Source organism: Mustela erminea, chromosome 1, assembly GCF_009829155.1.
Source record: "Mustela erminea isolate mMusErm1 chromosome 1, mMusErm1.Pri, whole genome shotgun sequence".
Classification (NCBI taxonomy): domain Eukaryota; kingdom Metazoa; phylum Chordata; class Mammalia; order Carnivora; family Mustelidae; genus Mustela; species Mustela erminea.
Window position 1 is genome coordinate 129,586,845 of NC_045614.1, and position 72,089 is coordinate 129,658,933.

The 72,089-nt window shown below is 34.6% G+C and overlaps 1 long non-coding RNA gene across 1 annotated transcript; it reads left to right on the plus strand.

Annotated features, from left to right (window-relative positions):
• The first annotated feature begins 26,502 nt into the window (after nt 1–26,502).
• Nucleotides 26,503–36,647, plus strand: LOC116590305. Its single transcript, XR_004285541.1, has 3 exons — nt 26,503–26,591; nt 26,694–26,695; nt 36,637–36,647. It is a non-coding gene; the product is annotated as an uncharacterized LOC116590305 (long non-coding RNA).
• The last annotated feature ends 35,442 nt before the right edge of the window (nt 36,648–72,089 follow it).

Below are 72,089 nucleotides of genomic sequence, written 5' to 3' on the forward strand. Positions count from 1 at the left end.
CTTCTGTATATAGCTATCCAATTTTCCAAGCACCATTCGCTGAAGAGACTTGGCTTTTTCATTGGATATTTTTTCCTGCTTTGTTGAAGATGAGTTGATCTTAGAGTTGACGGTCTATATCTGGCTCTCTATTCTGTTCCATTGATCTATGTGTCTGTTTTTTTTTTTTTTTTTTTTTCCCAGTACTATGCTATCTTGGTGATCACAGCTTTGTAGTATAGCTTGAAATCAGGCAATGTGATGCTCTCAGCATTGTTTTTCTTTTTCAACATTTACTTGGTGATTTGGGGTCTTTTCTTGTTCTCTACAAATTTTAGGATTGTTTGTTCCAGCACTCTGGAAAATGTCTTTGGTATTTTGATCAGGATGGCATTGAAAGCATACATTGCTCTGTGTTGCATAGAAATTTTAACAATGTTTATTCTTCTGATCCATCAGCATATAATGTTTTTTAGTTAGTTTGTTTGTTTGTTTGTTTGAGTCTTCTTCAATTTCTTTCATCAGTATTTTGTAGTTTCTAGAGTATAGATCCTTTACCTCTTTGGTTAGGTTTATTCCCGGGTATCTTATGGTTCTTGGTACTATAATAAATGAAGTCAATTCTCTAATTTTCCTTTCTATATTTTCATTGTTAGTGTATAAGAAAGCAACTGATTTCTGTAAATTGATTTTGTATCCTGCCACATTACTGAATTGCTGTGTGAGTTCTAATAATTTTGGTTCAGTCTTTTGGGTTTTCCACATAAAGCATCATGTCACCTGTGAAGAGAGAGAGTTTGAATTATTATTTGCCAATTTTAATACCTTTTATTTCTTTTCATTGTATGATTGCTGATATTAGCACTTCGATTACAATGTTGAACAATAGTGATAAGAGTGGGCATTCTTGTTGTGTTCCTGATCTTAATGGAGAGGCTTTCAGCTTTTCCCGATTGAGAATGATATTCTCTGTGGGTTTTTCATAGTTGGGTTTTATGAAATTGAGGAATGGTCATTCTATCCCTATGCTCTGAATAGTCTTAATCAGAAAAGGATGTTGTATTTTGTCAAATGATTTTTCCTCATCAATTGAGAGGACCATATGGTTCTTCTTTCTCTTCTTATTGATTTGTTCTAAAACATTGATTGACTTGCAAATGTTGAACCACCCTTGCATCCCAGGGATAAATCCCACTTCATCCTGGTAGATAATTCTTTTAATGTACTGTTAGATCCTATTAGCTAGGATCTTGTTGAGAATTTTGGCATACATATTCATCAGGGATACTGGTCTGAAATCCTTTTTGATGGGGTCTTTGCCTGGTTTGGGGGATCAAGGTAATGCTAGCCTTATAAAATGAGTCTGGAAGTTTCCTTTTGTTTCTGTTTTTTGAAACAGCTTCAGGAGAATAAGTATTATTATATCTTTGAATGTTTAGTGGAATTCCCCAGGGAATTCATCAGGTCCTGGACTCTGGTTTATTTTTGGGGGGGGAGGTTTCTGATCACTGCTTCAATCTTGTTATTGGTTATTGGTCTGTCCAGGTTGTCTGTTTCTTCCTGTTCAAGTCTTGATGGTTTATAGGTTTCCAGGAAGGCATCCATTTCTTCCAGGTTGTTTAATTTATTGGCACATATTGTTGGTAATAATTTCTGATAATTGTTTCTGTTTCCTTGGTGTTAGTCATGATCTCTCCCTTTTTATTCATAATCTTATTAATTTGGGTCCTTGCTCTTTTCTTTTAGATAAGTTTGGCCTGTGGTTTATCAATCTTATTAATTCTTTTAAAGAACCAGCTTCTAGTTTTGTTGATGTGTTCTACTGTATTTCTAGTTTCTAATTCATTGATCTCTGCTCTAATCTTCATTATTTCCCTTCTCATGCATGTTTAGATTAATTTGTTGTTGATTGTCCAGTACTGTAAAGTGTAAAGACAGTTTTATATTCAGGATTTTTCATTTTTTTTGAATGAGACTGAGATGACTATGTATTTACCCCTTTGGACTGTCTTTGCCATATCCCATAGGATTCAAACTGATGTATTTTCATTCTCATTGGTGTCCATGGATTGTTTAAATTCTTCTTTGATTTCCTGGTTGACCCAAACATTCCTGAGCAGGATGATCTTTAGCTTCCAAATATTTGAATTTTTTCCAAAATTTTTCTTGTGATTGAGTTCCAGTTTCAAAACATTGTGGTCAAAGAATAACAGGGAATAATCTCAATCTTTTGGTTTTGGCTTAGATCTGATTTGTGACCTGGTATGTGGTCTATTCTGGAGAAACTTCCATGTGCACTTGCAAAGAATGTATATTCTGTTGTTTCATGGTGGAATGTTCTGTAGATATCTATGAGGTCCATCTGGTCCAGTGTGTCCTTTAAAGCTCTTATTTCTTCATTGGTTTTCTGCTTAGATGATCTGTCTATTGCTGATAGTGGAGTGTTGGTCTTCTACTATTAATGTATTATTATCAATATATCTCTTTATTTTGATTAACAGTTGGCTTATGTAGTTGGTTGCTCCCATGCTGGAGGCATAGATATTTACAATTGTTAGATATTTTTGTTGGATAGACCTTTTAAGCATGATATCATGTCCTCTGTGTCTCTAACTACAGTTTTTAGCATAAAATCTAATTTGTCTGAGATGAAACTGCTACCCCAACTTTCTTTTGAGGTCCATTGGCATGAAAGATGGTTTTCCATCCTTTCAATTTCAGTCTGGAAGTATATTTAGGTTCAAAATGAGTCTCTTATAGACAGCCTATGGATGGGTTCTTTTTATCCAATCTGCAACCCTGTGCTGTTTAATAGGAGCATTTAGGCCATCCAGGTTGAGAGTGATCATTGAAAAATATGATTTTATTGTCATCATGTTACCTGTCAAGTCTTTGTTTCTGTAGATTTTCTCTGTATATTTCTGTTCTATTTCACTCTTGTGGTCTTTCTCCTTTTCTAGAATACCATCCCTTAATGCATCTTGCAGGGCTAACTTAGTGGTCATATTTCTTTCAGTTTCTGCCAGTACTGGAAGCTCCTTATGTCATCCATTTTGAATGAAAGCCTTGCTGGATAAAGAATTCTTAGTTGCATATTCTTCTCATTTAGTATCCTGAATATGTCTTGCAAGCCCTTTCTGGTTTGCCAGGTCTCCGTGGACAGGTCTGACATTATTCTGACATTACTGCCTCTGTGTGTAAGGAATCTCTTCCCTCTAACCACCCTTAAGATGGTTTCCTTGGTTCTAAGAGTTGTGAGTTTTACCATTATGTGCGTGGGCACTGCTCTGTTCTTGATCTTGGGAGGGGTCCTCTCTGCCTCTAGGATATGAATGCTTGTCTCATTCTCCAGATTAGGGAAGTTCTTGGCTATGATTTGCTCAAATATATATTCTAGCCCTCTCTTTCCCTCCAGTCCCCTTTGGGATCCCCAAAATTTTGACATTGGAATGTTTCGTGGTGTCATTTAGTTCTCCAATTCTGTTTTTAGGGATTTTAAGCTGTTTGTTCCAGTCCTCCTCCTGTTTTTTCTTTTCTATCAATCTGTCCTCTAGATCACTAATTCATTCTTCTGCCTTGTTTACCCTAGCTGTTTAGAGTGTCTAGATTAGATTGGATCTCATTGATAGCATTTTTAAATTCTGCCAGAGTAGCTGTCATTTATGTCCTTAGATAAACTATGTTGCCATTAATGGTTTTCTCCATCATAGCTATTGTCATCATAGCTATTACCCTGTAGTCTATTTCTGACATCTTGCTTATATCCATATACATTAGTTCTATGGCAGAGGTCACAGCCTCTGAATCTTTCCTATGCTGGGTATTCCTCCTCTTAATCATTCTGTTGAGGGTGGTTGAGGAATATACAGAGTCCAAATTATTGACCACAACTTCAGCAAGATGAATCTGTTTTATAGGGAGCTTAGGGTTGACTCTGATTCTTCCAGCCTGACTTCTGGAGGAGGAGCCTGCTGCACAGTTACTTAGGCAACTTTGTTTGGGCAGTTTCTTTGCCACTTGTTCTGGGTGATGGGCTCAGTGAAAACCATTTTTGGGAGGCTTTTGTTCTCTAACGACTTTCTCAGGTGCCTTTCCATGTCTCTTCTGAGAGTCAGAGCAGAAGTGACTGTATTCAAACCTCTGTCTCTGAACAGAGAAATTGCAGTTTGTTCTCCACTGAGCACTCCAGGCCACACTATCTTTGTTTCTGTTTGTGTTGCTAAAAACTGTAGCATCCTGTGTTGTGCACCTCACAGTGACACTCCTAACACTTGCTTTCAGGTCCAGGCATGTCTCTGCCCTTTGTGCTTCTAAAACTGCAAGCTGCCCCCAGTTCCCCTCAGTGTCCGTACAGGTCCAGGTTTCAGTGTGGAGAGCTGTCCTAAAGTCCTTTCCCTGCCACTGCCAGTCTGGAACTCTGTGCCTGGTCCCCAGCAGAGAAGGCTTTTGAGATCGGGTGGTACAGAATCCCAGAGGCTTCTACCCCCTTCCATTTATATTTATATCTGCCCGCAGAATCATGCTTCCCACTTCAGACCTTGAGACCAACTGCCAAAGATATTCTGTTTATAGAGATCCAGATATATCTTCTTACATCTCTAGCTGATTTTGTGGTTGTTCAGAATGGTCTGGTAGATATCCAGCTCAGTTCAGGGGACAACTTAAAATAGGGTCCCCTACTCCTCTGCCATCTTTTCTCCTCATGACTGGTTAACATTACTTTTGTCTCAAAAAGTATGTGGCAGGAACAATAAATCACATTGTCACACAAATAACACAATACTTAAAAGGCAGTACAGTAAATTTTAAATATTGCCTGTTTATAACAAGCATAAATGTATTGTCTCATTCTTACTAATCCTTTGTAAAAATTCCTAATACATTGTTTTAAGACTATAATTTTGCATGAAGGAAGTATTTTTTTCCAATGAAGTTGGTGTTTATATTTTGTCTGTGATTATATCTAATTTTATTCAAGTATCCTGAATGTATCTTCAAATTTAAATGATTGCTTATGGTTATCTTTAAAACCTGACAGGTGATAAAATCCATTAATATCTTCATATACCCATTCTAGTTTCTATAACTGCAAGATAGAAGACAAGTAAAGTGGGTTTAAACAAAAGTTTTGTGAAAGGAAGAGATTTTGTACCTTAGCTATTATAACCACTCTGACACCTCTGGATTACAGATACTTTTGAAAATGTGTGGTAAAATGAATCTGTTAGTGTAGAAAAAGATATGTGATTAAAATACATTAATAGGCATAAAGATTACTATAGTATATGATGAATCACAATGTCTGTGAAGAGCAGAAGGGGCTTTAGACATTTGAATTAAGACAAAAAGAATATTAAATATTTGGGGGGATTGTTTCCCTTAGGAGGTAAGTGGATATCTACACTCTCTCTCTCTTTTTTTTTTAATTTGTTTATTTGACAGACAGAGATCACAAGTAGACAGAGAGGCAGACATAGAGAGAGAGAGGGAAGCAGGCTCCCTGCTGAGCAGAGAGCCCGATGCGGGACTTGATCCCAGGACCCTGAGATCATGACCTGAGCCAAAGGCAGCGGCTTAACCCACTGAGCCATCCAGGCGCCCCTCTACACTCTCTCTTGATAATTCCTTGGAAATACAGAATAATGTCGCACAGACAGTATTTTAATTGTAATTTTTTTAAACTTCTGTGTAATTGGTATTCAGTGTTATTAGTATCAGGTTAACAATATATACAATTGTATACATTACTCATTGTTCCCCATGATAAATGAATTTTTAAAAAATATTATTACTTTAATTTTTAATTTTTAAATTTTATTAATATATATTATGTGCCCCAGGGGTACAGGTCTGTGAATTATAAGGCTTACACATTTCACAGCACTCACCATAACACATACCCTCCCCAATGTCCATAACCTAGCCACCCTCCCGATGCCATCTTGTTTCATTTTTCCCTTCCTATCCCTCCATGACCCTCTCCATGCTTCTCAAATTCCTCATATCAGAGAGTTCATATGATAATTCTCTTGCTCTGATTGACCTATTTCACTTAGCATAATACCCTCTAGTTCCATCCATTGCAAATGCAAGATCTCATTTCTTTTGATGGCTGCATAGTATTCCATTGTATATCTATACCACATCTTCTTTATCCATTCCTCTGTTAATGGACATATAAGCTCTTTCCGTAGCTTGGCTATTGTGGACATTGCTGCTATAAACATTTGGGTACGTGTGCCCTTTCAGATTACTACATTTGTATTCTTAAGGTAAATACCCAAGAGTGTGATTGCTAGGTCGCAGGGTAGCTCTATTTTCAACTTTTTGAGGAATCTCCATGCTGTTTTCAAGTGGCTCTACTAGCTTACATCCCACTAACAGTGTAGGAGGTTCCCCCTTTCTCTGCATCTTTGTCAACATTGGTCATTTCCTGACTTATTAATTTTAGCCATTCTGTCTGGTGTGATGTGGTATCTCATTGTAGTTTTGATTTGTATTTCCATGATGCCCAGTGATGTTGAGATCTTTATCATGTGTCTGTTGGACATTTAGATGTCTTCTTTGCAGAAAAGTCTGTTCATGTCTTCTTCCCATTTCCTGATTGGATTATTTATTCTTTGGGTATTGAGGTACATAAGTTATTCATAGATTTTGATACTAGCCCTTTATCTGATATGTCATTTGAAAATATCTTCTCCCATTCAGTAGGTTTTCTTTTGGTTTTGTTGACTGTTTCCTGTGCAAAACTTGATCTTGAAGTTCCAATAGTTCATTTATACCCTTGCTTCCCTTGCCTTTGGTGATGTGCCACAGAAGGAGTTGATATGGCTGAGGTGGAAGAGGTTGCTGCCTGTGATCTCCTCAAAGATTATGATGGATTCCCTCTTTCACATTAAGGTCTTTTATCCATTTTGAGTCTACTATTGTGTGTGGTGTAAAGAAATGGTCCAATTTCATTCTTCTACTTGTGGCTCTCCAATTTTCACAATACTATTTGTTGAGGAGACTCTCTTTACTGTCTTTTTTCCATTGGACATTTCTTCCTGCTTTGTCAAAGATTAGTTGACCACAGAGGGTCCATTTCTGGGCTCTCTATTTGGTTCCATTGATCTATGTGTCTATTTTTGTGCCTGTTACTGTACTGTCTTGATGGTTATGGCTTTGTAATAGAACTTGAAGCTGTAATTGTGATGCCACCAACTTTGGTTTTCTTTTTCAACATTCCTTTGGCTATTTGGTGTCTTTTCTGGTTCCATATAAATTTAGGGATTATTTGTTCCATTTATTTGGAAAAAAAAGGAATGGTATTTTGATATGATTGCATTAAATGCGTAGATTGCTTTAGGTAGCATAGACATTTTCACAATATTCATTCAATATTCATTCTTCCAATCCATAAGCATGGAATGGTTTTCCATTTCTTTGTATCTTCCTCAATTTTTTTCATGAGTACTTTATAGTTTTCTGAGTACAGATTCTTTGCCTCTTTGGTTAGGTTTATTCCTAGGTATCTTATGGTTTTGGGTAAAATTGTAAATGGGATCGATTCCTTATTCTTTCTTCTGTTTTGCTGTTGGTGTATAGAAATGCAGCTGATTTCTATGCATTAATTTTATATCCTGATACTTTACTGAATTCCTGCATGAGTTTGAGCAGTTTTGGAGTGTACTCTTCCACATTTTTCACATAAAGTATTCTATCATCTGCAAAGAGTGAGAGTTTGACTTCTTTGCCTATTCAGATGTCTTTTATTTCTTTTTGTTGTCTGATTGCTGAGGCTAAGACTCCTAGTAATATATTGAATAGCAGTGGCAATAGTGGACATCCTTGCCATGTTCCTGACCTTAGGGGAATAGCTTTCAGTTTTTCCCCAATGAGGATGATATGTGCTGTGGGTTTTTCATAAATGGCTTTGATGATATTGAGGTATGTACCCTCTATGCCTACACTGTGAGAAGTATTGTTCAAGAAAAGATGCTGTACATTGTCAAATGCTTTTCCAGCATCTATTGAGAGTATTATACAGTTCTTATTCTTTCTTTCATTAATGTATTGTATCACATTGATTTGTGGATGTTGAACCAACCTTGCAGCCCAGGAATAAATCCCACTTGATTGTGGTGAATAATCCTTTTAATGTACTGTTGGATCCTACTGGCTAGTATTTTGGTGAGAATTTTTGCACCCATGTTCATCAGGGATATTGGTCTGTAATTCCCCTTTTTGATGGAGTCTTTGACTGGTTTTGGGATCTAGGTAATGCTGGCCTCATAAAATGAGTTTGGAAGTTTTCCTTCTGTTTCTATTTTTTTGGAACATTTTCAAGAGAATAGGTATTAATTCTTTAAATGTTTGGTAGAATTCCACTGGGAAGCCAGTTGGCCCTGCACTCATGTTATTTTGGAAGATTTTTGATGACTGCTTCAATCTTCTTACAGGTTATGGGTTTGTTTCGTTTTTCTATTTCTTCCTGATTCAGTTTTGGTAGTTTATACATCTCTAGGAATGCATCCATTTCTTCCAGATTGTCAAATTAGCTGGTGTATAGTTACTCATAATAGTTCTTATAATTGTTTATATTTCTTTGCTGTTGGTTGTGATCTCTCCTCCTTCATTCATGATTTTATTTATTTTGGGTCCTTTCTCTTTTCTTTTTGATAAGTTTGGCCAGGGGTTTATCAATCTTATTAATTCTTTCAAAGAACCAGTTCCTAGTTTCTTTGCTTTGTTCTACTGTTCTTTTGGTTTCTATTTCATTGATTTCTATTCTGATCTTTATTAATTCTCTTCTCCTGCTGGCTATAGGCTTTCTTTGCTCTTTTTTTCTCCAGCTTCTTTAGGTGTAGAGTTAGGCTGTATACTTGAGACCTTTCCTGTTTCTTGAGAAAGACTTGTATTGCTATATACATTCCTCTCAGGACTGCCTTTGCTGTGTCCCAAAGATTTTGAACAGTTGTGTTTTCATTTTCATTTGTTTCAATGGTTTTTTAAAATTTTTCTTTAGTTTCCTCATTGACCCATTCATTCCTTAGTAGGATGCTCTTTAGCCTCCATGTATGTGAGTTTTTTCCAACTTTTCTCTTGTGGATTGAGTCCTACTTTTCAGAGTATTGTGGTCTGAAAATAGGCAGGCAATGATCCCAAACTTTTGATACCAGTTGAGATCTGATTTGCGACCCAGAATGTGATCTATTCTGGAGATTGTTCCATGTGTACTAGAGAAGAATGTGTATTCTGTTGCTTTGAGATAGAATGTTCTAAATATATCTGTGATGTCTATTTTGTCATTTAAAGCCTTTATTTCATTGTTTATCTTTTGCTTAGGTGATCTGTCCATTTCAGTGATGGGGTGTTAAATTCCCTTACTATTATTGTATCATTGTCAATGTGTTTTTTTGATTATGTCATTAGTTGGTTCATGTAATTGGTTGTGCCCATTTAGGGACATAGATATTTAAAATTGTTAGATCTTTTTGGATGGACCCTTTAAGTATGCTATAGTGTCCTTCCTCACCTCTTATTATAGTCTTTGGATTAAAATCTAATTTATCTGATATAAGGATTGTCACTCCAGCTTTCTTTTGATGTCCATTAACAAGGTAAATTATTTTCCACCCCCTTACTTTAAATTTAGAGGTTTCTTTGGGTCTAAAATGAGTCTTTTGTAGACAGCATACTGATCTTTTGTTTTGTTTTATTTTATTTGTTTGTTTGTTTAAATCCAGTCTGATACCTTGTGTCTTTTGATCAGGGCATTTAGCCCATTTACATTCAGGGTAACTATCAAAAGATATGAATTCAGTGCCATTGTATTGCCGTACTGTGACTGTTACAATATATTTTCTTTGTTCCTTTCTGGTCTGTTACTTTTAGGCTCTCCCTTTGCTTGGAGGACCCCTTTCAATATTTCCTGTAGAACTGGTTTGGGATTTGAAAACTTTTAGATTTTGTTTGTCTTGGAGGAAGCTTTATCTCTCCTTCTATTTTCAATGATAGCCTAACTGGATATAGTATTCTTGGCTGCATATTTTTCTTGTTAATGCTTGAACATATCATGCCAGTCCTTTCTGGCTTGCCGGGTCTCTGTGGACACGTCTGCTGCCAATCTAATATTTCTACCGTTGTTATAGACCTCTTGTCCTGAGCTGCTTTCAGGATTTTCTCTTTGTCACTGAGACTTATAAGTTTTACTACTAGATGATGAGGTGTGGACCTATTTTTATTGATTTTTGAGGGGGATTCTCTGTGCCTCCTGGGTTTTTATGCTTGTTCCCTTTGCCAAATTAGGGAAATTCTCTGCTATAATATGCTCCAACATACATTCTGCCCCTTTTTCTCTTTCCTCTTCTTCTGGAATTCCAATTATTCTAATATCTTATGGTTTCATCTTATGGTATCACTTATCTATCAAATTTTCCCTTGGTGGTCCAGTAGTTGTTTGTGTCTCTTTTGTTCAATTTCATTATTCTCCATCATTTGGTCTCCCATATTGCCAAATCTCTCTTCTGCCTCATTTGTCCTAGGAGTAAGAGCCTCTATTTTTGTTGCACCTCATTGATAGCTTCTTTATTCCAACTTGGTTAGATTGTAGTTCTTTTATTTCTCCATAAAGAGATTTTATTTCTCTCGAAAGGAATTCTCTAGTATCTTCCATGCTTTTTTTGAGCCCAGCTGGCACCTTGATAATCATCTGTCTGAACTCTAGTTCTGACATTATTAATGTCTATGTTGATTAGATCCCTAACCATTGAATTTGCCTCTTATACTTTTTTATTTTTAGGTGAGTTTTTCTACCCTGTCATTTTATTCAGATTAGAATAGATGAATGAGAGAATGAAATACTAAAAGGTTAGCAATGACCCCAGAAAACTATACACTAACCAAATCAGAAGGAACCCCCTAAACCCCTAAACCTGGGAGGATATATGTATGTATGTAAGATTGTGAAAAAGGAATTAATAAGAAATTGGTTGAAAAAAAGAAAAAAAAAAAGGGAGAATGTGATCAGGGTGGAGATTAGAACAAAACCATATGCTAGATTTAGGGTGTATTTTGATCTGTTAGAAGAAACTGTTATCCCAAAGTTTAAAGAAAGAAAAACTTAGATGTATACAAAAAATAAGGCTAAAGACAATGAAGAGATAGAATATGAGTGTAAGAATGAAAATTTAAGAGGGTTTTTAAAAAGACATTGATAAAATAGTTTAAAAAGAGGTTAAAATAAGAAAGATGAAATACTTAAAAAATAGAATAAGAAAAAAGTAAACTTTAAAAAATTGAATATGAAAGATTAAAGAATCATAGGGGAAAAGAGCCATGATTTTGATGTGCTACATTCTCCTAGCTCTGGAGTTCTTCAATTCTCACCAATGGGTGAACTTGGTCTTGGTTGGATGATCTAGCTGATCTTCTGGGGGAGAGGCCTGTTGCAGTGATTCTCAAATGTCTTTACCTGAAGTGGAATTGCACCACCCTTGCCAGGAGCTAGCCTAAATAATCTGCTTGGTTTTGCTCTCAATAGCTTTTATTTTTTTTTCCCTGAGCACTTTCCATATAGCTTTGGAGGAGGAGAATGAAGATGGCAGCTTCCCAATCTCCAGCCCAGAGAAGCTGAAAGCTCGGGCCCCACCCCTCAGTGTGCCCTCAAAGAAAAGCAGTCAATCATTCCTGTCTCCCTGGTATGTGGCTATGCTCTGTGCTCATCAGGCTTGTGATGGAGAACTTCCATCTCTGACACATGGCCCCATTTGGAGACTCTAAATCCAGCAAATTCCTGCAGCACAGTCCCATACCACTCCTCCTAGTGGAGGAAGGGGAGGTATCCCCAGATCTGCCACTGTGGGATCCCTGCTCAAAAGCAGTGGCCTGATTGTGCTGGGAATAATGCTTTATGGTAATCTGAGCTGAAAGCCCACTTCTTGGTTCTGTCTTCACAGCTGGCTTCCCCACTCCAATACCTGGGAGCTCTGCTACACTCAGACACTCCAGTCTTTCTGTGATTCCAAGGCACCTGAGACCACAGTGTCTCAGTGAGGGCTCCATCCCCTGCTTAGTCTCTGGAGCAATATCTCTCAGTGGAGCAGACTTCTAAAAGTTCCAATTTTGTGCTCTTCTGCTCTACCACTTACCAGGAGCTGGCCCATCCCCCCACAGTCTCTTGTCCCATGTGTTGCTTCAGATTCACTTCTCTACACATCCTACCATCCAGAAAGTTTTGTTTGATCAGAATGGTTTGATAACTACCTAGCTAAATTCCTGAGACCTGATGAAATTTAGGTTTCCTACTCCTCTGCTATCTTGCTCCTTGAAATTCATAGATTCTGACAACTATGGGTCTGCAATAATTTCTAGAACTAATTAGAAAACTGCATTCAGACAAACATGGAATTGATTGGATTGACAAAGAAATGTTGTAAGTCTCAGATGCTTTTGATTCCTTGTGTGCATTGAAGAAAATTCTTTTAGCAATAGTGAAAGATAGAAAACTAATGCTTCCAAAGATGCATGTGGGTATGAAGTACTTTGTACCATTGAAGAGACTGAAGAAAACCACTTTAGACTCATTGTCAATTCACTGTATCATTTTTTATCATGAATTTGTTAGGGCATGTTTGACATTAACACTCTTTGAAGAAAGCCAAAAACATGCAGGTGACACCCCAAATAAGGATCATTACCACTTACACTCTGAACATGCGATTGCAATAAAAGCTGGAAAGCAAAGTTAGCAGTGCTATGGTAGCTGGTCAAGATTCCAATACTTCAGAAACCTTTATCAGAAAGATTAAAAGTGGTTCCTGGAGAAAGAGTAAATCTAATTTTCCACAAACCATTGAGAAAGTACACTATTATACTGAATAATATGTCTATCTAAGGCTATCCACAGAAGTTGATCAAATTCCTCAAGATTTTGAGGCTGGAAACAGAGCCAATAACTAAATAGCTTACCAATCATTGCTAGGGAGCTGGAATCTCTGATTTGTCTAACAGAGGCAGGAGTAAGGTTAGAATTGAACAGAAACAACCACAGAAGATGCTAAGGATTTCAATTTTATCAATTTTGGCAAGCTTCCATGGAGCTAAACATTCAGGTTGTTGATGTAAAAGGATTATCAAGCCAGTACCTCCAAGGATTATTAAAGAATATGAAAAAAAATACTATGAATGTCATTGAAAACACTGCTGTTTGTCTGTTTGCTCTTCCAGATTTAAGGAACTTGTTTTTCATAAGCTATCTATGACTTAAAGAAATTTGGTAACAAATACTTTTTTCCCCTCCAGAACTCAGAAAGTTTCAGTGAGTATTACATTTTCATGGCAATGCATTTATTTGCATAAGTTCTATTAAGAATCTGTTCTCCTCATGGCAAGACACCATTGGAAATGTTGGTCATATTACCAAAGCTTTGACTGAAATGTCATATTGAAGGAGATATGCCTACACTCCAATATGACCAGACTGCTTTAAGGAATTAAGGTTGATATATGGAACCATTGAAGCCCCTTGTGAAAATCAGTATGGTACCTTGTTTACATGGTTTCCAGCAGCTTTACCTAGTGGGTAAACAGGGTAACTTCCTGGCAGGTGTCAGGATATTATGGGGACCTTAAGAAAAGAGGAATTTATCCAAATCTACATATATTGCAAGCAAAAATCTGATGACAGGTATTTGGCTTGGCTTCTTAGTCTCAAGAAGCTCTTAAAAGTTCAATTTGAAATTCATTATGGAAAGTTTTAACTTTGTCAGATTTTTAAAAAGCAGATTTAAAAAAAGAAAGACAGACAGAAAGAAAGACTATGTGGCCAATCCTTATTCTTGTTGTGCTTATGTAAATAGGCTGAGTTTGTTAAAGTTGGACTTATTTTACAAACAATTTAGTTTTAATTTGAATATCTTTGGTGGAAATGAGGGTGATTTTAGAGAACTCTATTTCAATAACATACCCTTGTGTATATTAGGTCCTGGTTTTGATTAACTGTCTTTGAGTATTTGTTGTTTTCCTGTAAACCTGGGCTGAATCCTAAATCCTAATATCCTATAGTGTCTGGCTATGACTCTTCAAATTAAAGTTTCCAATTTTCTCCCATTATCTTTACTTAGAATCATTGAGAACTAAAAGTGTTCTTTTTCCTGAAGCCCTGCCACTTGAAGCTAGAGAACTTGAGGTAATTTTCAGAGAAAAAAATGGCCCCAATGGCCCATCTTGAGACCATCTTCATGCCTATAGCTATGTGGGCTATTCAGAAAGATCACCAGATACCCACAGATAATTGAAAAAATTATTCCAGTTGTCTTGATTTGATGGATCTGCAATTGTAAAATCCTGAATTTGGGATGTTCATGGTTGAGGACAGTTTTATGAATCAAGTACAGTGAAGAATGGGATACAGTGGTGACTCATCAGATCTTGTCTGCTGCTAAGGACACCAGAAAAAATGGGCCAATCAAGCTGCCAAGATGGTAGTCTGTACAAGACTCCAAAACTCTATAATAGCTTTGGTACCAGATGTACACACTTAACTAATACCAACTCCAGTATTCTCCTGAAGACCTAAGAAGAGCTAAGGAATGGGGCTTGGACACCATGCTGGCACTAGAGATGGGTAAAAATATAAAAGATCCTTATCCCAGAACTTCTTATGGAAGAAATAATTAACCATATTCATCAAAGTATCCATTACGGGTGAGATGCTATTCTTTTTTTTTTTTTTTTTTTTTTTTTTTAAAGATTTTTATTTATTTATTTGACAGAGATCACAGGTAAGCAGAGAGGCAGGCAGAGAGAGAGGAGGAAGCAGGCTCCCTGCTGAGCAGAGAGCCCAGTGTGGGACTCGATCCCAGGACCTTGGGATCATGATGACCTGAGCCGAAGGCAGAGGCCTCAACCCACTGAGCCACCCAGGTGCCCCGAGATGCTATTCTTTAGGGCATCCAGAAATATATTACAGGTCCATCTTCAGAGAACTGTTTTAAAAATATGATATTTGTGAAAAAAATTATAAAACTGAATTCTGAAAATTATACAACTTAGAGGCATCACACCCAGAGAAGATGGGCAGACTTTACCATGGTGCCAAAAACAGGTAGTTTTCAATATTTGCCAATATGTTTTTAACCTTTTAATCTGAGTATAGTTGACATATAATGTTACAAGAGTTTCAGATGTATAACATAGTAACTCAACATCTCTATACCATATGCTATTCTCACCACTAGCATAGCTACCATCTGTCACCATACAATGCTATTGCAGTATTATTGACTATATTTCCTATGCCTTTCCTTTTATTACCATAACTTATTTCACATCTGGAAGCCTATATTTTCTACTCTCCTTTATCCATTTTGTCCATCCTCCCACCACCTGCTCCCCCTGGCAACAATCAATTCTCTATATATGTCTGATTCTGCTCTTTTGGTCTGTTTAGTCATTTGCTCACCATTTAAAAAAAAAATGATGTTGCTATTTGCAACAACATGAATAGACCTAGATGGTATTATAAGTGAAATAAGTCAGACTTAGAAAGACTAATACCATATGATTTCACTCAGATATTTGCTGGTATTTTTAGACACCTTACAAGTTGAGCCAAAGATTTCTCATACTATTCAAAGAAAGCCTTGCAAGTTGTCATAACTTTTTTTTAAAGCTTTTATTTATTTATTTGACAGAGAGAGACAAATCACAAGTAAGCAGAGCAGCAGGCAGAGAGAGAGAGAGAGGGGAAAGCAGGCTCCCCACTGAGCAGAGAGCCTCATGCGGGGCTTGATCTCAGGACCTTGAGATCATGACCAGAGCCGAAGGCAGAGGCTTAACGCATTGAGCAACCCAGCAAGTTGTCATAAATTTTAAGTAAAATCATTACTAGGCTTGAATTGCATTTACTCATTCAGAGGGCCAATGGAGCAACATTTATGGCAAAATCATACAAGCAGACTCCAATGCCTTGCCCTTTCAGTGGAATTTACCTTTCCTGGGACCCTCAACAACCTAGAAAAAATGGAACAAAATGAGTTTTGGAAAAGATATGCCAAGAAAGCAAATTAACTTGGGGGAAAAAAATATTGCTTATCCTGCTTCAGGTAAGAGTGGCCCATATAAGTAAACTTGCTTTAAGCCCCTAAGAAATGTTATATGGAAGACTTCTTTGACACTCTTTTCATGACTTAGGAATTTCTGATGGGGCTTATATTTAGAAAAAGATACTATCAGGTGCATTCAGTAAATAATATGCTTCAGTAGGTTGGTGCACCCATAGATATGCCCTTATGCTACCTGAATCCTGGAGACTTCTTAAAGACTTGGGAGAGCAAGCACCCAGGGAATTAACTCCAACTTTGTTGGATAATACCTTTATGAGGTGCTATTAACCACCATTCTTCAGTAAAACTATAAGGGCATTAAGTGGTGGATATATCACACTCTAGTTATAAGAATCCACAGGTTCCCTATACTCTGTAAGCAAAGGCAACATCGAAAAGAACCCTGCTTGGATGAGTGAAACATTGATGGACCTCAAATTATGTAGGAGAGCTGGTCCAAAGAAGTTAATTGGTAAGTACAAAAACCTACTTGGTTTCAACAAATCTCCCCTAAGCCTCTAGATTAAATCATACTATAAGAACTAGAGCATATCATGCTTAGTGAAATAAGTCAAGCAGAGAAAGACAACTATCATATGATCTCCCTGATATGAGGAAGTGGTGATGCAACATGGGGGCTTAAGTGGGTAGGAGAAGAATCAATGAAACAAGATGGGATTGGGAGGGAGACAAACCATAAGTGACTCTTAATCTCACAAAACAAACTGAGGGTTGCTGGGGGGAGGGGGTTTGGGAGAAGGGGGTGGGATTATGGACATTGGGGAGGGTTTGTGCTTTGGTGAGTGCTGTGAAGTGTGTAAACCTGGTGATTCACAGACCTGTACCCCTGGGGATAAAAATATATGTTTATAAAAAATAAAAAATTAAAAAAAAAAATCTTGGTAATTTACAATGTTGGGTTTCAACCTAGAACTAAAGAATATGTATATATTGTTACATATCAGTGTAGAAGGGTTCCACTCCTCTAACCCTGATCTTCTTCCCATTTTAGCAGAAAATAACTCAAGGGGTTATCATCCCAATTGCCTCAAGAATGAGGAATGATGAAAATACAGTGATGATTGGAACCCTTAACCAAAGGTTTATTTGGAGTAAGAAGGGCAACTGCAACTTTTTACCCAGTGCTTTTTTTGCTTGCCTGTGAACTTCCCTGACTCTCCTCCTTTCTGGGAGGTGGATTTGAACCTTGCCCTCTCCTCCCCTTGTTTGGCTGCCTTTCTAATAAACTCTTTCCTTACTGCATACTCCATGACTCAGTAAATGGTTTGCTGGGCATTGGGCAAATGAACTTGGGTTCAGTTACATGACTACATTGAACCTGGTATAAAATGGACTGTTTTTTATTATTATTATTAATGTTAGTATTGATACTATTAGTATATTTTTGAGTAACACCTCAAGATTTATTCGGTTGAAAAGTCTTTTTTAGTGTAATAATGCTTAAAGATAACTCACAGTCATGGTTTTGAAACCCGTCATTTCTATTTCAGTAATTAGAATAAGTTTTTTGAAAAATTCGATAAACTACTGAAGCTTTTTACTGAAAAATGCATATTGTCAACTGTATCTACTATTCTAAGCTCTTGCATTACTGCAACAAACAGAGCAGACATGTCCTTGCTTTTATAAAATCTACAATATACTTCATGGAAAGACAACAAGAATCAATAGATAATTTCAGAGTATTGTGATCAGGAAAACATTAAGACAAAGTTTTAGAACTGGTAAAGTGAAGTTACTTTACAGTGATACAATATAAAAACATCACAGAGGGTAATTTAGAACTGTTTTAATATCACAAAAGAAATCTAAAATTTGAAAATATTAATAACTTCAATAATAGTTTTAAATAAATGAGCCTTGTCAAACTGCTTGCTCACAGATGAAGTAACTTATACTCTTACTTTAAAACTCTGGATTGGACTAAAAATCCCATGGCATTCTTTTGGAGAGCTTTACTAAGGTTTGTGGTCCTTTAGATCTCAGCATTTAGGTAATCAGCAGATCTGGTTTCCAGTCCCAGCCCCATACTAATGCACTGTCTTTGGAAAAATCATACCATTCAGTTGTAGGAATTTAGTTCCTCTGAATTCACGTTTTCACATCTGCTAAACTGAAGGACTAAGCCAAATGATCTTTAATGCACTTTAATTTAGTGATTTATCACAAGTGGCTTTCCCAATATGTGTCACCTATTTTACCCAACCCCTACCTTCCCTGCAGTAATCCTAGCTTGTTCTTTATGGTTAAGAATCTGCTCTATGGTTTGCTTTTCTTTTTCTTTCCCTATGTTAATCTGTTTAGTTTCTTAAATTTCATATATGAGTAAATTTGTATGGTATATGTCTTTCTCTCACTGACTTATTTTGCATAGCATAATACACTCTAGCTCCAAACACATCATGGAAAATGGCAAGATTTCATTCTTTCTGATGGCTGAGTAATATTCTTATATATGTAAGACTATTACTTATAATATATTATAAGTTATATAATAATGATGTTTGTCATACATATACTATATATAGTATATATAATACACTATAATATAATATATAATATATTATACACACACACACACACACACCACGTCTTCTTTATGCATTCTTCTGTTGATGCACATTTGGACTCTGTCCGTAATTTGGCCATTGTTGATACTGCTACTATAAACATCAGGGTACACATATTCCTTTGAATCAGTATTTTTGTATACTTTGGGTAAATATCTAGTAGTATAATTGTTGGGTCATAGGGTAGTCCTATTTTTAACTTTTTGAAGAGCCTTGATACATACTGTTTTCCAGAGTACACCAGTTCTTAAACCCACCAACAGTGAAAGAGTGTTCCCCTTTCTCTGCATCGTTGACAATACCTGTTGTGTCCTGTGTTAATTTTAGCTGTTCTGATAGGCATGAGGTGGTATCTCATTGTAATTTTGATTTTTATTTCCCTAATAATGAGTGTTGTTCAGCATCTTTTCAATTGACTAAGAGTCATCTGGATGTCTTCTTTGGAAAAATCTCTATTCGTGTCTTCAGCCCATTCATTAACTGGATTATGTTTTTAGGGTGTTGAGTTTTATAAGTTCTTCATATATTTTAGATACTAACCCTTTATCAGATATGTCATTTGAAAATATTTTCTCCCATTCGGTAGGTTCCCTTTTCGTTTTGTTAACTAGTTTTTTTGCTATGCAAAAGATTTTTATTTTGATAAAGTCTCAGTGGTTCATTTTTGCTTTTACTTCCCTTTCCTCAGCAGAGATGTCCACTAAGATGTTGCTACAGCCAATGTCACAATGGTGCTTGTGTTTTCCTCTAGGGTTTTGATGGTTTTCTGTTTCACATTTGGGTCTTTAATTCATTTTGAATTTATGTATGCTGTAAGAAAGTGGTCCAGTTTCATTCTTTCACATGTTGCTGTCCAGTTTTCCCAGCATCATTTGTTGAATTTTTTTTTTCCATTGGATATTCTTTCTTGTTTGTTGAAGATGGCCATATTTTGAGGCCATTTCTGGGTTTTCTGTTCTGGTCCCTTGGTCTGTGTGTCTGTTTTTGTGCCACTACCATACTATATTGATGCCTACAGCTTTATAATATAGCTTGAAATCAGGAATCTTGATGTCTCCAAGTTTGTTCTTTTTCAGGATTGCTTTGGCTCTTCAGGGTCTTTTGTGGTTCTGTACAAATTTTAGGGCTTTTCTTGTTCTATCTTTGTGAAAAATGCTGGTGACATTTTGAGATGGATTACACTAAATGTGTAGATTGCTTTGGGTAGTATAGACATTTTAATAATTTTTTTCTTCCAATCCATTGGTATGGAATGTTTTTCTATTTTTTTTTTTTGGTCATCTGCAATTTCTTTCATAAGTATTCTACAGTTTGCAAGGATTGAATAATTCACCATCCATATTTAGAGGATATATTTACATGTAATATATATTTTTAAAAAGTTACATTTTATTTATTTAAGAAAATGTTTTGATATTTCAATTGCCTTTCCTGTATCCTTTTCTATTACAAAATTGAGAACAATTTATCTTTACAATATCACCTGGAAATGGTTTGGGAACTTTATGACTACTACTGAGGAATCAATCACTGAAAAATGAAAGGTTTGTTTTTGTATTTTGTTAAATTATTTCTGCTAGTCAGTACTCAAATATACATCTAGCCACTTGTGCCAGGAAACATTTTGATTCTTGTAGAAGTATTTAGGTTGGCTTTCATCTTTGCAGTTAAGAAAATGCAAGTAACATTTTAAATTTGGACCAAAGTGCTTGAGGGTTTTTTCGTTTGTTTGTTTGTTTGTTTGTTTTTAAACATGTACCAAGAATGTCTTACCTACCATGTAAAGTTAACCTTAGATAATTATTGGAGAGGTTTTAGACTGAATATACATAATTGTTCCAAGGTAGAAACTTCAGTAATTTGCAAATCACCTCAAACTATCTCTTCCTCTCCATGACTGACCAAAAATTCCTGTTGGCTATACCTCAGAAGTGTATTTCAAATATAACTCATTCTTAATAGGCCTGCTGTCTTGGACTTGGTTCAGATCTTCACTGTCCTTTAGATGAGGGATTATAGTACCTCCTATTTTGCTTCCCTTGACCAAATCTTACTCATCAACTTCATCTATGCAGTCTACATACATATATTAATTTTCTCACATTATAATTTGTATGAGAATAGGGACAGGTCACTTCTATTTAAAGCACATGAGAATGTCTGACTCCTAACAGATATAGTAGATAATTTACACATAGTAAACAATCAAACACATCTGCTGAATATTAGAAAATAAATGAATAAATCAGATTTTGAAACTGCAGTATTTAAAACTTAGCATTGACCCATGTTGCTTTCAGTATAAACTCAATATTTCTTGGCTTAGCATACATTCACCATCTACATCTAATAATCATCAGCACCATTTCATCAACCTTGGGGTTAAGTTGCAATAAATTTCTACTTATATCTGTATCATGGCAGCCCATTTTATCATTAAGTATTTTTTATAGACTTCTGTATGCTCAGCTTAGAATCAACTTTTTTTTTTATCTATCAGATATATTTTTGTACAAATCCATTTACCAAGCTCAGTATGCCTTCTCCAGAAGACTTTGAATTTTCATAAGTCAAATACAATTATATATTTCTGTCATGGAACACTAATATTCTCAAGACAGGGTTTCATATGCAATTCTTCATGGTCAATTAACAAATTTAATGTATAGCAGTTGTTCAGCCCACTCTGTATGTGTATGATTTGAAAAGGTTATACATTATGCTAGTCTCGACACAAGCATAGCTACCATTTACTACCATACAATACTAACAAAATATGAAAGATGATATTCCTTATGCTAGGCATTTATTCCCATGACTTATTCATTCAATAAGTGGCATTCTATATTTCCCACTCCTATACAAATTTTTCCATCCCCCAATTCCCTTGTCCCCTGGTAACAACCAGTTTTTTATATATACAGGTCTAATTCTGCTTTTTGTTTATGAATATTTTGTTGTTTTAGATTCCATGTACATGAAATTATACAGTATTTTCTCAGCAAGACATATTTCATTTAACGTAATATCCTCCATGTTGTCTCAAATGACACAATTTCACCAGTTGTTATGGCTGCATAATATTCCATTGTATATACATATACCAATTTTTTTCTTAATAATTCATCTATTAATGGGCACTTATTTTGTTGCATGCACGTCTTGGCTATTATAAATAATGCCACAATAAACAAAAGGGTGTATATATCTTTTCAAATTAGTGTTTTCCTACTCTGTATAAATACCCAGTAGTGGAATTACTGGGTCATGTGGTATGCCTATCTTTAAATTTTTTTTTTTAAAGATTTTATGTATTTATTTGACAGAGAGAAATCACAAGTAGATGGAGAGGCAGGCAGAGAGAGAGAGAGAGAGGGAAGCAGGCTCCCTGCTGAGCAGAGAGCCCAATGCGGGACTTGATCCCAGGACCCTGAGATCATGACCTGAGCCGAAGGCAGCGGCTTAACCCACTGAGCCACCCAGGTGCTCTGCCTATCTTAAATTTTGAAGAAACTCCATACTGTTTTTAGTGGCTGCACCAATATTTCAATTCCCAAAATTCATGCACAAGGGCCCTTTTTCTCAAGATACTCACCAACACTTGTAATTCCCTGTCTTTTTTTTTTTTTTTTTTATTTTTTTACTGTAGCCATTCTAATTGGTGTAGGGTGATAGCTCATTGTGGTTTTGGTTTGTATTTCCCTGATTAGTAATGCTGCACAACTTTTCATGTGTCCGTGGCCAACTGTGTGTTTTCTTTATTTATTCCTGCCCACTTTTAGATTGAATTTTTTCTTTTTCTTTCTTTCTTTCTTTCTTTTTTTTTTTTTGGTGTTAAGTGGAACAAGTTCTTTATATATTTTGGATATTAATCTCATCTTTTGCAAATGTTGTCTCCTATTCAGTGAGTTCCCTTTTTGTTTTGTTAGTGGTTTCCTTTGCTGTGCAAAGTTTTTGGTTTTTGTTTTTAATATTTTGATGTTGTCCCAAAACTTTATTCTTTTTTTATTTCCCTTGCCTTAGGAGGCCTATCTAGAGTAATGTTGCTACCCCACTGTCAGAAAAAATACCGCCTGTGTTCTCTTCTAGGATTTTTCTGGTTTTGAGTTTCACACTTAGGTCATCCTTCTAAGCTTATTTGTGTGTGTTGTGTCATAAAGTGGTCTAGTCTTTGGATGCCTGAGTGGCTCAGTCAGTTAAGCATCTGCCTTTGGCTCAGGGTCCTGGGATGGAGTCCCACATCAGGCTCCTTGCTCAGTGAGGAGACTGCTTCTCCCTCTGCCTCTGTCTGCCACTCCCCCTGCTTGCGCTCTCTCTGTCCAGTCTCATTCTTTTATATATTGCTATGTAGTTTTCTCAGCACCATTTATTGAAGAGAAGGTCATTTCCCTATTGTATATTCTCACCTACAAGTGTGGGTTTATTTCTGGGATCTCTATTCTGTTCCTTGGTCAATGTGTCTAACTTTGTGCCAGTACCACATTGTTTTATTTACTACAGTTTTGTGGTATATGAAATCTGGGATTGTGATACCTCCAGTTTCTTTCTTTCTTTCTTTTATTTTTTCCAAGACTGCTTTGGCTATTTGGGGTCTTCTGTGGTTCCATACAAATTTTAATATTACTTGTCCTAGTTTTGTGAAAAATGCTTTTGGTATTTTGATAGGGATTGCATGTAATCTATAGATTTCTTTGGGTAATGTGTACATCTTAAAATTTGTTCTCCCAATCCATGAGCTTGGAATATCTTTCTATTTTTGTCGTTGTCAGTTTCTTCCATCAGTGTTTTACAGTTGTCCAAATACTGGTCTTTCATCTATTTGGTTGTTTATTCCCAGGTTATTTGCTCTTTCTAGTACAATTATAAATTGTGTTGGTAATGGTGGTGGTGGGGTTTTTAATGATGCTTCCACTCTTCATTATTAGTGCAGAGAAATGTTCCTAGTGTTTGGTTATAATTTTGTATCCTGCCACTTTACTGACTTCTATTTATTACTTCCTATTATAACTTCTATTTATTACTTCTAGTTAGTAGTTTTCTGGTGGAGTCTCTAGTGTTTTCTATGTATATCATTATGTTATCTGCAACTAGTAATGTTCAAATTATTTTCCAATTATTTTCCAATATGGATACTTTTTTTTTTTTTTTTGTCTGATTGCTGTGGCTGGGACTTCTAACACTATGTTAGATTAAAGTGGCAAGAGTGGACACACTTGTTTTATTCCTGATCTTAGAAGAAAAGCCCTTTCTTTTATTTCATTTTTTATCCATTGAGTGAGACTTAGCTGCAGGTTTTTCATATATTACATTTATTATGTTGGGATATGTTCCCTCTAAACCTGCTTTGTAAGAGTCTTTACCATTAATAGATGCTGAATTTTCTCAAATGCTTTTCTGCATCTATTGAGATAGAGTTTTTATCCATCATTTCATTGATGTGGTATAGGATTCTTAGTGATTTGTGAATACTGAACCATCCTTGCATCCCCAGAATAAACACATCTGATGGTAGAGAAGGACCCTGCTAATAGTGCTCATTGTTGCCTGATAATTTTTTTTGAGATTTTTTCATTTGTGTTCATCAGTTGTATTGGACTGTGGTTTCCTTTTTACGTAGTGTCTGTCAGGTTTGGTATCAGGGTAATACTGGTCTTCTAGAATGTACTTTGAAGCTTTCCTTTCTCTTCTTGTGTTACTATTATTTACTTATTTATTTTTTTCTGGAGGGGGAGACAAGGAGGACAGTGTGAGAAGAGGTATTAGATCATCCTTAAGAAATGTCTGTTAGTAGGGTACCTGGGTGACTCAGTCAGGCATCTGGCTCTTCATTTCAGATCATGTCATGATTCCAGGGTTATGAGATCAATCCCCATGTTGGGCACCACTCTTGGCATTGAGTCTGCTGGACAGTCTCTATCTCTCTCCTGCTATATGCCACCTTGCCTTTTCTCTCTAAAATAAATAAATAAATAAAAATTAAAAAAAAAAAAGAGAGAAATAAAATGTTTGGTAGAATTCCCCTGGGAATCTGTCTGGTCCAGGACTTAATTTTTTTTGGTGATTTTTTTTTTTTTTTAACCACTGATTCAGTATCACCCTATTACTCCCTCTCCCACCCTCTCTCCTCTAGCAACTCTCAGTTTCCTATGTAAGAGTCTCTTATGGTATGTCTCCCTCTCTGATTACATCTTTTTTTTTTTATTTCTCCATCCCTTCTTCTATTCGCCTGTATTTTTTTTCTTAAATTCCACCTATGAGTGAAATTATATAATTGTCTTTTTCTGACTTATTTCACTTAGCATAATACCGTCTACTTCTATTCATTTTGTGGCAAATGGCAAGATTTCATTCTTTTTGATGACTAATATTTCATTGTACATATATAGCACATCTTCTTTTCTATTCATTTGCTGATGGAAATCTGGGTTCTTTCCATAGTTTGACTATTGTGGGCATTGCTGTAAGTAACCTTTCATATCACTACATTTGTAACTTTGTGGTAAAATCCTAGTAGTGTAATTGTTGGGTCATAGGGTAGCTCTATTTTTACATTTTTGAGAAACCTTAATACTGTTTTTCAGAGTGGCTGTACCAGCTTGCATTCCCACCAGCAGTGTAAGAGTGTTCCCCTTTCTTCATACCCTTGCCAACATTTGTTGGTTTCTGACTTGTTAATTTTAGCCATTCTGACTGGTATGAGGTGGTATCTCATTGTGATTTTTGATTTGTATTTCCCTGATGAGTGATGTTGAACATTTTTTCAATGTTCATCAAGATTTTTCAATGTCTTTTGGCCATTTGTAGGTCTTCTTTGGAGAAATGTCTGTTCATGTTTTCTCTCCCATTTGACTGGATTATTTGTTCCTTGAGTGTTGAGTTTGATAAATTCTTTATAGATTCTGGATACTAGCCTTTTATCCGATAATACACTTGCAAAAATATTTTCCCATTCTGTAGGTTATCTTGGTTTTGTTGACTGTGTCTTTTACTGTATAGAAAACTGTTATCTTGATGACGTCTGGATAGCTCATTTTTGCCTTTGTTTCCCTTACCTTTGGAGGCATGTCTAGCCAGAAGTTGCTGCAGTTGAGGTCAAAGAGGTCGCTGCTTACGTTTTCTTCTAGGATTTTGATAGATTCCTGTCTTACATTTACATATTTCACCCATTTTGGATTTATTTTTGTGTATAGTGTAAGAAAATAGTCCAGTTTCATTTTTTTCTGCATGTGACTGTCCAATTTTCCAAACACTATTTGTTAAAAGACTTTTTTCCCCATTAGATATTCTTTCCTGCTTTGTCAAAGATTAGGTGACCATATGGGTGAGGGCTCATTTCTGGGTTTTCTCTTCTGTTCCATTGATCTATGTGTCTTTTTTTGTACCAGTACCATACTATCTTGATAATGACAGCTTTGTAATAAAGCTTAATGTCCAGAATTGTAATGCCAGCAGCTTTAGTTTTTCTTTTTCAACTTTCCTTTGGCTATTTGGGGCCTTTTCTGGTTCCAAGGATTATTTGTTCCAGCTCTGCAAAAAATGTTTATGGTACTTTGATAGGGATTACATTGAATGTATAGATTGCTCTAGATAGCCTAGACATTTTAACAGTATTTATTCTTCCAATCCATGAGCATGGAACATTTTTTTATTTCTTTGTGTCTTCCTCATTTTATTTCAAGAGTTTTATAGTCTTCAGGGTACAGATCTTTTAGTACTTTGGTTAGGTTTATTCCTAGGTGTCTTATAGTTTTTGGTCCAGATGCAAATGGGATTTCTTAATTTCCCTTTCTTCTATCTCATTGTTAATGTATAGAAATGCAAGTGATTTCTGTGTATATATTTTATATCCTGACACTTTAATGAATTCTTGTATGAGCTCTAGGAATTTGGGGGTGGAGTTCTTTGGGTTTTGCACATAGAGTATCATGACATTGTGAAGGGTGAGACTTTACTACTCTGATAATTTAAATACGTTTTTGTTGTTTTGTTGTCTGATTGCTGAGGTTAAGACTTCTAGTGCTATGTTGAACAACAGTGGTGAGAGTGGACATCCTGTTGTATTCCTTATCTTAGGGGAAGAGCTCTCATGTTTTCCTCATTGAAGATGATATTTGCTGTGGGTTTTCATATATGGCTTTTATGATATTGAGGTATGTTCTTTCCATCTCTACACTGTGAGGCGATTTAATGAAGAAAGAACGTTGTACTATGTCAAATGTTTTTTCAGCATCTATTGAGAGTATTATATGGTTCTTGTTCTTTATTAATGTACCACATTGATTGATTTGCAGATGTAGAACCAGCCTTGTAGCCCAGGAATAAATCCCACTTGGTCGTGGTGAATGAAGTATTTAATGTACTGCTGGATCCTATTGGCTAGTAAGAATTTTTGCATCCATGTTCATCAGGGATATTGGTCTGTAATTTCTTTTGATGGAGTCTTTGACTGGTTTTGGGGTCAACATAATGCTGGCCTCATAGAAAGAGTTTGGAAGTTTTCCTTCCATTTCTATTTTTTGAAACATCTTCAGAGGAATAGGTATTAACTTTTGTTTAAATGTTTAGTAGAATTCCCCTGGGAAGACATCTGACCCTGCACTCTTGTTTGTTACGGGATTTTTGATTATTGCTTTAACTTTCTTGCAGTTATGAGTCTGTTCAGGTTTTCTGGTTTTTTTTTTTTTCTGCTTCAGTTTGATAGTTTATATGTTTCTAGGAACGCATCCATTATTTGTTGGCATATAGTTGTTCATAATATGTTGTCATAATTGTATTTCTTTGGTTTGGTTGTGATCTCTCCTCTTTCATTTATTGTTTCATTAATTTGGATGTTTTCTTTTCTTTTTGACAAGTCTGGCTAGACTTATTAATTCTTTCAAAGAACCAGGTCCTAGTTTCATTGATCTATTCTACAGTTCTTTTGATTTCTATTTCATTGATTTCTACACTATCTTTATTAATTCTCTTCTGCTGGGCTTAGGCTTTATTTGCTGTTTTTTCTCCAGCTTTTTAGGTGTAAGGTTAGGTTGTGTATATGAGACTTCTTATTTCTTGAAAAAAGGCTTATATTGCTATATATTTCCTTCTTTGGATCAATTTGCTGCATCTCAAAGGTTTTGAACAGTTGTGTTTTTATTTTGATTTGTTTCCATGATTTTTTAAGATTCTCCTTTAATTTCCTGGTTGACCCATTAATTCTTTAGTAAGCTGCTCTTTAACCTCTAAGTATTTGAGTTACTTCAAAATTTCCTTTTGTAGTTGACTTCAAGTTTCAAAGCATCTGAAAATATTCAGGGAATGAACCCAGTCTTTTGGTACTGGATGAAACCTGATGTGTGACCCAGTATGTGATCTATTTTGGAGAATGTTCGAGGTACACTTGAGAAGAACTATATGCTATAATTTGTTCCAATCTACCTCCTGGCCTCCTCTCTTTTTCTTCTTCCTCTGGGACTCTGTTTATTCTGATATTGTTCTTCTATATGGTATCATTGATCGCTTGAATCCTCCCCCTGTGATCCAGTCATTGTTTCTCTCTTTTCCTCAGTTTCTTAATTCTCCATCATTTTAACTTTTATGTCACTGGTTTTCTCTTCTGCCTCATCCTAGCAGTTAGAAGCCTCATTTTTTATTGCATCTCAATAAAACCCTTTTTGATTTTGACCTGATTAGATTTTATTTCTTTTATTTCTCCAGAAAGTGATTGTCTGGTGTCTTCTATGCTTTTTTCAAGCCCAGCTAGTATCTTTGTAATTGCTGTTCTGAATTCTAGCCCTGACATTTTACTAATACCCATAGTTGTTAAGTCTCTGGCAGTTAATAGTGCCTCCTGTTCTTTTTTCTGATGTGATTTTTTCCATCTTACCATTTTGTCCATTTATACATGAATAAGAAAGCAGAATACAAATATATCAACCAGACCCCAGAAGGTATAGACTAAACAAATTAGAACAGGGTAACAAACTAGGTCCTGGGTATATTTCGATCTGTTGGAAGAAACTAGAACCCAAAATTGTAAAGAAAGAAAAAAAAATACACACACACACACACACACACACATATATGTGTTGTATGTATGATGTATATATATATATTATACATATTATGTATATAAACACACACATATATATATTATATATACACATATATATAATAGATATACATACATATGTGTATATATACACATATATACTTTATGTATGTATATATATATATATATATATATATATAGTCAAAACAAAACTGAATACAATGAAAGGAGGCCAAAAATGAAGGGGAAAAAAATATATATATATATAATGTAAATGGAAAAAATAGGGGAAAAAGGCATAGTTTGTCAACTTAATTTTTTTTTTTTCCTTTTCAACTTAAAGGCTCAAGAAACTTGAGGGGAAAAAAAAAAACCAACCTTTAAATTCTATATACTATTTTCTTCTAACACTGGAGTGTTTCAGTTCTGTGTAATTGGTAAACTTGGTATTTACCAGATGTTCCTGCTGGTCTTCTGGGGAGGGAACTGCTGTCCTTTTTCTCAGGTGTCTTTGCCCAAGGTGGAGTTACATGGCCCTTCCCTGGAGCTTTGACTCAGTGTAAGTGACTCCAGTTCTGGATTGCTTTATAAGGCTTTTGTTCCCTGAAGGCTTTCCATGCAGCTTTAGAGGATGAAAATAAAAGTGGTGGCACTGAATTATCCAGCCCCAGAGCTGAAATATCATGGCCCTGACTCTTCAGTGTGCCCTCAGGGAAAAACAGTCAATAATTTTTTTTCTCCCTGGTTTCCATCTACACTCTGTGTACACCTAGCCTGTCACCAAGCATTTTTTTCTTGGGCATGTGACCCCATTTCAAGTCTCCAAACTTTTCAGACTCCTGTGGTGCACAACCCAGCAGCTTGAGTCTCTAAACCCTGCAGGTTCCTGTAGCATCTACCCATATCTATTCTCCCAGGGAAAAGAGGGGGTGTCTCACCCAGTGTTGACTGATTGCTGGGCCCTTGCTAGGAGAGTGGTTGCCTGACAGTGCCATTGTTCAGGGTTTATGGTGACACTGAGCTGAAAGCCTGCTTCTCAAGTCACTGGCTTCTCCACTCCAATGCTTAGGAACACAGCTGTACTCTGGCACCCCCATTCTTTCTGTGACCCCAGGGATCTTGAAACCACAGTGTCCCACCTAGGATTCTACCCCACTTTGCCACCAGATGCCTTTCAGGCAGGAATGTCCCTCACTGAAGCAGACTTCTCAAATAATTCCAATTTTGCACTCTGCTATTATATCACTTTCCAGTAGCTGGCTTATGAAGGCTCCTTCCCCCCCGTGCTTTTCTTCCCATACATTGCCTTGGATTCACTTCTCCACTCCTCCTACCTTGCAAAAAGTGGTCACATTTCTATTTGTATAATTGCAGCAATTCTTTTCTTAGATCTTTGTTTTAGTTCACAGTGTTCAGAATTATTTTATAGCTATCCACCCGAATTCCAGGGACTCAATAAAGTTAGGGTCGCTACTCCTCTGCCATCTTCCTCCAACTCCAGTTCAAACACATTTTAGAAGAAAACTTTACTCCCTCCTCCACATCTTATATATATGCTCTCATTTTTTTGCATCTTTATATTCAAAATTTTGTTATGTCTAATTATGGTCATTATTTTGTTTGACTGGAAGGAGTCCTTTTAACATTTCTTCTCAGGCTTGTTTAGTGATGATAAACTCCTTTAGCTTTTGTTTCTCTTGGAAATGTTTTTATTTCTTCCTCATCTGTGAAGTATAACCTTGCCAAGTAGAAAAATCTTTATTTTTCCTTTCCACACTTTGCAAGCCACAAGGGAATGGCATAATTCATTCAAAGTTTCTGCTGAAAAATCAGATGATATCCTTATACATTTTCCCATGTAGGGCACTTTTTGCTTCTCTCTTGCTGCTTTTACTATTCTTTTTGTCTTTGATGTGATATGGTGTGGACCTCCTTGGATTCATCTTGTTTAGAACTCTCTGTGCTTCTTGGACCTGAAGGCATTTCTTCAAATAAATTTTCTACCCCTTTCTCTCTCTCTTCTTATGCTGGGACCCCTACAATGTGAGTGTTTATTCACTTGATGTTGTCCAGGAGATCCCTGGCTTACCCCCATTTTTTAGAATTCCTTTTGCTGTTCAGCTTGTGTACCTCCCATTATCCTGTCTTTAGATTGTTATCACATTCTTCTGAATCTGCTAATCTCCTGTTTATTATCTCTAGTGTGTTTTTCATTTCAATTATTATATTCTTCAAATCTGGTTCTTCCTTAGAGTTTCTCTTTATTGGAGGTATCACTAAGTTCTTCTGCTCTCCTTTCCAGCATCTTGATAATCATTACTTTCACTTCTTTATTGGCATATTGCTTATTTCTGTTCCATTTCCTTTTTTCCTGAGGGTTTTTTTTTTTTTCCTGGTCCTTTTTTTGGAGCACATTCCTTGGTCTCTCCATTTTTCTTGACTTTCTGTGTTTGTTCCTGTGGATTAGTTAGAAGGACTCCTCTTAAATAGGCTGGAATATCCTTGTGTGTCACTATATGTAGACATCCTTTCTTACCTTTAGTGGCTGGCAAGAACTGTGTCTTTATGTTACTCTTTTAAACTGTGGCTTATTTCCTATAAGAAGAAAATAATAAGAAAAAAGGTGACAAGAAAAGTACAAAAAAGAATGAAAAACAAGTACATTAATGGAAGCAAAGACAAATTAGAAAAACAAAATTTTAAAAATTTTAGACATAATACAAAAGAAAAAAACTCATTTTCTCTGCTCCAGCACAACAAAGGATGGTATGGACTTGAGGACTCTGGGCTTATAATGGCTGCCGGCTCACAGTGAGGACAAGATCTGCTGGTATTGGTGTCTGGACCCTACTCTAGTCTAGTCTAGGGGTGGAACATAAATTGACTTCTTTTCCACTCTTTGTTACCTGGAGAGTGTTCTTATAGCTCTTTGCATTTCTTGGTATAGTTCTAGTTTTTTTCTTTTTTCTGTTTCCAAAAACAGGGGAATCTATGGTGGGTTCCTCAATACTTTTCCTCTCTACTGCCATTCCATAGCACTAGAGTTCCTTTTGTTATCATGTCTCTTGAATTATTTTTTGTTATTCCCGCTTTAGTTGTGCAGAAGCTGTTTAGTTGTCCCTCTGTTCTACTTCAGAAGGTATTATTATATAAATAGCTATAATGTGGTATAGTCCTTTGAAAAGTTGAATTCATGGTCTTCCTGTGTTGCCATCTTAGGCTGGAAACTGTTAAACTCCATGAATGCATGCTCACTGAAAAATTCAAATATCTGAATGGCTTCAGAACATGCAAATTACTGGTCCCACTGAGTGTAGTTGTCCTATTATGACAAAAACTGTACATATAATAGAATTTCTCTTAATACAGAATTGTACTTTTAGAAAATATTTAACATCAATATGTTTCAATGATATAATTAGCCAATAACCTCTGTTACTGAAAATACAAGTGATTTTTTGTATGCCAAAAGAAGACTGTTTTTCTTTTGGAGACTTAATGGAGAAATGTGTTGTCATTTAAAACTATTCTGATAGGCAAACACCTACAGGAATACAATTCTTCAAAAGTTTATGGGCACCTGGGTGGCTCAGTGGGTTAAGCCTCTGCCTTTGGCTTGGGTCATGGTCCCAGGATCCTGGGATTGAGCCCCGCGTCAGGCTCTCTGGGAGCCTGCTTCCTGCTCTCTCTCTGCCTGCCACTCTGCCTACTTGTGATCTCTCTTTGTCAAATAAATAAATAAAATCTTTAAAAAAATTACCAGTAACATGTAAGAGAAAAGCACAACTTTCAAGTTATTTAATATCATATATTCCTATTTTTAATATAAATTTTATACTTAAATATCATGAATGCCTTGAAGGAGTAACAATTCCAGCTGTTTGTATTTAAGTATCTCACATTCTGGAATATGTACAAATTATTATAATGTGCAAAATAATATATTGAAAATTAAAGTCAGAAATGGTAAAATATTGGCCAATGGATATAAACTTCAAATTATAAGATGAGTAAGTTCTGATAATGTAATGTGTAGCATGGTGACTAGATTAACATGTTTCAAGTATATAATACAATGTTGTCAAGAAAGTAAATCTTTTCTTTAAAGCTTTTATTTCAGAGAGAATTGAGGGAGAAGGGAATGTAGACTCTGCATTGAGCACAGAGCCGGATGTGAGGCTTGATGCCATGACCAGAGCCAAAATCAAGAGCCAGATGCTCAACTGACTGAGCCACCCCAAGAAGGTAAATCTTAAATATTCTCACTGTGTATGCAAAATAGGAAATTATGTGAGTTGATGAAAGTGTTACTTAACTATCCTAGTGATCAAATATGCTTTATCAAGTCCTCACACTATATATCTTAAAACTAATGCAATGTTATATATCATATCTCAAGGAAGTGAGTAAAGAAAAATTATGCTATCTGAAACCAAACCAATCCCAAAATACCACATATTGTATTATTCCATTTAAATGAAAGGCCCAAATTTGTAACCATAGAGAATAAAAATAAGTTGTTGGTTGTCTGGAACTGGGAGGAAGGAGGGATATGGGGAATAATTGTTCATGTATACAAGGTTTCCTTTTGGGGTGTTATAGTAGCACAACACTGAATAAACTAAAGTAAGAGTACACTTTAAATGGTTGATTATATTGCATGTGTGTCTTAATAGAGTTTTTTCTTTAAAAAGGAAATTCAATGTTTAAGGATAATTTCTTTTATAAATGCATTAAAAATTCAAGTAACCATTGAGTTTCCTTTTAAAAAATAACCTGACAAAAAGAAAATATTTAGGAAAAAGAGAATGAGGTTTTTTTGTAATTCAAATAATTATCAATAATGGATTTCTTAAAGAAGAGATTAATAAATACCAAATGTGTATCTAGTAAGAGCATTTAGCTAAATATGGCATGAGAACACACATTTATTCATACTCTTAAAATCCCACTAAGAGGAAGGTATTTTAATGCATATAGTTCAAAGGAAAGTGTTTGAAATCAAAATCATCATTGATTCTGAGACCAAAAATGGATTGGTAAAAGGGATCAGATACATGAAATTAAATAAGAAGGTTTAAGTTGAATGGAGAGTATCAGTGTGTCAAAAGGTATAAATATAGGGGGTTATAAGAGTGTTTGGCACCCCAATTCTTCTTATCCAAGTCATTTGATCCCAAAATATTCTCCTAATCAGAAATTTATGGTATCTATTTGAAAAACTGGACTATCCCAGACCCAAGATCTTGCAATCACCCAATAAAAATGTCAGGTCTCCTGTTCAGTCACCCTAGAGTAAAGACCAATAATAAACAAATCTTCTAATTAAAATAAGCTTTCAAAGTTTTTTCTTAATGACTCTGTTACCTTTTGAAGGGACAGCATGGATTTTATTTTACTTAAGGAAATTTCTAGTGGAAACATAAAAAAAAGTAGACAAATAAAGGTGTCTGGAGAAACACTGGAAATTCAGAGCATATGTGAAAATTAAATCAGCAAAAACACTGTAAAGAATATCTTTAGATAAAAATATTGTATATATTATGACCATGCAGAAAAGAACAGTATTCTCTAAATAGAATATAGTCAAAGAACAAAATACTCTAGGACAAAGGCCCAGACAGCAAGTAATGAAAGATTAAAGGAAACTTGAAATAGATAAAATCTGTGGAAGATGAAGTGAAAATGGACAGTAGATGGAGGGAATTATCAAAGAAGTCATGAAAAAATTTCCCAGAACAGAAGGATAGGAACATTCAGCTTGTAGGCATAAGCCAAATATTGAGAAGAGTAAAACTTAGGAAAAGACATAGACCTTAGGAATACCAAGAAATACAAATCATAGTATCAGTTGTCTTCCAAATAATACTAGTTGCTAGAATATACAGAATGATGAGGAAGCATTTGTCCAACAGATATATATAAAGCTAGTCAATAGATCAGACATGAAATTATAATAAAGGTATTTTCTTGTAAATGATTAAAAGCTTAATATTCCTTTTAATTTTGTTGATTCTTTTCTTTTATTTTGATGAAGTCCCAATAGTTCTTGTTTGCTTTTGTTTTCCTTGCCTCAGGAGACATATCTAGCAAGAAGTTACCATGGTTGGTGTCGAAGAAGTTACTGCCTATATTCTCCCTCAGGTCCCACAGGGTCACAGAAGGATCGGGGGTGTCTGAGTGTCGCAGAGCTTGTGGGTATTGGATCAGGAAAACCGGCTACAGAGACAGAGCCGACAGTAAGCTCACAGCTCGGTGTTACCTTGAACCAGCCACAGGCTCAGTGAGCTAGGAGCACTGCCAGAGGTCAGGCAGACGGGAGTTACTGGGCGCTGTTCTCCGGGGGCGCACTGAGGAGTGGGGCCCTGGGCTCTTGGCTCCTCCAGGCCGGAGACCAGGAGGCCGCCATTTATATTCCTGTCCTCTGGAACTCTACAGAAAGCGCTCAGGGAACAAAAGCTTCTGAAAGCAAACCCTAGCGAATTACTCAGCCCGGCCCCTGGTAAGGGCGGTGCAATTCCGCCTGGGGCAAAGACACTTGAGAATCAGTACACCAGGCCCCTCCCCTAGAAGATCCAACAAGAAATCCAAACAAGACCAAGTTCACCTACCAAGAAGTGCAGTTTCAATACCAAGGAGAGCAGCAGAATACCAGAGGAGGAGAAACCAAAGCACGGAACTCATGGCTTTCTCCCTGTGGTTTTTTAGTCTTGCAGTTAATATAATATTTTTCTTTTTCATTTTTTGCCTCTTCTTCTGCTAAATTTTTTTAAACTTTTACCCTTTTCTTTTTTAACGTTTTTTAACTAGTTTATCTAATATATATATTTTTTCTTTTTTATACTTTTCTTTATTCGTTTTCTTTTTTAACTTTTTTTCTTTTTCTTTCTTTCTTTTTGAACCTCTTTTTATCCCCTTTCTCCCCCCTCAAGATTTGGATCTCTTCTGATTTGGTTAAAGCATATTTTCCTGGGGTTGTTGCCACCCTTTTAGTATTTTACTTGCTCCTTCATATACTCTTAGATGGACAAAATGACAAGGCGGAAAAATTCATCACAAAAAAAAAAGAACAAGAGGCAGTACCAAAGGCTAGGAACTTAATCAATACAGACATTGGTAATATGTCAGATCTAGAGTTCAGAATGACAATTCTCAAGGTTCTAGCCGGGCTTGAAAAAGGCATGGAAGATATTAGAGAAGCACTCTCCGGAGATATAAAAGCCCTTTCTGGAGAAAGTAAAAGAATTAAAACCTAACCAAGTTGAAATCAAAAAAGCTATTAATGAGGTGCAATAAAAAATGAAGGCTCGCACTGCTAGGATAAATGAGGCAGAAGAAAGAATTAGCAATATAGAAGACCAAATAACAGAGAATAAAGAAGCTGAGCAAAAGAGGGACAAACAGCTACAGGACCATGAGGGAAGAATTCGAGAGATAAGTGACACCATAAGACAAAACAACATTAGTTATTGGGATTCCAGAAGAAGAAGAAAGAGAGAGGGGAGCAGAAGACATACTGGAGAGAATTATTGGGGAGAATTTCCCCAATATGGTAAAGGGAATGAGCATCAAAATTCAGGAGGTTTAGAGAACGCCCCTCAAAATCAATAAGAATAGGCCCACACCCCATCACTTAACAGTAAAATTTACAAGTCTTAGTGACAAAGAGAAAATCCTGAAAGCAGCCTGGGAAAAGAAGTCTGTAACATACAATGGTAAAAATATTAGATTGGCAGCTGACTTATCCACAGAGACCTGGCAGGCCAGAAAGAGCTGGCATGATATATTCAGAGCACTAAACGAGAAAAACATGCAGCCAAGAATACTATATCTGGCTAGGCTATCATTGAAAATGGAGAGATTAAAAGCTTCCAAGACAAACAAAAACTGAAAGAATTTGCAAACACCAAACCAGCTCTACAGGAAATATTGAAAGGGGTCCTCTAAGCAAAGAGAGAGCCTACAAGTGGTAGATCAGAAAGGAACAGAGACAATATACAGTAACAGTCACCTTACAGGCAATACAATGGCACTAAATTCATATCTCTCAATAGTTACCCTGAATGTTAATGGGCTAAATGCCCCAATCAAAAGACACAGGGTATCAGAACAGATAAAAAAACAAAACCCATCTATAGGTTGCCTCCAAGAAACTCATTTTAAGCCCGAAGACACCTCCAGATTTAAAGTGAGGGGGTGGAAAAGAATTTACCATGCTAATGGACATCAGAAGAAAGCAGGAGTGGCAATCCTTATATCAGATCAATTAGATTTTAAGCCAAAGACTATAATAAGAGATGAGGAAGGACACTATATCCTACTCAAAGGGTCTGTCCAACAAGAAGATTTAACAATTTTAAATATCTATGCCCCCAACGTGGGAGCAGCCAACTATATAAACCAATTAATAACAAAATCAAAGAAACACATCAACAATAATACAATAATAGTAGGGGACTTTAACACTCCCCTCACTGAATTAGACAGATCATCCAAGCAAAAGATCAACAAGGAAATAAAGGCCTTAAACGACACACTGGACCAGATGGACATCACAGATATATTCAGAACATTTCATCCCAAAGCAACAGAATCCACATTCTTCTCTAGTGCACATGGAACATGCTCCAGAATAGATCACATCCTCTGTCCTAAATCAGGACTCAACCAGTATCAAAAGATTGGGATCATTCCCTGCATATTTTCAGACCACAATGCTCTGAAGCTAGAACTCAACCACAAGAGGAAGTTTGGAAAGAACCCAAATACATGGAGACTAAACAGCATCCTTCTAAAGAATGAATGGGTCAACCGGGAAATTAAAGAAGAATTGAAAAAAATCATGGAAACAAATGATAATGAAAACACAATGGTTCAATATCTGTGGGACACAACAAAGGCAGTCCTGAGAGGAAAATATATAGCGGTACAAGCCTTTCTCAAGAAACAAGAAAGGTCTCAGGTACACAATCTAACCCTACACCTAAAGGAGCTGGAGAAAGAACAAGAAAGAAACCCTAAGCCCAGCAGGAGAAGAGAAATCGTAAAGATCAGAGCAGAAATCAATGAAATAGAAACCAAAAAAACAATAGAACAAATCAACGAAACTAGGATCTGGTTCTTTGAAAGAATTAATAAAATTGATAAACCCCTGGCCAGACTTATCAAAAAGAAAAGAGAAAGGACTCAAATAAATAAAATCATGAATGAAAGAGGAGAGATCACAACTACACCAAAGAAATACAAACTATTATAAGAACATACTATGAGCAACTCTACGCCAACAAATTTGACAATCTGGAAGAAATGGATGCATTCCTAGAGACATATAAACTACCACAACTGAACCAGGAAGAAATAGAAAGCCTGAACTGACCCATAACCAGTAAGGAGATTGAAACAGTCATTAAAAATCTCCAAACAAACAAAAGCCCAGGGCCAGACGGCATGACGGGGAAATTCTACCAAACACTTAAAGAAGAACTAATACCTATTCTCCTGAAACTGTTCCAAAAAGTAGAAATGGAAGGAAAACTTCCAAACTTATTTTATGAGGCCAGCATCACCTTGATCCCAAAACCAGACAAGGATCCCATCAAAAAGGGGAGCTATAGACCAATATCCTTGATGAACACAGATGCGAAAATTCTCACCAAAATACTAGCCAATAGGATTCAACAGTACATTAAAAGCATCATTCACCACGACCAAGTGGGATTTATTCCAGGGCTGCAAGGTTGGTTCAACATCCGCAAATTAGTCAATGTGATACAACACATCAATAAAAGAAAGAACAAGAACCATATAATACTCTCAATAGATGCTGAAAAAGCATTTGACAAAGTACAGCATCCCTTCCTGATCAAAACTCTTCAAAGTGTAGGGATAGAGGTAACATACCTCAATATCATCAAAGCCATCTATGAAAAACCCACCACAAATATCATTCTCAATGGAGAAAAACTGAAAGATTTTCCGCAAAGGTTAGGAACACGGTAGGGATGTCCATTATCACCACTGCTATTCAACATAGTACTAGAAGTCCTAGCCTCAGCAATCAGACAACAAAAGGAAACTATAGGCATCCAAATCAGCAAAGAAGTAGTCAAATTATCACTCTTCACAGATGATATGATACTATATGTGGAAAACCCAAAAGACTCCACTCCAAAACCGCTAGAACTTGTACAGGAATTCAGTAAAGTGTCAGGATATAAAATCAATGCACAGAAATCAGTTGCATTTCTCTACACCAACAACAAAACAGAAGAAAGAGAAATTAAGGAGTCAATCCCATTTACAATTGCACCCCAAACTATAAGATACCTAGGAATAAACCTAAGCAAAGAAGCACAGAATCTATACTCAGAAAACTATAAAGTACTCATGAAAGAAATTGAGGAAGACACAAAGAAATGGAAAAATTTCCGATGCTCCTAGATTGGAAGAATAAATATTGTGAAAATGTCTATGCTACCGAAAGCTATCTACACATTTAATGCAATTCCTATCAAAGTACCATCCATCTTTTTCAAAGAAATGGAACAAATAATTCTAAAATTTATATGGAACCAGAAAAGACATCGAATAGCCAAAGGGATATTGAAAAAGAAAGCCAAAGTTGGTGGTATCATAATTCCAGACTTCAAGCTCTATTACAAAGCTGTCATCATCAAGACAGCATGGTACTGGCACAAAAACAGACACATAGATCAATGGAACAGAATAGAGAGCCCAGAAATAGACCCTCAACTCTATGGTCAACTCATCTTCGACAAAGCAGGAAAGAATGTCCAATGGAAAAAAGACAGCCTCTTCAATAAATGGTGTTGGGAAAACTGGACAGCCACATGTAGAAAAATGAAATTGGACCATTTCCTTACACCACACACGAAAAAAGACTCAAAATGGATGAAGGACCTCAATGTGCGAAAGGAATCCATCAAAATCCTTGAGGAGAACACAGGCAGTAACCTCTTCGACCTCAGCCGCAGCAACATCTTCCTAGGAACATCGCCAAAGGCAAGGGAAGCAAGGGCAAAAATGAACTATTGGGATTTCATCAAGATCAAAAGCTTTTGCACAGCAAAGGAAACAGTTAACAAAATCAAAAGACAACTGACAGAATGGGAGAAGGTATTTGCAAACGACATATCAGATATAGGACTAGTGTCCAAAATCTATAAAGAACTTAGCAAACTCAACACCCAAAGAACAAATAATCCAATCAAGAAATGGGCAGAAGGAGCTAATGGGGACGTATTGGCTTCAGGGCATTGAGAGAAACTGCCAGCCACCCACCCAGGCTCTCCTGAGAAGCCATGAGCACAGCTGAGCCCAGGCCACCTTCTCTGCCTCTGCAGTCCTGCTGCTCCTGGGGGATGTGGGGGGGTGGGGAGAGGTGGAATGTTTTTCTTCCGGAAGTGGGGACCCGTGTTGATTTACACCACACATGAGCTCCTACGTTACTTTAGCTGAATAATGAGTTGTTCCTGGAGCAACAGAGACAGCCTGTCTCCCCTTGTCAACCCCCAAGACTATGGCTGGGGCATCAGGGTCATGTGGCTGGAAGTGGCACGTGCACTTGCTTCTTTTACCCTGTGGAAGCATCACTGCTCCTCCACATGCCAACCTGGTTCACGTCCAAGGCTGCTCGGCAGCCAGGGGGTCAAGGAGCTCCTGCCCTGTGCGTGAGACTTGAGGGAATTCAGACTCGAAGTTGAGTCCAGATTTGTGGGTAACGGGAGCCCACGATGCTGCCGGCACAGTGTCTTCATCTTCCCATTCCTGGCGGCTCGGGGCTGTGACTCTGTGAGCCTCGTCTCTAATCTCCTTTCATTTTTATGAAACGTGCTCAGTAGCTTTGTTGAGAAAATGGGTTCTTTATCCTAAAGATGATTACCATTCTAAAGTGCTCTTCTGATTTCATGAATTTTTATTTTGTCTCTGAGGTTTTGTGCTCTGTATTCTAGGGCGATCTGTAATTTGGTTCCTCACCGATAATATTAAAATCTTATTAAAATCTAAAAAAAAAAAAAGAAAGAAATGGGCAGAGGACATGAACAGACATTTCTGCAAAGAAGACATCCAGACGGCCAACAGACACATGAAAAAGTGCTCCATACCACTCGGCATCAGGGAAATACAAATCAAAACCACAATGAGATATCACCTCACACCAATCAGAATGGCTAAAATCAACAAGTCAGGAAATGACAGATGCTGGCGAGGATGCAGAGAAAGGGAACCCTCCTACACTGTTGGTAGGAATGCAAGCTGGTGCAGCCACTCTGGAAAACAGCATGGAGGTTCCTCAAAATGTTGAAAATAGAACTGCCCTATGACCCAGCAATTGCACTATTGGGTATTTACCCTAAAGATACAAACGTAGTGATCCAAAGGGGCACGTGCACCCGAATGTTTATAGCAGCAATGTCCACAATAGCCAAACTATGGAAAGAACCTAGATGTCCATCAACAGATGAATGGATCAAGAAGATGTGGTATATATACACAATGGAATACTATGCAGCCATCAAAAGAAATGAAATCTTGCCATTTGAGACAACATGGATGGAACTAGAGTGTATCATGCTTAGCGAAATAAGTCAAGCAGAGAAAGACAACTATCATATGATCTCCCTGATATGAGGAAGTGGTGATGCAACATGGGGGCTTAAGTGGGTAGGAGAAGAATCAATGAAACAAGATGGGATTGGGAGGGAGACAAACCATAAGTGACTCTTAATCTCACAAAACAGAGGGTTGCTGGGGGGAGAGGGGGTTAGGAGAAGGGGGTTGGGGTTATGGACATTGGGAAGGGTATGTGCTATGGTGAGTGCTGTGAAGTGTGTAAACCTGGTGATTCACAGACCTGTACCCCTGGGGATAAAAATACACGTTATAAAAAATAAAAAATAAAAAAAAAGTGACATCAGAATTTTTAAATAAGCATATGTTGTTTAAATACTATTACATTTTATCTCATAATTAATTATGCTAGGAAAATATCATCAATAGTACATATAGCTTCACATCAGGAATATTCCATTCATACTAAAGAGCACAAATATAAATCCATCTAGATTCATGAAATACAAATAGAAATCAGTCTACATTAAGGAATTAAGGATTATGATTTCAATGTGGTTTTGGGTTTTTTCTTTGTTTTGCTGATTTAGAATTTAAATTATTTTGGCAAATAACAAGAACTCTTGAAGTTGTAATATAACTGGACTTGGTATGCACAATTCAAAATCAAGAACAATTTGATAATTACTGCTAAATAAAATGAAAAAGACTCAATTGATTTTACTCCTAATCATTACCAAAATCTTAATAGTAGAGCAAGGGATAAGTATTTATTTGTATTTGCTGAATAGAGAGGAAAATTGATCCCTTATAGCTAAAGAAAACAATGAAGGAAAAATATCTCAAAAGAAATACAGAGAATATATTCTATTTTGCTTGTGCTTATAAAATTTGCCATATTGAGTAAACTTAGCCACTGATAAAACACAAGTGATATGATGCATTCAAGTAATGCACTTAGATACCTCAGTGCTGGCCTCCTGAGATTGCTTTTAATTGGTATTTTCAAATAAGTAGTTCACCATTTTCCCCACAGACCAAAGTGCTAACTTCTTTGGTATTAAAAAATATATATATATGTTTTAATTGTGTCAAAACATAAGAGGAACATATATAAAGATCCTTTGGCCTTCTATAAGGAGATGATCACTAAATTTTAAACTTTTACAGGCTTTCCACAGAATGAACCCTAAGATATTGAACACATTGTAACATAAATATTTTAGTTTGAGAATATTGTGTACATATACATGTTTAAGTTCAATACTTACATATAATTATTGTCATATATATTCACTTTATTTTCCAAAATAAAATTATATTTAAGAGAAACCAAATATTTTCAAAAGTTTAGAAATACTTTTAAAAAGAGAACAGGCAATTTTGGTGATGAAGAAGATCAAAATTTTGGCATTGTAACTGAAGACTTATCCATATTAGAATCCAAAATGAAACATTCTGTCAACTACCTCAGTAAAGAAATCCTACAAATGTAAATATGCACTGAAAGAAATAAGGGCTACAAGCCCCCATACTTTAGCTACCACAGACACAAGGATATTATAGCCATATAATCTGTTCAAAGAGAAAGTCTGCCAAGCATTTCTTTACCCTAAAGGTAATGAGTATCTCAAACATATGAATTTCCATTTAAAAGACTTCATTGGGAAACTTCTTATAGATAGAGAGGATGATGTTAAAATATGTTAAAGTTTTTATCTGTGAACTGGTAAATTGTCCTTTAGAGAAAATTGAAACCACTCACTGTTTGAAAGGACCCAAAGGTTGGCAATATCTGTAACTATGCCTTTGAATGACTGAAGACTTTTCCTGGCCTCTAGAAGATTTGGAAATTGTCAAGAATTTCTGAGAACAGGAATCCACACCTGCAAAGACACAAGAAGATTTGAGCTTATCTGAATAAATAGACTGGGTGTATGTGAAGAAGAAATATGGGTCTAGATTAGGGTTTTCCAACATTCACCTATACCTTTATATAAAGGTATAAAGAAATTGGAGAGTAGAAATTCAGGAGTGTTATGAAGCAACTACATGTAAGAGAAAAATCTGTACATTGGGAAATTTTAGAAATCTTGTTTTGTTGTAGATTTTATACATATTTTACTATTGCTTCCTTTGTGTAGCTGAGTTTATAAGACTTAACTTTATAAATCTGAACTAATATAGTCTAACAAAACCACAATTGTGTGTGTGCATCTCTGTTATTTTTGTACAGAGAGGACAATATAAATGACAGATATTATGCAGTGATATAAAATATTGTAATCTGCAGAACCTATAATTATTTTTCAATTTTTCAAACATCTGTACTTTAGAAAACATCTAAATATGATTTATGCCTTTTTCCATGTTAAACATTTTATGGTTATTTGTAAAGAAAAATGTGCCAGTTTATACATAAAAGGATACCTGCCAAAACCACCTCAAACACTCTCTACCTGGCTTGCTAACTTCATGTTCCATCCCCATCCTCTTCTGTGGTCCCAATCTTTCCAAACAACTCTCAGCAGTTCTTCAAAGATGTTATAGTATTCTCCAAGCAGACCAGTGCAAACTTATTAAGACTAATGACCTGCTCCCACCTTCAATATGCCCTTGGCAGTTCATCAGAAGCCACACCACAAGTGTAACAGTCTATAAGCAGCCCAAACAGAGACAAGCATGACTTCAAAGTGACTCCTTCCCTGGAAAGAGGGGAAGATAGCAATATATACCACTTTTATTGTGGACTCAGCACTGGACAGGGAATAGATCTCTGGTCTGCTACAAACAAAAGTTCTCAGAAACAACACAGGATTTATGTCCTACAGTTGCATATAGTGGTAGCTTTGGCAAATGCCTAATCTGATTCAAGCCCAAGGCTCCCCCAGATGACTAAAATCTTCCCCAAATCAGGCATAGAACACACTTATGTATGACTGGACTGAAGGAAAACAAAGCTCAGCCACAAAGTGCAGCACACATAACACATATAAGAGATACTCCTGAAGTGCCAGGTTCTGGTGAATAGAAGGAGTTTTACTACAGGGCACTTTAAGACATCATATTCAAAATGCCACTAACAAGAACAGGAGACTTGGGAGATTTAGCTGACATTCCTAACACACAGACACAGGCAAAATGAGGAGACAGAGGAATATGTCCCAAATTAAAGAACAGGACAAAATCTTAGCAAGAGAGCTAAACAAAAAAAGATATGTAATATAAGTGATAGAGAATTTAAAGTAATTATCATAAAGATACTAGCTTGAAAGAACAGTGGTGGATCTTAGTAAGAACCATAACAAAGGGAAAATAAAAAATAACCAGAGATGAATAACTCAATAAATAAATTTAAAAATACACTAAAGGGAATAAATAGTTTATTAGAGGGAGCAGAAGAACAGACCAGTGACCTGGAGGACAGAATAATGAAAAGGAAGCAACCTGAAGAAGAGAAAGAAAAAAAAGGTTTAAAAAATGAGAATAGACTGAGGGAACACTGCAATACTATCAACCAAATAACATTTGCATGAGAGGAATTGCATATGGAGAAGAGAGAAAAAAGTGGGCAGAAATTATATTTGAAGGAATAATAGCCAAAAACTTCCTATATGTGGGAAAGGAAACAAAAATCCAGATACAGAAGTCACAGAGAGCCCACAACAAAATAAACCTAAGGAGGTCAACACCAGCAAGTAGCAATTAAAATGGCAAAAAGACAGATAAAGAGATAATTTTAAAAGCATCAAGATAAAACTGTTACATAGAAGGGAAACTCCATAAGGCTATCAGCAGATTTTTCATCAGGAACTTTGCAGGCCAGAAGGGAGTGACTTGATGTATTCAAAATGATGAAAAAAAAAAAAAAAGCTTGCAATCAAGAATATTCTATCCAGCAAAGTTATCATTCAGAATAGAAGGAGACATAAAGTTTCCTTAAATAAAGGTTAAAGGAATCATCACCAATAAACCAGCTTTAGAAGAAATGTTAAATTGAATGGAAAGGAAAGACCATAAGCAGGAGTAAGAAAAGAAGGAAGCACCAAAGCAGTAAAATTAAGTATATCCATAAAAGTCAAGGGATTCATAAAATAAAAGGGTGCAAAGTACAAAACCATAAACCTAAAATATGATCAGGGAGGAGTAAAAATTTAGTGCTCTTATAATGGGTTAAAGCTTAAGTGGTCATCAACTTAATATATACATGGACATAGACATAATATAGACATAGACAACATAATATAGTAATATGCCTAAGATGTTCTATACAACATAATGTTAACCACAAATAAAAAAACCACTAATAAATATGCAAAAAGTAATGAGAAAGTAATCTATCACTAAAGAAAACCAACAAATCGTGAGAAAAAAAGAGCAAGAGAAGAAAGGAACACAGAAAACTACAAAAAGAACCACAAAACAAGGAATACAACGGCATTAAGTACATACCTATCAATAATTACTTTGATTGTAAATGGACTAAATGCTCCAATCAAAAGACATAGGGTGATAAAATGGATATAAATGCAAGATCCATCTATGTACTGCCCACAGGAGATTCATTTCAGAATTAAAGACACAAGCAGATTAAAAATAAAGTGATACAAAATCATTTATCAAACAAATGGAAATGAAAAAGCCAGGGTAGCAATAGTTACATTGAATAATATAGACTTTAAAGCAAAGAACTGTAACAAAGGACAAACTACACTACATAATCATAAAAGGAACAATCCAAAAGAATATTTGACATTTTAAGTATTTATGCACCCAGCATGGGAGCATCCAAATACATAAAGCAGCTACGAGTAAACATAAATGAAGTAATCAGTAGTAACACAATAATAGTAGGGGACTTTAACACCCCACTTACATCAATGGATAGATCATCCAAACAGAAAATAAAGGAAACAGTGCCTTTGAATGACAATTGAAACAGATGGATCCCACACATATACTCATAACATTCAGTGCTGAAACAGCAGAATACACATTCTTTTAAAGTGCACATGGAATATTCTCCAGAACAGATCACACGTTAGGCACCAAAACAAATCTCAACAAATTAAAAAAACTGAAGTCATGCTTATGCATCATTTCCGACCATAGTGCTATAAAACTAGAATCCAACCACAATGAAATATCTGGAAAGAACACAAATACATAGAGGTTAAATATATTATATATAATATATATTTATATTATTTATTTAACCTCTATGTATTTGTGTTCTTATATTATATATAATTTATGTATATTATAATATATAATATATAAATTATATATAATATATATAAATAAATATAATTTATTATAATATAATTTATTATAATTATATATAAATTATAAATTATATATAAATATATATAAGTAAATATAATTTATTATAATTTATATAAAAAATATAAATATAATTTATTACAATATATAGAGGTTAAATAAATAATAATAATAAATAAATAATAAACAATGAATAAATCAACCAAGATATCAAAGAGGAATTAAAAACATACAAAGAGACAAATGAAAATGGAAATAAGTGCTCCAAAATCTTTCATAGCGATAAAGACCTATCTCAAGTAGCAAGAAAGATCTCAAAAAAACAATTGATCTTTACATTTAAAGGAGCTAATAATGGAAGAACAAATAAAACTCCAAACCAGTAGAAGGAAGAATAAGGATTTAGAGCAAAAATTAAAAAAAAAAAAAGACTAGATCAGTGAAAGCAGGAACTAGTTCTTCAAAAAGATCAAGGCTTAATAAGCCTTTATCAGACTCCTCAAGAGAAAAAAAAAAGGTGCAAACAAATAAAATCAGAAAAGGAAAAGGAGGATTAAAAACAACACAACAGAAATATGAGGAATTATAAGTGAATATTATGAAAAATTATATGTCAACAAATTGGAAACCAAAAGAAATGGGTAAATTCCTAGAAACATATTACCTCCCAAAAAAGAATCAGGGAAAAATAGATAATGTGAACAGATGGGTTACCAACAAGCAAATTAAATCAGTAATTAAAACGTTCCCAACAAACAGAAGTCCAGTACTAGATAGCTTCACAGGTTAAGTCTATGAAACATTGTAGAAAGACTTAATATCCAGAGAAAGACAAACACCATATGATTTCATTTATATGTGGAATTTAAGAAACAAAACAGGTGGACATGGGGAAAGAAAAAAAAAAATGAGATGGAAGCAAACCATAAGAGACTCCTGACTATAGAGGACAAATTAAGGGTTGCTGTGGCGGGTGATGAGTAAGGGATGGGCTAAATGGGTGATGGGCAGTAAGAAGGGCACTTATGACAAGCACTGGATATTATAATTTTATCTTATGGCTTCTTTGATCGATTAAAAGAACAAGGAAAATTATCACAGATGTGGAAGTAAGATGAAATATAGTGAATCATGATATGTTTAAATATAAATTATATTTCGCTAAGCATGATACGCTCTAGTTCCATCCATGTTGTCGCAAATGGCAAGATTTCATTTCTTTTGATGGCTGCATAGTATTCCATTGTGTATATATACCACATCTTCTTGATCCATTCATCTGTTGATGGACATCTAGGTTCTTTCCATAGTTTGGCTATTGTGGACATTGCTGCTATAAACATTCGGGTGCACGTGCCCCTTTGGATCACTACGTTTGTATCTTTAGGGTAAATACCCAATAGTGCAATTGCTGGGTCATAGGGCAGTTCTATTTTCAACATTTTGAGGAACCTCCATGCTGTTTTCCAGAGTGGCTGCACCAGCTTGCATTCGCACCAACAGTGTAGGAGGGTTCCCCTTTCTCCGCATCCTCGCCAGCATCTGTCATTTCCTGACTTGTTGATTTTAGCCATTCTGACTGGTGTGAGGTGATATCTCATTGTGGTTTTGATTTGTATTTCCCTGATGCCGAGTGATATGGAGCACTTTTTCATGTGTCTGTTGGCCATCTGGATGTCTCTTTGCAGAAATGTCTGTTCATGTCCTCTGCCCATTTCTTGATTGGATTATTTGTTCTTTGGGTGTTGAGTTTGCTAAGTTCTTTATAGATTCTGGACACGAGTCCTTTATCTGATATGTCGTTTGCAAATATCTTCTCCCATTCTGTCAGTTGTCTTTTGATTTTGTTAACTGTTTCCTTTGCTGTGCAAAAGCTTTTGATCTTGATAAATATAAATTATAATACATAAAAAAAGACTTAATGCCCCTTCTCAAACTATTCCAAAAAACTAGAAGAGGAAGGAAGCCTTCCAAATTCATTCTATGAGGTCAGCATTACCCTGATACCAATATCAGATAAATATACTACCAACAAAACAAAACAAAACAAAAACTACAGGCCAATATCTCTGATGAACACAGATATGAAAATCTCCAACAAAGTATTGGGAAAATGAATCCAACAATACATTAAAAAAAATTCATCATGACCAAGTGGGATTTATTATGGGGGAGCAAGCATCATTCAATATTAACAAATCAATCAATGTGACACATTGCATCTACAAAAAGAAAGAATAAAAACCACATGATCATTTCAATCATTCAGAAAAAGCATTAGACAAAGTATAGCACCTATTCATGGTAAAAGCCCTAAACAAAGTAGGTTTAGAGGGAACTTACATCAACATAATGAAAGCCATGTATGCAAAACTTACAGCTAGCATCATACATACTCAATGGTGAAAAATCTGAGAGCTTTTCCTGTAAGGTCAGGCACAAGGCAAGGATGTCGGCTCTCACCGCTTTAATTCAACATAGTATTGGATGTCCCAGTCACAGCAGTCAGAGAAGAAAAAGAAATAAAAGGCATCCAAATTGGTAAGAACTAATTTAAACTTTCACTATTTGAAAATAATATGATAGTATACACAGAAAACCCTAAAGACTCCACTAAAAGTCTACTAGAACCAATACATGAATTCAGTATGGTTGAAAGAATCAAAATCAATACACAGAAATTAATTAAATTAAATAAATTAATTTTGTTAATTTTAATTATTATAATTAATAATTTATTAATATATTATATTTATTTTTATATTTATATATAATATATTTTTATATTTATATTAATATATAATTAATACTTTATTATAATTATTAAAATATAATTTTATTATTTTATTATTAAAAATAATAAATTAATTAAATTGAATTAAAATAAATTAAATTAAATATCTTAAATAAATAAATTAAGAAAAAAAATCTTAAATACAGAGAACAAACTGATGGCTGCCAGAGGGGAGGTATGTAAGGGAAATGGGTGAAATAAAGGGTATTCAAAGGACCCTTATCTTAAAAAATATAAAAGTAACCTTATCTTGATGAGCATTGAGAAACATGTAGAATTGTTAAATCATTACATTGTACACCTGAATCTCATATAACACTGTATGTTAATTATACTGAATTTTTAAAAATTCTAAAAATAAAATAAAAAGACCACCTATACTGTAACATAAGCCAATATACATTGTAAACCAATCTGGAAACAAGTTTGGAAATTCACTACTATGAAAAATAAAAACGTGTTTAAGAGAATTGTACATGCACATATGAGAAATTATTTATAATAACCAAACATCATCAATAAAAGAATGGACAAACAAGTTATAGTATATCTATACAATGAAATAGTATTCATCAGTAATAGGGACAAACTATTGCTATATACAACATGGAAAAATCTCAAAACCATGTTATACAGTTAAAAAATAAAATATTGCATATGATATCTTTTTATAAAAACATAGAGTATGTCATCAATTCAAAGGTGGCACAAATACGATCAGTTTTTGCTTGAGAAGGGGATGGGAAGGGGGCGCATATTAATAGGGCCAGAAGAACATATAGGGTTTAATAGAAATGTTTAGTACCTCAAATACAGTGATAGCTTAATATGTTACATCAAAAATGCAGAGTTTAAATATATGCAGTTTATTGTAAATAAGCTAAAACTCATTAGACCTTTAAAAGTGTTAAAGAACTTAGGTTAACATGAAATCTGACATCTGTGATCTATATTACAGGCCTGAAATTTTCTATTTTCTTGAAACTTTTCACTTAACAAAACAAGAGGTGATGGAGGACACTGTGCATCTCATTGTGACTCTCATTGTTATTGTAGCGAAATAACTAGGTCTTTGACCCAACAAAGATTCAATTTAAGTGTTTAATTATAAGTGCTATATTTTCCCAACAAAAGGATTGTACAAATCCACTGGCAACTCATCTTGCTGCAGCAATACATATAATATGGAAACTTGACTCACCATAAAGATTTGTGATGTTCCTCTGCAACGTAGTTAAGAGCCCAGGTTGCTTATGCAAGGTATTATGTAACCTGACAATAGATGAATATAGACAGTGAGTAAGTGTCAGCTTATTCAAGGGAAAGCAGAGTGAAAGCAATGTTTGCAATCAAATGCAAATGTTATGCCTGGAATGAGAAATGAGAATTAGTTCTAAGGGGTAAGAAGTAAGATTAGTTACTTCTGTGGAATTAGCAGCAAGGAATAATCACAAAATAAATAAGATAATCTAAGTCAATGACTGCATGTCATTGGACCCAGCAAAAACAACAAAAAAAATTTGATTACACACACACACACACACACACACACACACAATCATCCTGAGTTACTTCTGGAGTGAACATTTTACTCTAGGATTCTGTAGGATATATAGGGGAAAGTCACATTACAGGCAGGTGGGAAAAAAAAAAAAAGTACAGACCTGAAGGCTAAACACATTATACTATGTTATAGTATGTTCAGGAGTAGAGATAGCTGATTACTACACATTTGATCCTTGAAAAATGCAGGCATTAGGGACATGACCTCTCTTGCATTTGAAATTCTGCAGCTAAGTTTGACTTCCCCAAAATTTGCTGATAGCCTACCATCCTCCAGAGCCTTACCAATAACAAACAGGAAATTAACATGTACGTTTTCTGTTATATTATATGCTGTATTCTTACAATAAAGCTAGAAAAAAAGAAAGTGTTAAGAAAATCATGAGGAGAAAATACATTTATACTACCCTATGTTTATTCCTTTTAAAAACCCCACATATAAATAGACCCAGGCAGTTCAAATCCATTTTAAGGGACAACTCTAAGAAGTTAGGGGGGAAAAAAACCCACAATGGAGTAAAGATTGCAATGGGAAGAAGGAATACATCATAAAAATCTTTCCATCCAGTTTTAGAAGTAAACATTTTGTACATAATAGAGAATATGGAATGATTTTAAGCAGAAAAATAACTTAATTGTCCTTTTAGTAGGAGCACCTCATTTGCAGTTGGGAAGGGACATTTGGTGGGGTCCTCCAGGCCATGCGACTTTATAATGCTAGATATTGATACTAGATAATATCCAAGACAGTATGAAACCAAGCACTGCAGAAGTGGAGATAGTCATATTAAGTCGAATATACTGAATCTAAGGACAGCTCCAAAAGAAGGAATAAAATGTGCAAAAGTAGTCTAAATTGCTTCCATAATTTCTGGTTTTAGCCACTTGTTAGTTCACAATGTCATAAATTAATATAGGAAATAGTGAGAACAAGCATGTTTCACATTTGACTTGGTTAGTATACATATCTATGGGAGGGCTAGGAGAAGATGTAAAGTGCCTATATATATATTTGTCTGGAACCTAGGATAGTGCCCTGAACAAAAGATACAGATTGATCACCTTCAGAGTATGACTAGTCAACCAGGGAATGGATGAAACAAACAATCCAGGGAGGCATTTTAGATTGGAGGGTTGGGACGAAAGGACAGGAAAGAGAAAGACAACATATGTGTGGATTGAGAAGGAATATTCATAAGTAAACAATAAAACTGGTTTTTATAGAACAAACTAGGAAAAAGAAAAAGGTTTCAAGAAAAAGGTTATGAATAGTTTCAAATGAGCAAAACCCAAGTGAAAAAGACTGAGATAATTCATTATAATAGACAATTTTCAGTGGTGAAAGATGACAGATAATGGTAGGCTGATGCTAATTAGAAAGTATAGGATCAAGATTTTTAGTTTGACTTAATTCTGCTTAATACTGAGATAAAAAGAAACAAAGAAGGGAGGGGGAAATAAATCATAGTCAGAAACTGATACAGAGGAGAAACCAGAAATTTCACTTATCTGATAGCTTAATTTTATGTTCATAAACATCCAATATTTATTCTGCACTAGTTATTTATCCTCACTGAGTACACAAATCAAATGACCACATTTTTCATTCTATTCAGTAGGAACTGCTTGGATGGAATCTGAGTTAGTTTATCCAGTTTCAGGATCAGAAGTTCTCTGCTCAGGGAGGTAATGAAGGATGACAAAACAACAAAAAACAAGAACTGAATTGGAAATAAGCAGGTAGGTTAAAAACAGACCCAGAAAATAGGTTTCATACTATTATCCTTGTGGAAAAGAGAATCAAAAATATTCTAACACATTATAATATCCTATCCTTTACTTTTTATCTACTCTATAATTCCAGACACAAAAATATATCATGAAGAGTGAGAAAGAGACCTGTATACAGATCCTTAACATTTTGTAAGAATCTATTATGTGATTCACATGGAGCTACTGTTTTTATATTTAAATATATGTTTTCTTCATTTTATATATATTTTCTTATGTATCATTTGATTTGATCCTACTGATAACTAAGTAATTAGAATAATACCTTTCGGTTTTAGGTAAAGAAATTAAGGTTTCAGAAGCCCAGGGAGTTAAGATTATGTTTTCTAGAGTATGATGCTTGAAGATTATATAAGAACCATAAGGCTACAGACATTACTAATATAGGCTCCCAATGTATTCAAATTTAGGGAAAAAAGTAAGCAAAAGATGTATTAGTATTCAGTTTATCATGAATTTCCCTGTACACATTTCTATTAGTTTAATGATTCTTTTAAAATGGGCATTTAAAGCAGGAAACAAAAGATACCCAGGACAGAAGACTATGGAGAAGTTATATATGGAGGTGGGCATGGATGATGAATCATGCTCACCAGGTATAAAAGTGCTTGCTGAGTCTTTGAAATTTTCTGTGCAATTAGTTTATTAGAGACATTTGCAAAGTCATTCTTTGCCATGCTGCTGTGTCTGTATTTCTGCTTGTGCCCTTGAGTTATGATTTAATATTAAACATACTTTGATATATATTTAATTTTAGGAAAAAATGAATTTAAGTTTAGAATCATTCCTCAGTATAGCCCACTTTTCTTCAGATGTATTCAGCCTTTTAATTTAGGATGATGTAGTTGAAAGAGGACTGGAAATATATTTAGATTTTCCCTTTCCAGATGCCACTTTTACCTCTTATTACATAAGCTTGGGCAAGACACTTGATTTATTTTTATCTGTAATTTTAAGCTTGATTATTTTTATCCATAATTTTGAGAATACAATAGCTATTTTGACTATTTCACTAGGCTATACTAAAATTCAGATGAGATAATGGATGCGTCATTAATAGAAGATATATTGGGAACAACATGGTATAAAGGTAAAGAGTGAAGGCTGAAGAACCAAATTCTGGGTATAAATACTGATTTTGCCACTTTCCAACTATGTATTCTTAGCAAGTAACTTGGTCTCTTTGTGCCTCAGTTTTCTTCTCTGTAAAATAAGTATAATACTGGTTCTGATAGTACGTGACTTTGAGGTAAGAAGAAATACTCTACTTAATGCTCTTAGAACTGTGCCTAGACTATAGTAAGAATTATTCAAATGATTGATGATGATAATGATGTGTGAAACACTGATACAGTGATGAGGAACTCACAATCATTTATTTCAGTAGGAAACTTGAAGAGATCAAAAAGCTCAAAAGTATAATGCTGAAACTCTGTTCATAAAACCTATGATATTCCTGAAATTTAATTCATGAAGACTACAAGTCAGTTTAAGCCTCCTTAAGTGACTTGGAGGCTAAACCAAAGTGTAAGCAAGTTGAGCCACTTTAGTGAAACTTTGATTTTACAGAATCTGCCTATCTCCAGACTTAAATCCCTGGAGGCAATGGGATGTCCTGAGGAAATCCAGGGTCTGCCTCAAGTGATGTTGTATTGAGATCTTATCTGTAAACAAACTCACTGAGTAACCTGTTTAGGTCTATATAGCATGAAATTTTATGCTTCAGTGATTCTTTCATGTGTAATGTTACAATTAAAAGTGCAATCTTTGTGACTTTAAAGTTATGATCAAATGTATTAGGTGTAGGTGTGAATCAATAATTTCACATTTGAAATACTGAACACTTTCTAAACAATAACCTGTATTTTTCTTTTGTTTCCATAAAAATGCCTCTTATTAATTATCTAATTGCTTACAAAACAAAACAGAGTCTATGTATGTAATGGCTAACACCACCTGCTACACAATTAAGGCCTTAAATGACTCTTAAAATGGGATTAGATATTTTAACTGCTACACAATGTGAACCATGTGCTAGCATAAAAACAGAATGTTGTGTGTATATTCCAGATATCACAAAAAAAGTAACAGCATTGCTAAAAGATTTAGATACTCAAATAGGCATTTTAAGCAATTTCTCTCTTTCCTTTAGTGACTGGTTAAACTCCTAGACTGGAGAAAGATTTTGATCAACTTTTAAGGGTCTTCTTTGTTAGACTTCCATTCTCATAGCCATATTAATTGATGTAGGGAAATGTTGGGGTTCAGAGCCAATGGCCAGGAAAGAATTCATAAGACATGTTCAGTACAAAAAGGTGGTTTTATTAAAGCATGGTAACAGGACAGTTGGGCAGAAAGAGCTGATCTGGGATTGTGACAGGTGATGGATTATATACTTTCAAGTTGGGAGGGAGTTAGAGGTAGAGTCAGACTCTAAGGAATTTTGGAAGCAAGTTTCTAGGACCTTGATGGGGTTAGCTATTGTTAAGAAAAGGTCATTTATTATTGTCTAGTAAAACCCTAGTCATGAGACCCTTCAGATGTCTATCAGTGGGCCATATGCTTTAAGGATGATTGCCAACATGTATCTTGGGGAATAAAGATAAAGGAAGATTCCAAAGGAATTTTTATATGTGAAAGTAGACTTACAGGATCCTAGGGAGTCAGAATAATATTAAGCTATGACTGTCCTTTGCCTTTAGAAAAGTATTAACATTGAGGTAGCTGAATTCCTAGAGGAATGTCACTATGCCTGCTTCAAGGAATTGTCAATGGGCTGTAAGTAGCAAGGAAATTAATTTTTCTTTTGCCTTTGTTTCCTACCTCCTTAATCCTAGTAGGTTGCCGTTTTCAATGTTTTTCTTCTCGGTGCTGAGATTCTACCACTACAATGACCTCACTTTAACAGATGATCCTTACCACCTAAAAAAATACTTCTTTATTGTCCCATGTTGGATTCAGCTGCCTCTGTCTTTGTAACTTCATTTGAAATTTCCCAGCAGACCAATATTGATCAATAAGTAGGTGTTAGAAGTTAGTTGAACAGTTAGGCTGTCAGGGCCAGGGTCCCCAAGAAGAAAATACGGAGTCAGAACAACTAAAATGAAACAGTACTGACATCCTGTTTTGCAGGTTAGACAGGACCATGCTGACATTCTGCTTTGCAGCCATTGCAAAAATGACTGTGCAAAAACTTCCTAGAACTAGAAAAATTAACCACAAAAGCATTTGTCAATATCAGAGGCAAGGGACAGTTAGGCCTAAACTCCCAGATGTCTGTGGTGGAGGGGAAGACCATCAGCCTGTGTACATTAACTTAGTAGGTAGACAGATATGTGACCAAAGCCCTGATTGGCAGGACTCAGACCACCCTGACTGCCTAAGAAATTCCTGCCAAAGAGCTCATGAAACCCCCTATACTTAGAAACTCCAGGGGCTGGCAATTCACAGACCTATACCCATGGGGCTAATAATACATTATATGTTAATAAAAAAAAATTAAAACAAAACAAAAAAAATTAAAACAAAACAAAACAAAACAAAACTCCAGGGACAACCCACTCAAGTTTCCCTCCCTCTCTGGGAACTTTATATGCTTGCTCAATAAACTTTGCGTTTCTGGCCACAACTCTTCATCTGGCCTACCTCTTCATTCTTTGAAGTGGGGCAACCAAGAACCCAGGCACTAAGGGGACACAAATCCTGTAATATTTGGACCTCTCTATACCCTATCCAGAAGGAAGAAGTTACAAAGATAAGACTGTTTACTCTCAGCAACCTAAGGATTTAAGGATCAAAATTGTTCAGGGGGGAATGATGTGGAGAACAAAGGCAAAAGAAATGTATATAAAATTAAATTTCCTTATTTCCTGCAGGAAAATTAAATTTCCTGCAGCCCACTGACAAATACTTGAGGTAGGCTGAGCTTGACATTCCTCTGAGACCTCCCAAATGTCTTAATGTTAATGCTTTTTATGTTAATGTTTTTAATGTTAATGTTTTTTCCTTATTAGGAAAAAACAACTTTAGCTTGGTAATAACCAGGCCTCTAGGATATGAAAATCATTTGGAAACTTCCTGTTTCTTTACCTTCCCCAACTCCAAAGTATATAATCAATTGCTTCCCACAATACCAGTGCAGTTTTTTCTGCCCATGCGTTCTGTCCTTGTGCTATAATAAAAACACCTTTTTGCACAGAAAAAGAGAGAGAGAGAGAGAGTAAAATACTGAACACTGGCATATATTTTTTTCAAAAAATAATCCTACAAAAAATTTAAAAAGATGTTCACTTAGCCTAATTATTTGCTACTACTGAGAACTCTAATTTATTCATTATGAGTGGGTTGACTTGTTTGCTGGGAGAGTCCCATGTTATTCCACTTGTACTGGCACTTTTTTTCCCCTGTCCATTTCATTCTCAAAAGTGTTTCAGTTCACATGCAAAATATGCAATCACCTAACTTATAATTTTAATATAAGTTTTAAAGAAATCCAAATTAAGTCAAAGAAAGCACCTATGTTTGATATGGTACATTTTTAGACCAAAAAATCAAATTTATCAAAACTGGATTAGAGTGCAGTCTTCCCTTCCACCCTCTTCCCTGGGCTCACATGAGCTCTTTTTCTCTCTAAAATAAATAAACTAAACCTTAAAAAAAGTAGAAAGATATACAACATGTATAAGGAGAATACTAACTATTCTAATTAGATATGTCACATTATAATAATTCAACAAGACCCTACATCTTGTAGTGGTACATGTTCTTGCAAGCAGACATTTTGTTTGAATCCTGGCTCATGGTTGAGACCTTATTCTATCTATTTCCCATTTTTATTATTTATTTATTATCTGTTTCTTATCTTTTTCTTATTTTACTATCTTGGAAAATTAACTAACATCTTGAGACCTCAATTTGATAACCTTTAAACAGATAATAATGCAACCCTTGGGATGGTTTTGAAGATGAAATAGAATAAAACATAATACTAACTGACATATTACAAGGGTTCAGAAATTATTAGCTATTGTGACTACTAATTCTATGATGATGAGAATTAAGATGCTTTGCAAACTACTAGTTTTATTGCAAAATTATTTATAATAAATATAGGATAACCAAGGGAAGTAACTTCTAAAAAATTATGTTCAATCAAAACTAGTGTTTATTTCTTTTTAAAAGGCGAAAGATTTATGCGATCTGAAGAGAAACCAGAGTATTGTTTATTTCTTTTTAAATAGTTATTTTTGAAGAAGTTAGTAACAGGTTTTATAATCCCAATAAAATCTTAGCATTATCTCTACATACAAATTCCAAGAGGCAAGCAAATTCTCAAAGACCATTACTGAATGTTTATGTGTATTTTTTAAAGGAATATAAGCAAAACAACATATAGGAAATAGTATTATAAAAAAGAGAAATCGTGTGGATTATGATATTACAAAAAAGGAAAATTGAAAAAATTAATTGCATTTCTCCTTGGATATGTGACTCCCAAACTGAGTTCTTAAAAGTTCTACAGAATACTCTAATTTTGTAAAAAAACAAAACAAACAAAACAAAACATCACAACCCTACACAATAGTATTCCAGTTACATATACTCTCACAGTTCAAAACCTTTTCCACAAACGTTTCCTTGGACCCTCACAAAAGCTGTAATTTTGGCAACATTGGTCACTCAATCTCTGGAGCAAATTTCTATCCGTAGTCCTACCTCTTCTCTAAATAGATAATGTGATAATTAGTATCACTGTAAGATAAGAAAAATAAAGATATGGGGCTACTTTGTGTCAATCTTAAAGAATGGCTTAATTATAAAATTGTGGGCCAAAGACTGACTTGTTCCCTTGTCCACAGAAAGCAGTGTTGGCTCTGCCAGATATTTATAGAGTACAATTCAGTGTAGGCATCTGTAAAATATGAATAAAAATAATTATTTCAAGATTGCTGTAAAAATTCAATCACATGCTTAAAAGTTTTCACATGATAATCTGCAGATAATGAATTCTTCCACATCCTAGTGCTTTGTGTCTCATCCAAAACCCACTAAGATTTCAGTTGTACATTAAGAATGGCTTCTTTATTAGGAAGTTGAAATTTATATTTTACTGAAGACTATCAGAAGAGGCTGTTGAGTTTTTATTGCAGAGAAAATTCAAATGATAGTACCTTCAGTACCTTCACTAACACTAGCAGTAGTGGTAGTATGGTATTATCAGCACAGTTGATAATAATAATTATACTAATAATCATGGCTAAATTTTATATAGTGTTTTTTTGTGTCTGATAGTAATCAATTTTATTTTCACAATAATCTTATTGATGAAGAAGCTAAGGGACATGACTTACCCAAAAATCAAATTTCTGGTTACTAGTGGGGACAGGATTTGAAATCAGAAATTATCACCTTTAGGGCTCATGTTCTTTATAATTATTTTATAGATTACTTATAATTTATAGATGCTCTGTAACAGAATTACCATGGTATTATTGGAAAACTCAACTGTGATATTTTTGCTTGACTAAACAGACGAAATTAGTTACTTATTTAAGCATCTTCCAGATAGGCACAATGTGGAGTAAACACATGATAAATGACATGCATCTTAATGCCTTTTTTGTTGTTGTTAATTTGTTTCCCCTTCCCACTGTAGTGAAAGGTAAGGATTTCACCTCTTGAAAGACAAAATGTTAAAATTGACAAATAATTTGCAATAAATAATAAGGTGCCTCTTTGAGGGCCTTAATTGTATAGTGAACATTTGCTGTTTGCTAGTATTCTACTTTACCATTCAGTAAAAACATGTAAATAGATACAAATAATTTAATAATTGTGAGGAGCTTTGCAATTCTGGAAAATAAATTAAAATTGAAATTATCAGTATAGTAATTCAAAATTTTGTGAAGTACACTTCACATGCTTTCCAAATTCTATAACAGAGCTATTTCCCATGTATTTCAGACAAGGAGAGTCAATTTTTCTTAAAGACATTAATAAGCTAGGCAACCATAAAGAAAATTAAGGCTTGTCTTTCCCAGTCATTCTTGCACTGATGGTTCTAGCTTGAAACAGAAGGTAATATCTTTTGAATTATTAAACCATACATTCATGCCTAACATTGATGAAAACTTCAAAGACATGTCTTACTAAATAACAACTGTGAGAAAAATAAGTCTTTTTTGATATGTACTTCATATTTTTATATTGTAATAAATGAAGCATTAATATCAAGTATGACATTATAGATATTAGAATTTTTATTTGGGCTTTGGCAATAATCCATATTTTTATTATAAAAGATACGTGTTTTTGATAAAAATAACATGAAGCAAAACATTACAAAATATTCTAGGGGTGACTGGTTGGCTCAGTCACTAAGCATCTGCCTTTGGCTCAGGTCATGATCCCAGGGTCCTAGGATCAAGCCCCGCATCGGGCTCCCTGATTAGCAGGAAGCCTGCTTCTCCCTCTCCCACTCCCCCTGCTTGTATTCCCTCTCTCATTGTCTCTCTCTGTCAAATAAATAAATAAAATCTCTAAAGGAAATATTCCAACCGTGGTGGCTACTATCCTGAAACACATGAGATAAAATAGTCCTCTTTAATGACTTTTTTTTGTTCCTAATTGTTCAACATTTTCTACAATATTTATATTAATTTTATATGTTGAATACCAACATTTATATCTCTATTTATGGAAATATATTTTGTTATAAAATTAATGAGTTTAATGTAATTTGCATTTTTCATTTTATAATATTCCACATAAGAAATTATTCCTAAAAATGAAACTGATAGACCATCTTATTTATAGTTTTTTCCCCAAGTTTTAGTGGCATGTTACCATTGTCCTCTAGATATTTTAACTGATTTTCACTCCCAGATGCTGTTTTTATAGTATACCTTTCTTTACCCTCGTTAACAATTTAAAATTTTAAATTTTGAATTAAAATGTAATGTATTTGCCCCATTTTATAATCCTTTCTGAATCATCATACAAAGTATAAATTATATCATAATGGTAATTATATTTTAGATATAACTTTTTAATGAATGTTTGAGTTATACTGCCTCCATTAATAATTATTATAAATATTATAACTAATTTTAATACCACGGAGATCATACAAAATCATGTGTGTGTATATATGTGTGTGTGTGTGTGTATGTGCATATACATTTGTTTATATGTATAGAAAATAAAAGCTATGTTTATTCTTAATTGCATTTGATGTGAACTCTTCTTGAATTTCATTAAAACATGATAATACAGTCTTTGTGTGTATTTCTTTTTATTGGGATTTAACTTTGGTAAACTATTAAAAAAATCAAATAACTTAGGCAGAAATCTTGTTTTTTTTTTGTGGTGGAAATGGTCTTCATCAAATATCATTTTATCAACAAGACAATTCTGTTATATCAAATAGAAGTTTCCCTTCTGCATGTGGTATGTTGAAGATCAGAAAGATAAGTGTCTCGTGTCTCATCTAAATTCCCACCTAATATGCACTGGAACTTTCACTGGATTCTAAAAATTTCAAACCAACATTTCATTTGCCCTGTTACATTATGGTGAGGGTAGAAACATGGTTTTGTTCACCATTTTATCCCAGTCCACTAGAAGAGTAAATGAGCTCTTAAAGCTTTTATATATGTAGATATATAGATATCTAGTATATGTTTAGTATAGTATGTACATAGAGACACAGATAGTATATAGTGTATCTATAGCTAAGTATATTTCTATTCTTTTTCATTACCTAGAACATTTCTGTAAAAAAATTAATTTGCTATATATCTTAGATCTTTATCCATAAACACATCATTTTTGCTTTTTTAAATATTGTTCTTGCCTTTTTATTCACTTTTATTTTTTAAATCCCATATTATGTATTTGATTGTATCTATTCTCTGTTGGAGACTTTGTAATTAGTTTTCATCTCAGAAACTATTGTCTTTTATTCTAATTTCTTTAGTCCATATTTTATATCCTTTCATTTGTCCATTTACAGTCAGACTCTGCATTTCTGATTTGTGGTGTTATTTAAAATCTGTGAATGTTTGTTTAATTACATTTAATTCATATCAGAATGGTGTCATACTTTTTTTTTGGTTAATAAATAGAAGGCTCATGCTTTCTTTTATGGTTATGGTAATGTTAGTGGTTTCAAGGTTGACATTTTGCTCTTTTAATTACAGTGTTGAATTTTCTGGGATGAACAGTATAAAAAGTCTATAAGGTGAGGTTTGGTGGCTTCCCTTACTCTTAGCTCAAGAGCAAGCTTTCTTGTTGCTACAGTGATTTTTTTCAACAAATGGAAATTTAATGGAATTTCTTCTGGGCTAACATTTTAAAATTTGTTGCTATTTTCTAATTCTAATAACGCTTTAATTTTCAGGCACTTTTTTATTTCTCTTCTCCATCAAGCTTCCAAGGAGCCCCTTTCCAAGGATTTTCCATTGCCTACAAAGTTGATGCCTGTATGACCCTACAATCTTTGGTATCACATTTTAAAGAAAAAAAGAGAGAGAGAGAGAGAGAAAGGGAGGGAAATAGAGCACACACAGAGATGAGGTAGGGGAGAGGCAGAGGGAGAGAAAGAATCTTAGGTTCCACAGTCAGCGTGGAGCCCAACACAGGGCTAGTAGACCTCACAATTCTGAGATCATGATCTGAGCCAAAATCAAGAGTTGGACACTTAATCGACTGAGCCAGCCAGGTGCCCCTGAAACTATTTTTAAACTCAAGAAAACACATTCACTACTTCCTCAGTTTTTGACAGTGAAGATTGTACTGACAATTTACCATAGTAAAATAGGTTTAACTTCCATTCCAACCTGTTATCTACCAATATTAATGCAAAGGCATGTATTTAATTAGGAAAAGTTAAATATAATTAAGTTAATCATATTTACTTAATGCCATTTGCTTTTCTTGTTGAGCATGAAGTAAATTTTACAAAAGTGGTTAACTAATCTTAAAGTTATATTTTGGACAATTTCTACTTACGTATATTCCTGTTATTATTACCTAGATCAAGATATACAACAAATTCTAGCTCCTCAGAAATCTTAGCATTTCCCTCAACCTAGTTGGCACTCCTCCTATTACCATAGATAGATTTTGCCTACATGATATGAATGAAACTATATCATGTATATATATATATACTTTAGTGCTTGGTATTTTTATTCAGGATTGAGTTTATGATAATTACCCATGTTGTGGCTTCTAGAAATGTTTGTTCTTTTTCAAGACCATATAGTATTTCTTGTATACTACCAGTGATTATTTTAAATTTTACTACTCATGGACATTTTAGGTTGTTTTAGTTATGACTCTACTATGAATAAAACATCTATAAGTGTTATTGCACATATCTTTTCATGGGAATACAAAATCATTCGTTGTTACATACCAGGAGTGAATTTGCATTGAATATGCAAAAATTTAACTTTATTAGACATTGCCAGAATTTTCCAAAATTGTATGAATTCATATTCTTGAGGTAAAGTATGAGATTACTACTTGCTCCAAAGCCTTTCAAATACTTGTATTGTCACTATTTTAGACATCCTCATATGTGGTATCACATACAGTGGTATCATATTATGGTTTTATTACCTATATTTTATATATATATACATATATACATATATATGGTGTATATATATGATAGTTTATTAACCTATATTTCGAGTTAGTCAAAAATTTTGATTGCTTTTACTATTGCAGTATTTATCTTACAGGTATATTAAATTTCTTTGTGCATCATGGATACGAATCACTTTTTGCTATACCTATCAATTCATTTATTATACACTTTTGCAATTTATTAATTTATATCAAGAGTCTAATTTGGGACACCTAGGTGGCATCTGCCTTTGGCCCAGATCATGGTTCCACAGTCCTGAGATTGACCCCCATATTGGACTCTGCTCAGTGGGGAGTTGGCTTCTCCCTCTCTGTCTGTCCCTCTCCCCAAGTCATGCTCTCTCTCTCTCTCACTCTTTCAGCCTCCCAAGTAAATAAATAAAGTCTTTAACAACAACAAATCTAATCAATTTTAATGTAGATTTTTAAAAAAACATCTTAATTTACTTAAGTAAAATTTATCAATTTGTTCTGTTATAGAGGACTTGTGATTTATGAAGTTATTTTTGCCCTCCTCTAGGTCCAAAAGATATTCAGTCCTTTAGAAGCTTCATAATTTAAGCTTTCACATTTAGGTTTATAATCTTTTTTGTGTATTTTTTATGATACAAGATAGTAATCAAACTTACTATTGCATACAAATATATTATTGACCTTGAAACATTTGTTGAAAAGGCAATTATTTTCCTACCAAATTGAAATGGCGTCTTTCATAAATTGGGTTTCTATGGGTATATGTCTTAACTCCTGTTTAATTGTCCATATAAATATCACCAATTTCAAATAAAAATATCATTATTTGGTAGGTAAATAAACCATCTAGTTTTGGTATCACAAAATTTGCCTAAGTATTTTCCATCTAACTTTTTAAATTGCATCAATTTAACAAAAATCTGATGGAATTTTGATTAAGATTTCTTTATTTTATAGCTTCATTTGGGAAAAAAATAAAATGCTAACAATATTGAATATTTCAATCCATTTACAAATCCATGATGATCAGATTGTATCTTTTGATTGATTTAGGGCTCATTTGATTTCTCTCAGTAGTGATTTTTATTGTAAAAAACTACTTTTCTTTTTAGATATATTCCTATCTATTTAATGTGTATAGGTAATATTTTAAAAACTCTGTCCTCTAATTTTTATTATTGCTGTAAACTAATAATAATTAAATTTGTATTTAACCACTTATCTAGCAAATTTCATAATTCATGATTCTCATTGTTGGTAGATTCTTTTTACATAGCCTCAGTCATGTCAACTGTAAATAATAATGGCTTAGTTTTTCATAAAAGAACCTGAGAAGTATTTTTCATTATTTTCTATATATTGGAAAAGTTTGTAAGATTACCAAATATTGGGGAAAATAACCAGAAGCATTAACTATCTTTGGAATTTTTATGGTAGGAAAACTTTAGAAATTCAATTTTTTATTAGATATATAACTATTTAAAATTTGTTTCTCCTTTACTATATATTTTGGAAATCAATGAATTTCCACTCATCCTAGTCCCCAAATTTATTTACATATTTTTTTCAAATATTCTTGCTATGCTTTTTAATGTTTAATGATGTCCCTTTTCTAGTTTGGATATTCATAAAGTTTTATTTTCAGTCATCATTTCTTGACTATTCTTTGCTTATTCTTCTATTGTAGATCTTATGTTGGTTTTATTGACTCAATTGCTTACCTTTATATTTACTTTCTAATTTAATTACTTTCCAGTATCTTTAAGTTTTCTATGCTGTATTCATCTAGCACTTTGATATTAAAAGGTCGGTCACAATTTTCACTTTTTCTCATTTTTGAGAAATTTTCATTATTTTCAGTGCAATATCTTCTAATATTTATTCTGTTTCCCTTTGTTCTAGAGGCTATTTGAAGCCATATTGATTAGTTTTCAAACTTTGAAAAATTTCCAGATAAGCTTCTGATTTTTCATGTAATTTCATTATACTCAAGAGAGAATCCTTTATTTATTTTAAGGTGATTTTTTTTAAGTATTTGACACTTACTTTGTATTCTATAATATGGTATATTTTTAAAATGTGGACCACCATATTCATTCAAGAAAAGTGGTTTGGTAGTAGTCTGTAAAAATATGTCATGTCAAATGGATTATTGTTATTTTTCAAATTTTTATATACTTATTGACTGTTTTTGCTTGCTCTATAATTTATTAAAAAATATGTTAAAAACCTCCAACCACAATTTTCAATTTATTTCTTCTTTTGATTCTTTAAATTTAAGTTTTGTCTATTTAAAAGGTGTCTTAGGGTCATGCAAATATAGAGTTCTTATGTTCCTTTGAATAATCCTTTTTTCATTGTGACATATTTCTCTTGATCTCTGATAACATTGTCTTGTTAAAGTATATTTTTCTATTAATACTTCTTTTTATCATTTTGGCTAATGTTTTTGTATGGTTTCCTCATCCATTTATTACTTTCAAAGTTTCTGCATTGTTATATATAATGTGTGTCTATTGCAAATGTCCCAAATTTATATCATTTAGTACTATCCTATTTAAAATATACACTTTTTCAGAATCAAGCTACATATTTCTATATTCGCATATATTTATAGAAAACAGACTAACATTATGAACAACACTTAAACTGTGTTTCCATTTGGGGAAAAGAGTGGATCAAGAGATCAAAAATATGTTTGCTTATTCTCTACTTTTTTAATATTAATGTGAATATAATTCTGAAGTTAGAATTATTTTATGGCATATGTCAGCATAGTATCTTTGGTAAAATTTTCAATAGGACAAGATTTTCATAACTTTGAAAACACTATGATTATGTAACACTTGGTGTTTTTATTCTGACCAAATTTATTCTCAGTCACCTGCATCATCATTTATTTCTCTACCAGCCAAAAGAGCCTCACTATTCTTTTCATCTGATAAGTTCTGTTCTTTCTACAGAATATTTTAGTTCTTGATTCCTCTCCTGACTTTCATGGAGTTCCATATACTAATTGTTGGATGACAGAAATTTGTAGCATGTGCAAATAAAATTTTTTTAGTGTGATCCAATTCAGTAGTATTCTGTAAGGATAAAAATCAATCAAGCTGAAATTTTATGGTCTTTTCATGAAAAAAAAAAAGAAAAAAAGAAGGAAAAGAAAACACCCAGGGTCTAAAGGAGTTATTTTTCTTTTGGTGATATACTTAAACTATAGGAAATTACAAACTGAGATATACTGAAATAATAATGTTATTTACCTTGTCCCTGATGAGCACTCATAAAATTGGGTCAGTAAAGAAATTTGCTAATAAAACCTTAATCAACTCTTCAATCCCCTTGGGTTCCAATAAGTCAAATACTCAGAATCTATTTCTTTTTAGGTTACACACTTACCAAAATAATTCCTTCACATGGATTCACAATATTTTGAAATTGGTAGGTCTTGTGGAATAGATTTAATTCAACATTTTTCCACAAAGGAAAAATCAACGATTATAGACTAAGCAACTTGCCTAATGATCAAATTTCCAGTTAATGAGATGCTTATATTTGAATCTAGTTCATATTCCTAGTACTGGTAAAATACCTCCATTTTGCTTTTTTCTCTGTTCTCTTTTCCCTTCTTTCCTTCCTCCCTTCTCACTTTCCTTCCTCCCGCTCTTCCTCCTTTCCTTCCTTCCAATAATGTGCCTGGGTATATTTTCTTGTTAAAATAAAAATATCCTAATTAATAAGAATTGCCATATTACCTACATAAATCAGTCATGATCAATGAATCACACTTGAAATCCATCATGATATTTGACACATTGAAGAGAGTCACATGAGTCAATTAAATTTATCTAAAAAAATGAATCTCCCCAAAAGACCTGAACAGCAAAAGATTTATAAGTTCACAAACAATAAATAAATCAATAGAAGCTTATGAAGTCTGTAGCTTGTCTATTTTGAATTTCAGAGACTTTGAGAGGGTAGACTGGATAAAAATACAATCTAGTGAAAACTGTTACTGGCTTAGAGCAATGAATCAATTCATGTTCATGAGCGACACAATTCACCAGGAAAACACACTCCTACCAGTAAGGAACTTAAAATTGTTTTCATGGCTCATGAAAAAGAGCTTGAAATCTCACCAAATGCTACATCATGTTACTCGCCCTTCAGATTTTCACTGAAATTTATAGCATGAGAAAATCCACATCATTAAAAACAAAAAACAAAAAACAAAACAAAACAAAAAATGTGAGATCAACTTAAGGCCAAGAAAAATAAGGTGAAGAGACAGAAGAAAACAAGAAGCAATCTTGAAATTAATGAAGTTAATCATTACGTGCCTACAATCTCTTCAATACTGACTTTTTTTTACATGTGGTATCATATTAATTTATTAAATGAAATAGGGTTTTATTTTCAATGAAAAATATTTTAACTCAATCAAATAGGGTTTAATCTGACTTTTAATAGCATAGTTTTTGCCAAAGGAAGTTCATACAGTGAAAGAACTTAAGATATATAATAATATAATAGCTTAATATATATAATAAATAGCTATATTATTATATATAATAATATAATAGATATATAATAATAAAATATCTTAAAAGATATATCACTTTTTGTATAAATAAAATGGAGATATAACTTAATTTTTTATTTCATATTTCAGATACTAAGAGTTCAAAAATAAGACAAACTGATAAGTATGGAATTAACTTTCCTTTAACAAAATAGGTATATTCAGGATTTCTGGTTTTTTTTAAGGTAATTTGAAGGATTTATAACTTTCAAGGAATTTGTGTACTTTCCCTTATTTGTTCATTACTGTCATAAGCTATCATATATTACTCCTTTATTCTCATTTTAGTGTTTGTAGGAATGCTACTGATGCCCCCTCTTTCAATTCTAATCAATAATTTATGTAATTTCCTAAAATTTATATTTATTAGCCTAAGTAAAAGTAATTTTATTTTACTGTTAATTTTTTGAAAAGACAGCTTATGGTGTCACTGACTTTCTTCTATCTTTCTATATTATCTTTCACTGATTTCTGCTTTTGTTTTTTCTATCTTTTTCTTGCATTTATTTTACAATTCAGTTTTGTTTCCTTCCTGAACATGAAGAAAAAAATAACTAAAATTATCTTAATTTTTACAAGAATATAGTCAAGTTGTTCATGTTTTGTTTTATGTATACATCACACACATACATCCCTATTTCTACTAAAATAGAAATAGTTTTTTTAAAATAGTAATAGTTTATTTTTATCCACTATTTTGCTTCCCACAAAATCTATTGATTGTTACCTTTCTCTATTCCAATTTTTTTTAATGTTAAATCCTCTTTTTAAATATGTAAGCTGCTTCATAAATTAATGTACAAAATGTTTAGCCAAAATAATTGTGTTTCACAGTTACTTAGTAATGTGAATATTAGCAACTGCTACTTATTAGGATTATTTCCTATTTTATCCCATTAATATGTCTGTATTATTTTATTGCCCACAATGATTAATAATGGCAATTGCTTAAATTATTTTCATTATAATTACTATGAACCAGTATCCTTCTAATGCATTTATTAATTTATTTGCTTCCTTTGGTTTATTATAAACCCATGAATATATTTATTTTTCTCCATTCTCTTCCATTCCCAGCTAGGACATGTTGCTGAGAATTATATATCTACAATTAGATTGGATATATAAACACTTAACTGAAATATGATATATATGAAAATATATAAAAAACTTATCCAAAATATTGATGAGGCTACATGTAAAGTAATTTCCAATATTCTTTTAGTGCTTCATTTCTATATCCTTATATCTTAAATCAATTGGAGAATTATTTTTAGATATGACTTCAAACAAAAAATGAGAGAAGTCAAAGACCAACAAAATTAAAGTGCTGAGACTTTTGGGTAAGATGGTGGAATAGGAGGATCCCAGGCTTACCTCGTCCCATAGGTATACCTAGATAATACCCACAAGTGTAAGTAAGCCAGAAAAATCACTCAAAGTCTGGTAGAATAGACTCTCCACAGCTAATACTAGAGAAAAAAAACACATCAAAAAGGTAGGACAGACAGAGACTTAGTCTGGAACCACCCAAACCCAAGACTTTCCCAACAGAAGCACAGAGAAAAGAATGAGATACCACACTAGGCACCCTATGTACCCCAGACACACAGGCCAATACTGGGAAGAAAAATCCTGATAACATTTGATTTTGAAAACCAGAGAGGCATAACTTTATGAGTACTTATTAGGTCTTAACACCTGAAATTTTAAAAAGCAGTCTCAGCTCTGGAAAAGCCTGGAGAATTATAAGAAATGGAGTCTCTGCCCTTAAAGAGAGAGCAAAACACAAAGCCTGCTGAGATAGAAGGAGCAGTTTGAAAAACAAATATATATGGGAAAAACTTGGGTATACAGGAAGGATGTTCTTTCCCTTATCTCAGAAAATGTTCCAGAGGAACAAGGATCTATTTAGGAGACTTGTTTAAAAACAAAAGAGGTACACAGTGCTATTTGCCTCCCCGGCCCTCCAGCCTAGATACATGGACACCTGCAGGAATTAATTTGAACACTCATCCAGATTGCTAACAACTTACCCTACCTCTAAAATCTCCTGCAGACAGGCCCCTCCAACCCAAGTAGGGTTGGCAGAGCCACAAGTAGGGTATTGTGTAAGCAGCACTGACTCCAAACTGACTCCATCTCTAGGGAGAAGGGAGATAATGACACATACCAGCAGCACCACTCCAAATTGACTCCATCTCTAGGGAGAAGGGAAATAATGACACATACCAGTTCCACTGCTGCCCCACTAGTGAGCTAAGGGCAGACAACTGGTCTAACTATAGTCTCCAACAACTAATGAAAGCCACAGGTGCAAATATAAGGAGAGCACTCTGCAAAAGGTGCTCTGATGGAAAAACTTGATCTGATACAACTCAAGCCCAAGGCAGCACCAGACTAGTCCACTAACAACACAGGAACCAAAATCTGCCCACAACAGGTAAAGAGTGCCATTGTAGATGATTGGAATGAAGGCAAATGTGGCTCAACAACAATAGGGTGCATGCACAGACATAGGAAACATCCATGAAGTACAAGTTTTGATGAATAGGGGACACTGGGAACTACATGATCTCTTCTTCAAAAGGGAACTATTTGTAAGAGAAAAAGATGTAGTTCACCTTACTAAGACATAGAGAACCAGATAAAGAGTTGGACAAAATGAGGAGACAGAAGAATATGTCCCAAATGAAAGACCAGGACAAAATCACAGCAAGCAAGCTAAACAAAATGGAGATAAGCATTTTGCTTAATAGAGAATTGAAAGTATTAGTCAGCAATAAATATATATCTATCAATAATTATTTTGAATATAATGGTCTAAATGCTCCAGACAAAAGAACAGGAGGATAGATGGATTAAAAGACCCATCTATATATTGCCTATAAGAGAATCATTTTAGACCAAAACATACCTGGAGATTGAAAATGAGGGATTGGAGAAACATTTATTATGCAAATGGATGTCAAAAGAAAGTCAGAGTAGCAATACTTATATCAGACAAAATAATTTTAAAACAAAGACAATAACAAGAGACAAAGAAGGACACTTATAATAATAAAGGGGACAATTCAACAAGAGGATATAACAATTGTAAATATGTACACTGCCAACATAGGGGCACCCACATACATAAAACAATTAATCACAAACAGAAAAGAACTGATAGAAATACAGTAATAGTAAGGGACTTTAACACCCCATTTACATTAATAGATCATCCAAACAAAATATCACAAAGGAAACACTGGCATTAAATGACACACTGGACCAGATGGATTTAACAGACCTATTCAGAACATTTCATCTAAAAAACAAAAGAATACACATTCTTTTCAAGTGCATACAGAACATTCTCCAGAACAGATTACACAAAGCAAGTTTCAGAAAAGTCAGTCATACCATGCATATTTTTGGATCATAATGTTATGAAACTACAAACTGATCACAAGAAAAAAATTTGGTAAGAGAACAAAAACATGGAGGTTAAACTAAACAATGAATTGATCAATTAAAAAAAAAAATCAGAGCCTGGGTCAAGATGGCAGAGAAGTAGGAGACCCTGTTTCAACTGGTCCCCTAAAGTGAGCTAATCATCTACCTGAACACTCTGAACACCCATGAAATCAGCCTGAGATGTAGTATTATACACTTCTGGATCTCTATGGGGGCAGAAGACTCCAGTGGAGAGGTAAAGCAGAGTGGGAATTGGACTGATATTGGAGGACAAACAGGAGGGGGAGGGAGCCACCAGAAGCTAACCATTGGAATATAATACAATACGAGAGTACCCTGTAATTGGGAATCAGCATTAACTTGGAGTCTGGTTAAAAGCACTCAAAAAGAGCAAAAGATCTTAAGAGGCAACTGGTGGAAACAGGCGGTCACAGGCATGGGCCGAAACCCACGGACCCAGGACGACCATGGCCGGGAACCACTAATGCCAGAGAGTGTTGGGAAGCTTTCAGGCCATGGCCCATAAGTCCCTGGCTTTTCGCTGCTTGCACCAGCTCTAGGCTAGGCACACTCCTGCCTGTGTGTATGAGGGACTCTGATGTGTGCTCCAGTCAGTGCTCTCTAGAACCACAGCCTTTTGCACTCTGCATGCGCACTGTAGCGGGGTCTGAACTGCGCTCCCCACATTCGCCTGAGAGTGCTCCATGGG